We start from the raw sequence: 72,089 nt of genomic DNA on the forward strand, positions 1-72,089 counted from the left end.
CTTTCCCAGCCTCATTCCCAACTAGATATCCGACGACTTCAAGGGTCCAGCCAGGTAGGAGATCAGGGGGAAATAAAACTGCGGTAAGTTTTAGTTAAGTGGAATAGTTATATTAACGGCAAAAATAGCAGTAATAACAGTAAGAAAGTAGCGAAAAAAACAGAGTAGCGTTAGATGTTACTGTGCATCTTTCATATCAAAGCAACCATGGCTCTGATACCACTGTTGGGGATGAGCCCTATTTACTATTACAGACCAAATAGGGTATTGAATCCTTTAAATAAAGAAATAATACACAAAATTATAAAGATATTAAGTGAAAATTGCAGCACATAAAAAGCAACAAAAATAATCGGTCAAACAAGGGTCAGAGAGCCAGATCCATTTCTTAGGTTTTTCCACAATCACGAAGACTGGTAGCCTTGCAAAACAACTCAGGTTGCATGGGGTTTTGGCACAAAGCCCTTGCCACAAAGGCTATAACTCTAGATCACATAGACCTCACTATTAGGTTCACAAAGAACCAAATATTATGCTTGGTTTTAGAGGAGAGGAAGAGAGAAGAAGAGAGAAGTACTTTTCCGATTGCCCACAATCAAAAAACCGACCACCATTATATAGGTGGCTTTTGGAAGTAGAAATGAAAGAAGGCGGCCAAGGCAAAGTTCCAAGATCATGGGAAAACTGCAGCCATAAATGAGAGGATGAAGAAGAAGAAGACATGGAAAAGAAGGAGCATTAATCGCCGCTAGAGAGAGAGAAGAGAGTGATATGAGATATGAGAGATTAGGGTTAGGTAGAAAATAAGTAGACAAACCGGTGGGTCCGGTCGGGTCATGGGTTGTGAGCTGGTATGTCGTGGGCTTGGGCCAGACCGTTTCCATCCAGATGAGAAAATAGGCCTACCTTTATTATTATTGATCATGGGCCATTTAGATGTCCAACGCATAATCTTATGAATATAATCATGAATATACTTTTACTCATAACCGGGAAAAATTATTTTACAATGTTTGGATGATGGATTTGAGGATAGAGATTTTAAATTCCTAAGAACTAATTCTCTGTAATTGTCTGGGTCATTCCATATTAGGTAGGATTCTAAAAGTATGTAATGCCCAAATAACTAAAAAACACAACCTCATTTATTAAAATCTCTTCATAAGTTTCTCTCACATTAGAAATAATTCAAATCCTTATTTACAAATTTACTATAATTCTAATATGCTCTATATACAGCTTTCGACACTATAGTCTTTCTTTCACAACTAGGAACTTGATGTCTATATGCATATGAGACAATGCACACAACAATGCACTATACTTCGACTTGGGACTCGAGTTCTAATTGTAGATGCTTAGTCTAGGATGGGAACCAACATCCAATTCTGTGACGTCCGTAGAATTTTTCACGTGATTGAAAGACTAATTGGTAATTGTTAGGAATTTAAATATAATTAGTAAATAAATTATAGATGGAATTTGAGATATAATAAAACTTGAACGGATTAGATTGGAGTTCGTTATAATATTTGGGGGCAAATTATATTAATTAAGAAAATTAGAAAGGACGTAATGGGTATTTTAAGAAAAGGTTTAATTAAATAATAATAATAATAATATATAATAATATATATATATATTATAATGAAGAGAAGAGAGAGAGGATAGAGTGGGCACCGCCTCACCCCTCTCTCTCCTCTCTTTAAATGTAATGCATTCACAAATGCACAAATGACATTCACACAAAACAAACAGTAGAAATTTGCGATTTCTTGCAGTGAACGAACAGGTACGAAAATTTCTATTTTAATTCATATTAATTAGTATAATTACTTTCTTAATTACACCATTTATTAAATGTTGATTATACTGAGCGATGTACTATTTAATCGGAGTAATTTATGATTTTGGCCATTTAAATTAGTATCGTATTGAATATCACATTTGATATAAAAATGATATAGTTAGTTAATTAAATTATTAGATTTATTATATTTAATTATTCCTATAGCCAATTTACATAATTCTTTCGGAATGACTAGCCAAATATGTAATTCTATGTATTGTTGCTTAATTAAATTATATAGCAACGATAAATTGATAGAAAATTCATAAAAATATTTCAAAAATTGTATTTAAAGAATATTATGTTATTAAAAAGGAAAAATGAGGTTTTAATGATAATCTCATTTAGAGATGTTATTAAAAGTGATAATTATAAATATATAAGGGGTTTGATTAAGTGAGTTCTTATGAATTATTTGGTAAATTGGATATATTGATCATACGTATAACATTCTATTTTAGAACGCGACGACAAATTGGAGGGTTGAGTAGTCTTTCGTGAAATCGAAGCATTTTTGGGAATTAAGGTAAGTATAGCTAATTGGATTTATATATATAGCTATGTGTGTAGTATTGTGTATATTATATATAGTGATTTCTTATGTTTGATCGTGAACTTGGATTAATATTTATATACGTGGATTGTGTATATTGATTGCTTATATCATTAATTGCTGATTATTGGTTGGATTATGATAATATCAATGGAATTGTTACTATGCGTTATGTGATTATAATGTAGGGACATGTGGTTATGTGATGATTGTATTATTGAATGTTCTATGAAGTAACATTGGCAGTTATTATTGAGGGATTATTATAAAGAATGGAATGATGATCGTGAATTAAAATGAAAGATGATACTTACCTAGTTGAGAACTTAGTCAATAGTTTACGATAATGTGATTGATGATGACATGTTTGAGGATGTGATATGAAAAATATATGAATTAAGCTAGGTACCATGGCGCGTAGGGTACCGGGGTATTCCGGGCAGCGGGGAATATCCTGTGCTGTTAGGTACACACTGGGGTGGTGTGGGGATACCATGTTTGTTGTGATATTCTGTGCTGTATTGCTACACACTGGAGTAGTAGAGTGTGGGGATATCACATACAACGGGTATCCTGTGCTGTGTATGACATGACGATGAAATGATGATGGCTGGCAAAACCATTGACTGATGTACTCCAACTAGGGTAAGTGGGGCCCTCAGTTAATAAACGATAACGTCAAATATTATGTCATAGGTTGATTTACAAATGTGGGTATGTGTTACTGCTTATGTCTGATGTTGCTATACGGCGAATGGCTACTATTCGGTATGACTGCATGTATGTGAACTGTTTGCTTGAGTATACATATATACAAACTGATTAGCTATACTTATTGAGTAGGCAACTCATTCCTTGCCACGTACTTTTCAGGGAATAGATCACCTTGACTAGCCACAGTGAACTTTGAGCTGCACCGTCGTCTTCTCATTAGGTGGGTCAGCCGTGGCATCTGAAGCAAGAGTTTTGACAATTGGGTTGTTAAATATTTTGGTCTTTTATCAGGGTTGTATTTAAAGTTGTGGTACTACTTTCCTTGAGACTATGTACATGAAGACATTTGGTGGTAGTATATATAAACTTTTGATGATATCTATTATCTTTTGTGATATATATATATATATATATATATTATATTGATAAATGAGAATTGTATGGGTTAAGAAGAGATTACTTATAATATGAATTGTAATTAAAGAGAGGATGGAACAATGATAATTAGATGTAGCGAGTAGGGGGTGCTACAAATTCTATACCCCAAAATAAGGCCAGGAGACGGTTGATGGAAGGGTCGTACTCGTTGAGACTCGAAACCTAAATACTCACGCCACTATTCATATAATCTCTAGTGCCATGGAGTGTTGCTAGACTATCACCCATGATAATCGGCTATTTCTGGTTATTGGTTAATAAAAAATAATTGATTTAATTTAATTTAATTAATTGAAGTGGTTACACGCGCCCAAGTTTAGTTGAAGGTGAACCTAAAGAGTCACACACTTACCACTAGAATGGGATGGAATTAATCTAGAATTAATTTCAGAAGAATTGAATTTATTTAATTGAATTAAATTAATTCTTCGAGTGAATAAATGATTGGAACATTTATTTAGACCAATCGATTGGATGGATGACTTGAAATTTAATCAATTGAATTAATTAAATTTTTTTGTTAGTCCTTAAATTAATTGGATTAACTTATTTGGACTTCAATTTATAAATTGACTTTATAAATTGAAAGAGAGATAAAGGGCTTGGATCTTTTAATTAGATTAAAAGATATGGAGCTTAATTTTGTTTCTTGTAATTGAATTTGATTTAATTAATGTCCATTAGCCATAAGCTTCATTTAATTTTAATTAAATTGAGCCCGATCCATTGAACACAAGCCCAAGGCCTTGGAGGACTTTGACTAGGTCATATATACATATCCTTAAATCTCAAGAAGCCAAATACAACTCTCCTCCTTAGCCTCGATTTCTCACTTTTTTCTCTCCATCATTTTTTCTTTGGATTAAAGAAAAATCAAGAAGATCAAAATGTTAATTTAATAACACTTATTTGATTTCTTGTTCTTCCATCATATAGTGAACTATTGAGTTTGCAGACATGTCCAGGAGCAACAGCATAAACCTCTGGAAGTTTCTTACTATAAAATACTTTGAATTTTTCATGCGTGCTGGTTCGTCTATTATGGATCTAGTAGGGGCAATTACTGGGAAAACTTCCTCTAAGTTGGAATAACTATGGAAAAAGTTATTGCGTTACACAAAAGATTTTTCTATTGATCAATTAATGAAAATCTCCCAAAAGAATAGAAACGTCGAGTTCAAGATAAGATAAATCAAGTACAATCAAGTTTATAGGAAAGAAAAGAAAGTCTTCTAATAGAAATACCGAGGATCATGTCACGTGTTACAATTGTAGGAAGAAAGGGTATATTGAGAAACATTGTCTATATCGAGAAACATTGTCCCTTCATAAAGAAACAAAAGAAGGAAGAAACACCTAATGTACAAGTGGTTGAAACCAATGTTGACGAGATTATTGCAATGGTTCCAAACTTGTACACTGGTATGGGCACTGAATTGAATATAATTACAATAGTTAAGTTTTAATTGATAGTATGGTTCTGGAGCTACCTGTTGTTTTTCTAATGACAAGAATCAGTTCAAGTGCTATGAAGGTGCTGCAAAAGGACAAGTTTTGAGGAACATGCGAATACAACAACGATTCTTCTAAAAGGAAATGTTAAAATGTAGTTTTCTTTTGGAAAGAAGTTGTTGTTGCCAAACGTTCTAGAACAAAATTATAGAATTTTTTATCCTAGAAAAAAAATTAGGACCAAAAGTTATAAAAACTGTATTTGTAGGTATGCTGAAAATTAAAAAAATTATAGACTTTTGGACTAGGATTCAAATGCAAATTATAAAATCAAGAGATGTAGATTTTTTTGAAAATATTCGTCGGAGATTATATTGTTCATCCTGCTCAAGTACCAATAGTGGATCCTTTTCTCAATTTGACAATAAAAGGAAGTTGGTTGACGCTGCCATTGAACTTAGACGAAGCCAAAAACCAAGAAATTAAAAAGAAAAAATTGAATTTCTTATTATTGAAGGTAATAGAAATATTATGCATATTGATTCTCAACTCCTAGTGAGGCCAAATAATGGAACTTAGGAGGCTAGTGGTAAGGAAGGTGCAGCACCCAGGTGGGCGATTATTTTACTTTTTCATCTTTGTTTGGCAAGGTAAACGAAAAAAAATAAGTTGGATACATCTTTTTGGACTTACATCCACACCACTTGATATATGAGTTCTTTACACAAACCACCTCTGCCTTTTGCATAATTATAGAAACCACCCTGACAACAAAAAAAAAAGGGTAGCATCAGTGATGATATTTATATTTTTTGTGGGATGTACATGTAATTCTTTCAAAAGTAGGGGTGATTTGTGTAAATGGTGGTAATTATAGACGATCTATGGATAGGTAGTTGAGAAGATGAGTTGGTTGATGAGGTGGAATGAAAGTAAGGATGAGATATTATAGGAGAGTTGGAGGTAAATGTGGATATTGCAAGAGTATTGAAGCGTGTAGGCAATGTAATGTCATCATTACCATCAGCAGAAAGAGGATCAGTAGGTATGGGACTTGGGATAGGTGCTAGGGAAATAGATTTATATGGGAAATGGATGTTCATGAAATATAACATCCCTATACATGAAGGTAGTGTGTGAATTCATATAAAACAATTTATAGGCCTTTCAATGGGGAGCATAACGAATCATAATACATTCATTTTCTCTTCGATTGAATTTGGTTCTATTTGGATCAACATTAGTGGAAAAACAAAGACACTTAAACATTCGAACATGATCATAAGTAGGTTATAATCAAGAAGTAGCTCAGAAGAGGTCTTCCAACCTAAGGTATAAGATGGAATTCTATTGATCAAGTATGTTGTTGTAAGGACGGAATCACCCCAAAATTACTTGGGATGTAAAGCATGTTGCTATATTAAGAAGATGTTTATGTTTTCTCTCAGTCCTCACCTTTTGTTGAGGTGTATATAGACAAGACCTTGATGTATTATATTAAGTGTATGTAGAAGGGACCAAATTTGATTTCTCAAGACCTTAGACCCATTGTTTGTCTTAACTTTTTTAACTTTAACATTGAATTGAGTAAGGATCAAGCTAAAAAATTGGTTAAAAGAGAATAGATTTTTGGATTTATGTTTCATCAAGTAGGTCCAAGTGGCCTTATTGAAATCATCCACTATTGTTGAACACAACTATATCCAGAAATGGTATGTTGTTGATATGGTCCTTGTATATCCAAGTGGATAAGGTCAAACATATATGGAGTATGAGAATCGCTCATAGCAAAAGTTAATCTAGTTTGTTTTACAACAGGACATATGTTGCATGGATGTGTATCACTCTCAAAAGGCAACTTAATGGAAGATATGTGCTTCATTACTTGTATACAAAGCATCCAGGGTGTTTATGCCAAAGTTTACTACAACATGAGGCACTAGAATTAACTAAACAAACCGTATTGGCTAAAGGCAATGCGGAAACTATCGAAACATCGGAGGAGGCATTCAAGATGTACAAGCTTTGAAATTTTCTCACTATGTCCAAGGTTTCTTTTGTTGCTTGGTCCTACAAAATGCAATATGATTGATCAAATTTGAATGGCAAAGAGTTGCACAGTTGGCTCATTAACAGAATATTAACTTTGAAATCAGGAATGTAAAACACATTAATAAGCAAGGTAGTGGTAGAAAGCTTCACATTTCCCACAAATGCAACATGCCTTTGGGAACCATTAGGAAAATAAATCAAATGGTGAAGCTTTAGTTTATAATAAGATTGGAACATAGTGATATTGGCATATATGTGACTAGTTGCTCCAATATCAATTATCCATGAATTCAAGTCGAATATGCTAAGACTAAAAGTGTTACCTGTAAAGTCCTTCAGTTGTGCAAAATTGACTCTAATAGGGTTTATTGGAGTCCTTTGTTTCATCATCCTTCATAACTATAAGAGCTCATTCAACTCTGGAGATTGTACAACTCCTTTAGCTCCATTATCAACCGTAGTAGTAAGTCTTTTGACTGCAACACCTATCATCTTTTTGTCTATCATTTGGTTATACCAATCAAGTATACCATGAATTTTGAAGTATGTTTACTTTGTATATCCAGATTTCTAACAGTTCCCACAGAGTAGATTCTTTTATCAGTAAACAACTTAGTTTTAACACCAAATTTCCTCACAACATCCTTACTTTTAACCTGAAAAACTGCACCCTCAGTTGTAGCAACCAGTCCTTCATTAACTGATCTTTTTTTCTCAACTTGGATTACAACAGAATACGCCTTTGACACCTGAGGCAGTGACTCCAATAGTGAAATTTGGCTATGCACATGATCAAAATCATTGGTAAGCAACAATAAAAAGCTTAACTAGTTGATTCGAAGTGTTTAACTTAGCAATTTATGTACATATATCACATGTGAAACTACCACATGCTCAGCTAGATGCAACCACCAAATATAGTATTCACCCCATAGTATTTCTTTTTTTAAGATCTTGTGTAGTATGGAGTGACTATAGACTACATTATGAACTTGAAGCGATTCCTTGCTGGATTTTATAGATCATTGGACCATTACTATCTCCATATATAGCTTTAAGCTCAATCCATAAATCTTTAGCAGATATCATGGAATAAGAGAATTAGCAATATCTTTTGAGAATGTTTGAACAACCACAATCTAATCATACAGCCTATGCAACTTCAACAAACAAACTTTTTAGAGTTTCTCGAAGGTTTCAGATACAATGAAACCAAGTTTCGACTAGGTTCCTAGAGTAATTTGTATAGCGGATCTCCACGAGAGATAATTGTTTCCATTCAGTTTTGTTAAAAAAAGTTTCATGTAAAGGTGATTAGTTGTATGTGCATCTCATTGAGATTGAGTTAATCTCTCATGGAGATCAATCCAATCTTTTTCTGCACCTTGCAAAACACTTTCACCAACCTCGGTTGCCATTTCATTTCCTTGATTGTTTACAAATGTGTTTGAATGCACAAATCAAATCAGTATGCTGAGACCTTCAAAATGAAGGCTCTGATACCATGTAGAAAAATGTAAAGAGAATCGGTTTGAGAGCGAAGAAGCAGTGGTATGTTGAAAATATTTCTTCCTATTGAAGAAAATGAAGTTCAACATATTTAAATACTCTACTCCCGCCTAACACGTAAAAAAGCTGATGAACTAATATACTAACTTGCTGACTAGGACTACATGGTCCAATAAGAGGAAAAATAATAAAAGTGTAATCCTGCTCATTATAAACGTAGAAACAAGAAATACGACTTCAAAGACTTCTTCAATTTTCTTCAATCTGGAGTTGTGCTCATTGAAGCTGAAGCTAAAGCGTCAGCACTCTCATCATCCTGCTCCAGCTCTTGCAAATCCTTCAATGGTTCAACAAGATGAAGAATACTAAGTACGACAAAACAACATGCATCAATATTGCACTCACCAACAGGCAGGAGAACATCCATTGCCTCCCATGCTTGCCCACCTTGCAAATGTTATTGTCTGATATATGAAATTCAGACATAATTGCTCAATAAGAAGAAAAATAATAAAAGTGTAATCATGCTCATTATAAAGGTAGAACGAAGACATACGACTTCATGGACTTCTTCAATCTTTTTCAATCTAGAGTTGTGCTCGTTGAAGCTAAAGCTAAAGCGTCAGGACACTCATCATCCAGCTCCAGCTCCTGCAAATCCTTCAATGGTTCAACAAGATGAAGAATATCTAAGTACGGCAAAACAACATGCAGCAATGTTGTGCTCACCAACAGGCAGGAGCAAATCCATTGCCTCCCATGCTTGCCCAACTTGCAAATGTTACTGTCTGATATATGAAATTCAGACATAATTAATTGCATCAATGGTAATTTCATCATTCACTGACATTTAGGTTTCATGAAATGTTGACATCACCTACCACAACTGATAAAAATTCTACAAGTAATAAATTAATTATCGAGAAGATACTTGTGGTTCTTTTACTAATTTATTTATAGACTTATTGTCACAAAATTTGTTAATCGAATAAGTCTAATTTCAGTTGAGATATGATTATAATTCAATATTTAGATTAGTAAATTAATTTTTTAACATATTAAATTATCTGCTAAAATACAACCAATTGAGCTAGGTATCATCGAAATAGGGAGTAATTTGAAAGTCAATTTTCATTTATAATTTGGATATGGGAAACCTAAAAATACGGTGGAAGAATAGGATAAGGTATCAGAAACTAACAAAGCTTAATTAAAACATGGACTAAATGATAGTTGTTGACTTACTCTCAGTGTATGTAATACTTCAATGAGAAACTTAATTTGAAAAGAATCTAATGATGATTTAATCTTCTTTGTTAAATGGGGATCGAAGTTGGTTCGTCAATTCTCTAAGAAAGGAAATCCTAAAAAGGTTGTGGAATGAGAGTGCAATAATGAAACTTCTTGAATATAAAATTGATCCATCATAAGAAATTGGGATATATAAGTTTTAGGGTAAATAATATAATTGAATTTAGTTTGCATCTAGAATCACTTTATTCACTTAAGTTATTTATTGACTTTAGCGTCCCCAAAGCTTAGCTATTGTCTCAATTTGGTCCTTCTAACCACTACTCTGTCAAAATTTGGCCGATTTGGACTTTTTGGAGGGTAAAATGGTAAACTTAAGTTTGATTTTCTCACTTTAGTCCATCAAGTGTGTAAAATCATCAAATTAGTCCTTTTCTTTTGTATGATGAATATGATGCAATTATATTATGTGAATAATTGAAACTTTAAACTCTTGTAAACATAATAATAAATAAGCTTAAATTAAAACTAATAATTATTTTTAATTTTTTTATTTCCAGAAGTTACAAAAAAAATCAAAAGTTATGACTATATTCTATAAAACTTATATAATCTGAAAATATATTAAAAAAATTTAAGTTAGTAATTTTGAATTTTTGAAGTTAAAGATACGTCTAAGAAAATTAACTAACAGTATTTATTAAATATTAATAGTTACTGTTTTTACAAAAACTTGGTGAAATGTACTTATTAACAAGATTTTATAGTGGACTTAATATATATAATTTATATTAAGAGGTTTTTATAGAATTTTTTCTTTAAAATGAACTATATATTTAGAAAAACCTCTTAAACTAAGTTTTATATAAGCTCATAGTCGAATTCACGTTGTCTCTGGAGCCCTAGCAATAAGGTTGATGAAGCGGTTTCACTTCTAGGTGTTCTGAATGGATCAGGCTGGGTGTGAGCGGGTTATCACTGATGTGTGGAGGGGGTCTGTAAGAAGCTGGAGGAGTGTTGAGAAGGTTTGGCTCAGTGGTAGTGGAGGACAGGAGGACCCCCACCACCACAGAGGATCAAGTAACTGGAGGAGAAAATAGATTGACTCAGGACATTGGATGTAGCGGTGAGGGAGGGGGAAAGGGAGGCATTGAAGGAGTTGGAGGTCTTGCTTGTATAGGAAGAGGTGTATTGGAAGCAATGGAGTAAGCTGCAATGGTTGAATGAGAGGGACAAGAATATGTCATTCTTTCATAGTTGAGTATGCAATAGGCAGAAGACAAATACCATAACCAGACTCAAGAATGAAGTGGGGGGAGGCGTATAAGGGTTAAATTATTCATATCTACTCATTTATTAAAATTTTAAAAATGAATGTTTTAGGACAAGAATTGACTCAAAGAAATTGAAACAAAATAAGGAGTACTACTCCATTTACCTTGAATAAATTAAATCTTTTAGAGTACCACTCCTCACATTAAAATGTGAAGAAGAAAATCTCAACCTTGTCTATTATAGTGAGACTGTTCACTAGGTCGGGTACGTCCAAGGCCTAAATCTTCATCTCTTCGGTGCATATGGCTTCTTTCCGTAGCTAATGGGCCCATTCATTCCCATCTCTGTAGGTGTAGCTATATCGAATCTGTATTCCGCTCGCGAGGTTATTCATTTGGGTGAGCATGTGTTGCAATCTCTAATTTCCTATTTTTCCTAATTGAATCATGGAAATTACGATTTATGCGTCCAACTCAACCCAAAGTCTTCCCCTTAGTCATGGTAGCCAGCTCTTTATATATGTTGTGCTCCATGCCAATGTATCTCTAAAAGTGGCCATCATGGTCCTTTCACTATCCTGAATTAAGCACTCCACACTAGCTCGACCAGTAGTGTTGCCTTTATCTGTGTTAAGGTTCAGCCAACCTGTGCTTGGTTGCTATCAAGATACTGCTATAGTGGGTGCCACGCCTTCCATAAAAAATGCACGCCAATCCATGACGCAAAGTGCACGAGGGAATGAGGGATTATAGGCTAGCGCCTTCCTTACTCTGCTATAAGTTCAGAAGTATTCGGAGAAGTCCCTTACAATATAAAGCTAGTATGTTTCCGCTCTTCCCTCAATGTTAGTGCTTGGAGATCGAGTACAACTCACTTCTCAGCTTAGTTTGTCTGCTAAGCATGAAAGCAAGGAGGCAAGATATATTTTAGTATTGTAGAGCTAGACTGCATGATTGGCTTGCAAAATAAGAGTTCAAGGATTTTAGCCAAGACTGAGATGCAAGCTTGATTTTTGTCTCTGTTATTGGGTGTCATAGTTTGGCACACATTTTCTCAACTCTTACCAAGTCTACCTTATGTGATTTGAAAAACTTTCACTCGCTTTTCAGTGGAACGGCCTTCTCGATCCCACTGCATATAGTCATTGAACGAATGTTAGCACCTTGTTTATGACTCGTTTGTTAGGAAATACCCAACTTTTGTGTTTCACCGAGTCTCTTTCCATCCATAGGTACCATAAGATATATAATGGAATCCAAGACCGGACCTGAGAGTCCACATTAGTGCAACACTGACATTTAGATGTTCACGAGACACCCTGTCATTATATCCATTTGTCTACTAGGATGATGGCATTCAACAGTAGCAAAAAAAACTCGACATTATAGACGTAATTGTCTTTCTGAAATATCGACCATTAGTTTCAGACCCTTCCCTGCTTCACTCTTAATACACCAGGGGATTGCTATTGTGAAACGATCGTTGGTCATGTCTTCCTACAACCAGTCACACTCACCCGCATAGTTTGGACCACAACCACTATATCTACCATTCCTCTTGGGAGTTCGACTCGCTTCCTATATAAGATCCCACACGTTATTATTCTAATGTTCTGTAACAGATTCTGAGCCACATTCCACTTTCCCCATGAGCTGGTTGAGGGCGAAATCCCCCAACCAATCATTAAACCAAAAAATTATATTGCCATCACCAAGCACCTAATACATGTGGTGTTCTGCCTCCTCCCTCACAAGTCATAGTCACCGCTGTACGGTTGACCCATGACACTATAATTTGACATTCAACGGATGCCAAAGTGCAAATACTGAAACATCATCTCCAAAGAAAATCATTTTTCCAGAACCACTACCACAAATTCCACAAAACACCATTATAATATCATGCAAAGCAAGAACCCTGAGCCCTCCTTCCATTGTGGAAAGACAATGCCACCACCATCTCATCCAATGCAAGTGGGAAACCAAGAAGTTAGAGCCCTAAAAAGGACTTGTCATGAGCTTCTCCATCCATTTAAGAACTAAGGCTAACGATTGAAAAATGTGGAAGAGGTGTAGTGGGATTCTTGTAACACTACACTGATCAACACTAATCTTCCCCCTTGTGAAAATATTTTCATCTCTTACCGTTGCGTGGAACCACAGATTCCAACAATAACGTCATCAAAAAAATCAACCTTTACCTTTCCTTTATGTAACAACGTTCCCAAATATATGATCGACAGCTTTTTGAACTGAAAAACTGTGTATCTCTTTACTTAGAGGATCTGTCACATTGCCGCTAAATTACTCATCATGAAAGAGCTTTACGCATTAGTTACTTGTTGCCCCAAGTCCGCCTCATATTGGTGGAGAAAGTCCATCAATTTTGTAAAGCTAGATGGCTTACTATCAGTACAAACAACGCAATCATTAGTGTAATCCAAATTAGAGAGTTTAGCCTCACATTGGACATTATAATACATTAAGGGATGGTACTCGAGTAATTAATCAAACCATCAAGATAGATATTTTGCTATTGAGATAAACAATGCTAGTGATTATGGATCACCTTGTCATCATCCATATTTTGAATCAAAGAATCCTATTTGTTCCCCATCGCCGACAAGAAGAAATAAAACTTCTTCCACCGCATTCTTGAAGAGTGTAATCTAGGTAAGCTGAATTCAGGCTTCTGTACTACCGCATAAAGAAACAACCATTAGCATTTTCCATGTGCAGTTTGATGAAGTTACGGAATCTTTGTTTAGTGTCTATTTCATACACTAATTCATGTACCCTCAACACATTGCCACTCAACAAATGGCCTGACACAAACCCCAATCTTTATAAAACGTTAAAATTGAGATTAAAACTAACTGAGTTGGAAAATACAGCCATGTTACAGAGTTAGAAAACATTACAAAAATATCTAACAAAAATCATTACAACAATTATACCATGATCAATAATATCGAATAAACAAAAGCTAACAAACACCTACTATTACAGTAGACAAGATCTACTATACAGTAGAAACAACATTCCACGAATAAGATGGCGTCGAACCCATGACCATTAAAGTCATGAAGCTTAAATTTTATCAACTAAACTAAAGCCTCACTGACAGCTCCGCCGCCTTCACGAAATCATATAGAGGAAGAGTCCTAAACCTCGGAGATGGACCAAAGAGATGGGGAAATGCATTGGATTCGTCCATTGCTTCAGAAATCAAACCACTTCCAAGCAGCAACAGGCAACACATGTTAGATCATAAAACATATTGTATTCTGATATAAATACAGATGCAAGAGCTTCGCTACTCCCAACTCTCACTCCAAAACAACACAGCCCGACCTGGTCGTGCTAAACTTTCCAGCACAGCTGTGTTATCCAATTTTATTAGTTTTACTCCCAATTTTAATGATTAGATCAAAATCAAACAATTTGTAAGATAAGGGATCAATATCGTACTTGAAAAAGTTCAAAAATTAAAATTAAATTTGATTTTTTATCCAAAGGATAGGGACAAAAGTGTAAGTTACCCATTAAAATAGGCTAATTTAAATAAAATGATCGTCGGTTCAATTCCAGTGTGTGTGTATATATATATATATAATATTATCGTATTTAAGGTTAAATTTTAGGATAAATTACAATCAGCTTCTCTGAGTTTGACATAATTATAAATATTTTTGTATTATTTAAAAAATTATCCCATACATTACAATCACATATAACACATAGGAACAATTCCACCGATATAAAGATAATCCAACAAATAGTCCACAACTAAATATATAAACAACCAATATACAAAAATCCATGTATGGAAATCTAAGTTCACGATCAAATCTAAGAAACCAATACATATAATTATGTATACATAAATTCAATTAGCTACACTTGCTACAAATCTAAAAAATGCTTCAATTAACACAAGGGATTGCTCAACCCTCTATTTTGTCGTCACATCCTATAATAGAATATTGTACATATAATCAATATATACAGAATATCACAAACTTTAAATAAAATATTATATAATTTTCGTACATTTTCCATCAATATTTACTTATATTAAAGTCCAAACCTCTGTTCCATTTTCTTTTAAATAACTACACTTTCTAAGCTTCTGAAGTATACATTTAATTTATCAAGTAATTCATAAGAATTCATTTAATCAAACCCCTTATATATTTATAACTATCATTTATAATAACATCTGTAAATTATATTACCATTAAAAACCTCATTCCCTTTTTAATAACACAATATTTCTTAAATATAATTTTTGGAACATTTCTATGAATTTTCTATCAATCTATCTTTACTATATAATTTAATTAAACAACAATATATAGAATTATGTATTTGGTTAATCATTCCAATGAAATTTTGTAAATTAACTATAATAATATTTAAATATAACAAATCTAATAATTTAATTAACCAATAATATTTGACATCACCAAGACAGAAATTTTTTCTCTTGTGATGACTTATATCATTTGCAGCAACCTGTTGTTCGAAAATATGAAGCCATGTCAGAAATAGCAGGCCATGAAATTCTAGTTGCAGGACGAGAAAATGGGTGTATGACTTTGGGGTTAAGTTTTTTCGAAAATCATAAACCATGGGGAAGGAAAGGTAACAGAATGAAATTCAGTCTTGATGGTGTTACCATAAAAATTTGAATGAGAAGTCCCGTTTCTATATACATATCCGTTGATATGTTGTATGATCAATATAAGATAAAATATTTCACGGTTTATATTGATTCAGGATTAGGGATCTGCACGGAAAAGCCTGGAGTTTTCCGTAAAGAAGCTAGAGAAACCTTACCCGTTATTGCAGGAAGGGATTTTTCACAAAAAATCTTGATACCCAATAAGAAAATACGAAAAGCCAAGATCATGATTGGAGGAGCATTTGGATCCCCCTAGTTTAGGGTAAAAACACCTCCTATTTACTTTCATGATGCAGGTGTCAATATCTTACTAGGTACTAATTTCATTCAAATATTTGCAAGATATATGCAAGAATCAAAGGAATCTGTTAATGTTTACTACTAACTGTGGTAGTGAGATACAGGTGTTGCAAAGAGAAAAGACATTTAATAGGATAATGCCAATAAATTTTCACGGCCAATGTGGTGATTTAGATGCCAGATTAACTCATCCAAAAATGCAGGATAAGAGAAAATTTGGTAAGGTCCTTTTGTCTTTCAGGCGACGAAAGAATGCAGGAAGAGGAAATGCAGGAAAAGGAAATTATGAACCGTAAAGAAACACTACTGGAAATGAAATCGCTAGATATCAGCGACGAAAGCAGGTTTTCTCTTGACAATGTCAAGAGGCTCATTTAGAGGAACTTTAGTGAAAATCCTCTGGCATTGTGGGATAGGAACAAGATAGAAGCTACTCTAAAGCTCAAGGAAGAATGCAAGTACGAGTACATTCGATACAAACCTGTCCAGATGAACATATAAGACAAGAAAATTATGTAGATATTATCAAAGAGCATATCAGTCTTGGACTCATCAAGCTTGGAATCTCTACTTACAGCAGTCTTGGATTTCTGGTAAGAAACCATGGTGAGATTAAGAGAGGTAAGCATAACTATCAAGGCATTAATAAAATATTAGAGTTTGATGGTTATTACATTCTTAGTCGAGAACACTTAATTTTCATTGGATTTACATCAATATTTTATGGTTATTACAAGGCAAATGAGAGATACCATCTTTCATAAAATAAAAATTATCTTTATTGATGGGGTTATCACCTTCAAGGCTAGACTCGTGGCGAAAGGATATACCCAACGACCTGGGGTTTACTTTGAGGAAACCTAGTGACCCATGGCTATGGCCAAGTCCGTCTGGATACTGCTTGATATAGCAGCATGGTATTACTATGAAATATGGAAGATGGATGTGAAAATGACTTTTCTCAATGATTTTGTTGAGGAAGAGATCTATATAAATCAACCGGAAGATTTCATTTATGTTGGAGAAGAGTAGAAGGTCTTCGTCTCCAAAGATCCATCTATGGCCTCAAACAAGCTTCCTGAAGCTGAAACATGCATTTTGATGAAATCATATGGGGCTTTGATTTCATCAAAAACGAATTTGATCCTTATATATGTTAGAAATGGTGACCACAAAGCCAATTGGATTGGTAGTTTTGGGAACCATATAACAATCTTTATGAATGTGATATTATCTTGATGAATATTGTAAGCATTCTTCTATGGCACAATGTGTTTGTTGTGCTTACTATTTACGCTGAACGGTGTTTTAATGTCATAACAAATGCCCACAGACCAATTGAATAACCCATGTAATTGGCTGCGCATTGGATGACAACTATGAAACACTTCTGAGAGTTGGTCTAAAACGTTCCAAGTCAAGGACCTTGAGAATAGGAATTGAGACTTCTATGGAGACTTGCACTAAGTATTGCATTCATTGGATGAGTTCAGTATTTCAGGCGACAAACATGGGATGTCTATGCAATTTTAGTGGATTAGTTGACAATGTTATTTACTGATTGAACTGACTTGCAGGAATAGTCATATGGAAGCCTGGGAGGCTCGGTCGGTATAACTTGAATTCCCAGCTCCGATAGTACACGGTTTCCATGAACTTGAGGAATCATAGCTATTGCATGCATACGATGGCTATATCTTGGATCTGGCGTGAGATGACTGTGTCTTTGATGTGGTCATCATAAGCCTTTTCCAGTGTAATCGGATTATGTATTGAGGATGGTGGATTTCAAGATAGAATTCATCCCTTATCAGTATATGATGGATATATCTTCTATGCGCTCTGAGATGGTTTAGACTGTCTAAGTCTATGGCCATAGCGATTGATCTAAAAGAAAATGGTTTTCTTTGTCGATCAATAGAGTAAACGAATCTCAAGTATTCAGCATAGTTGCCTGGTCTAGGATGGGAATTGACACTCAATTCCATTCCCTAGACTAAGGTCGGGAGATGGTTGATGGAAAGACCATTCCTGTATAGAATTCGAGAGCCCAAATGTTCACGCCAACATTCACCTGTTCTCTAGTGCCATAGACAGTTGCTAGACGACCACCATGGTGACGGGCATTTCTAATTAATGGTTAATTAGAAATAATTAATTAAATTAGATTTTATTAATTATTTAAATTAGACACAATGTCCAAATCTAGTTGAGGGTAAATTTAAAGAGTCAGACACAAATCACTATAGAATTGGTGGAATTTATTTAAAATTAATTCGAGAAGGAATATATTAATTTAATTGGATTAAGTTAATTCAAGGAGAATATATAAATGATTGGATCATTTATTTAATAGTCCATTTGATGGATGGCTCAAGAATTAATTAATAAGATTAATTAATTTTGGGCCTAACACTTTTAAATTAATTGGATTAATTTATTTTGTGGATCAATTAATTAGAGTTTGGGCTTAGATTGGACTTTGGTTGGACTTAATTTAATTTGATTAAATCGAGTCCGGTCCATTCTTGAAGTTTAAGCCCATTTGAGGGAGGTTAAGAAGGATTGAACTCCTCACCATGATGAAGATACTGGGGTAGTTATTTCATCATGGTTGAAAGTTATATGCATGTGCGTGTATAGGTTGCCTTAGAGGCAAACTTGGTAGTTATTGAATTTTGAATTTAATTTTATGTAATATATAAAACTACACACATATCATGTATAACCAACACCTAAGCCACCAAATTTGCTCTCTTTTCAGTCCAAAAATGTTCTTCTTTTTGTTCTACATTGAATTGGATTCAAGTTAGAACATAAAACATTCCATAAGCACTAAACAATAGTGTTAGTTTGTAGTTGTTTTTTCTTCTTGTTCTTTGTTCTATCTGGCAATATAAAAAGAATTATATCTATTCCTTAGTGTGGTGCGGAAAAATTAGAGGGGTTCTAATTTGGATGCTATAGTGAACGGGAGAACGTAAAGGGAACAACCCACATTGCTGCTCAACTATAGAAATAAAAAGATAAAGTTTCATATTTTACTTCTATATTTTTTGGTTTATCCTCTAGCCACTTGTCTAACATATTTATATGTTGATTATTATGCTTTTGACAAATACCGAAGAGATTGGTGGACTTAAAGAGTTTAGAAATAGATAATTTGGACAACCTACGAGCATGAGGGTCCTATCTTAAAGGGAAATTACTAGGAAGCCCTTTTTTTGGATAAAGTACGTTTGCCAGTGGTTTTTTGGATTTGATCCATAAAGATGTTTGTGGGCCACTTGAAGGGCTGGATCGGCCTGAGAAGCGCGTCGGAAGCGTGAAAAATCAAAACGTTGCTAAAACGAATTAGATCCGATAAAAGAAAATAAATTCTGAATCACACTATTAATTAATGTATATTCGAATTTCTCTGGCTCTCAACTTAAATCTAATTGAAGGAGAATACAAAAGTATATTTGGAGAAGAAGAATTTTCTCAGATTTTCTAGAGGAATATCCGTGGGCCAAACTAAGGGGAGAGCGAGAGAAAGAGATTTTGATAGATGCCAGAATCTCACATTTTCCCAAAACGTGTGCTTCTATTCGATTTGAGAATAGTGTTTATCATGGAATCCAATTCTATATAATCAGCAACAAAATCTCTCTTAATCAAAATTGCAATTATCTTTTCCAATTCAAGGGGTAATTGGCCACTTGGCAAGTAACTCTCTAATTGTGGCTAGATCTTTAGTATATTTGGATTGGGCTATTTTTAATTTGTCCAACAAATTAATCAAGTCCAAGTCTTAATTTATGGGGTTTATTATTTAATTTAATTAAATAAATACCCAATAGAAAACTCATGTGAATATTTAATCTAATTAAATATTCACTAGATCAAATATACTCAATTAATAAATTAAATTTATTACTCAAGCCCAAGTAATTAATTAGTCCAACTAATTAAGATAAGCCCATCCCTATTAATTAATAAATCCAATCTATTAATTAAAGAAGCCTATCTACTAATTAATTGATGAATCCAATTCATAAATTAATTAGCTCAAGCATTTAAATTTATCCAATTAATTTAAAATAAAATGCTAAGTCCAAAATTTAGTTAATTCAATTAATTAAATTCTTGGCTATCCATCCAATAGATTATCCTAAATAAATGATTCAATTATTTTTTTTCTCCTGTTCATTAATTAATTTGATGCATTTAAATTAATTCGTTTCTTCTGAAATTAATTCCAAATTAGTTACATCATATCCAAAATAATTTGTGTGTGGCCCTTTAAGTTCATCGTCAGTTAGACTTGAGCGTGTGTGACCAACACAATTAATTAAAATCTAATTTAATTAATTATTTTTTATCGTCCCGTAACTAGAACTAGCCCGTTACTATGGGTGACTGTCTACCAATGGTCCATTGTACTACAGACTAGGTGAATGTTGGCTTCAACATTTAGGCTCTGAGTCTATACGAGTACGGTCCTACTGTCAAACATCTGTCGGCCTTCGTCTACGGCATGGAAATGGGCGTCAGTTCTCATTCTTGACTAGGCAACTATGCTTTATACTCGAGAAGCATTTACTTTACTGATCCAATCTGGAAAACCTATCTATGATCGATCAATCTCTTTGACCAAAGACTTTTAGAGTCTAAACCATCTTAGAGCGTATAGGAGAACTCTCTGTCATATACTAACAGGGGACAGATTCTTTCTTGCAATCCACCATCCTTGCTACATACTCCTACTTCACTGGATAGGCTTACGATGACCATACCTTACGACACAGCCACCTCTTGCATATCCAAGATACAGTCTTCGTATGCACACGACTGCCATAATTTCTCAAGCTCGAAGACTAATCTCGTACTATCAGATTGAGAACCCCAGTCATACCCGTCAAGCCTTAAAAGACTTCCATATGATGATTTCCATGAATCAGTTTAGTCAGTCAACTACCTTGTCAACTAACTCACTAAAACTGCACAGACGACCTACATCTCCTACCGACAAAACATAGTTGTAGTACTTAGTGCAAGTCTCTACAGGACCCCCAATGCACTATCTCGAGGTCCTCGACTTGGAACTTTTCAAATCAATCCTCAAGAGTTGGTGTCATAACTATAAACCTATGCGCAGCCTAACTCCGTGGGTTTAAAGTTTTCAATTTGTGGGCGTTCATTGTGATATTGACACCTTGTTCAATATCAGCGGTAAGTACAATGGAATACACTATCAACTTGATGAATTCTACCATATTCATCAATCTAATATTATTTGATAAACATTGACCAATGGCAAACAGCCAATCCAATTGGCTTTTGGTCACCCATTCGAATAATCTCCCACTTGATTATTAAGCCAATTACCTATGTCACCCAGAGCATGAGCAATCTACGATATCAACTCGATTTTGTGGGTCTACTTTATTTTTTTCTGGAGCTATATGATCTAACCATGTATTTCCTTCACCATCGTTGGCATCAAGATCTATAGAATAGATCAAGAAGGATGTTATGGTTGACCTAATCCTCGTATATTGAGAAATTCTTGAAGAGATTCAAGATGGAGAACTCAAAACGAGGTTTCTTTCCCATGAGGCATGGGATTAAGATGTCCAAAAAACAGTCTCCTAAGACTAATAAAAAATATAAAAAGATGTCGAACATCCCCTATGCTTCAGCCGTAGGAAGCATTCAGTATGTTCTCCAGTGCACCAGGCCTGATATCGGTACGCTTTAAGCGTGACGAGCAGATATCAAGCACGTGCTGGGGAGGCGCATTGGCGCGCATTCAAGACAATACTTACTAGCTGAAAAGGACTAAAGATATGCTCTTAATTTATGGTAGTGGAAAATTGATATTGGAAGGCTACAACGACGCTAGCTTCTAATCCGATGATAATGATGCCAAGTCTCAATCGGGTTTTGTATTCAAGCTAAATGGTGGTGTGGTTGCTTGGAAAAGTTCCAAGCAGGATACCACAGCGGATTCCACCTAGGAAGCTGAATACATAGCGGCTTTGAAAGCAGCTAAGGAAGTGGTTTGGATGAAAAACTATATTCAGGAGTTGGATGTGGTACCTAGTATTGTTGAGCCCGTAGTTATCTTCTACGATAACAACGGGGCGATAGCACAAGCAGAGGAACTGAGATCTCATCGTCGTTCCAAACACATTCTTAGACGCTACCATCTGCTTAGAGACATAGTGAGCAGAGGTGACGTCAGGTGGGCCGAGTCAGCTCAGCACAAAACACAGCAGATCCACTTACTAAGCCAATATCGCAAATCGCCAATGCTCGACATCTGGATAAGATGGATTTGAGGTCGATGGGTGATTGGATTTAGGTTAAGTGGGAGATTGCTAGAATAGATGTCCTAAAAGCCAATTAGATTGGCATGCTTGTAAACTATTCTGACAATAACTCAATTTTGTCTAATATTATTTAGTGAATAAAATGAGTATTCGCTATTGGCATTTCATTTGTGTGCTCATTGCATTTATGTTTGTGTTTTTGTCAAACATGACAACAGAGCCTACAGACCAGCCTGAACAATCGTGCAACAGTTGGACTGCGCATTGGATGGCGGTCATAAAACCAACTATTTAGGGCTCGGTCTGTAATGTTCCAAGTCGAGCACCACGAGAACGGGCATCAAAAAGTCCTGTGGAGATTTGCATTAAGAGTTGCATTCATTTGATAAGTGTCGTAATTCATCGGCGACATACGTGGGATGTCTATGCGATCTTAATGGGTTGATTGACTAGGTGTCGAATCAATTGAACTGACTCGCTGGGATCGTCATATGGAAGCCTCGGAGGCTTGATTGGTGACTTGAGTTCCCAACTCCGATAGTATGGGAGTAGTCCTCAGACTTGAGGAATCACGGTAGTCACGTGTATGCGATGATTGTATCTTAGATTTGTGCGAGAGGTGATCGTGTCTCACACATGAACATCATAAGCCTTGTCTAGTGCATTCAAAGTATTTAGCGAGGACGGTGAGTGCTAAGAAGAGGATCTGTCTCCTGTCAAAACATGATAGAGGTATATCCTATGCACTTGGAGATATGTCTACGCTCTATAAAGTTATGGCGACAATCATTGATTGAATAGGAAGAGGAGGTTCCTATGTCGAGCAATTTGGTGTAACGCGATCTCAAGTATTAAGCATAGATGCCTAGACCATGATGGCAATCGACGCCCAATTTCATGCCTTGAACGAAGGCTGGGAGACAGTAGACGGGAAGGACCATACCCGTATGGACTCGGGAGCCTAAACATTCACATGAAAATTCGCCTAGTCTCCAGTGCCATGAACCGTTGCTAGACGGACACCAATGGTGACGGACTTTCTTGATCAAGGGTTGATCAAGAATTATTAATTAAATTAAATTTAATTAATAATAGTGTTAGACACTAGCCCAAGTCTAGCTGAAATGTGAACCTAAAGAGTCACATACAAATCACCGAGAAGGGACGAGGAATTAATTGGGAATTAATTCTGTAAGTAACTGAAATACTTGTATATGAGAGGGATCTATTGGATGCATAAGCCTAATGATAAATTGATTTGATTAATTTATATTGGACTTGCCCTTATTATTTAATAAGTTGGACTTATTATTTAATAAAGGCTTATTGGGTTCATATATTTAATTGGATTAAATATATGATGGACTTAATTAAGCGGACTTTAATTAAATTGGATTTAATTAATTGGACCTGGTATTTTAATTAATTAAAATCAGCCCAAGCCCATTGATTAAGTTGGTGGAACTGATTGGAAAATAAAATTATTGACTAACAAAATCATTTTTGAAAAATGCCATGTTAGTCATCCTTTATTTGGAATAAAAGATTATTACCTTATGGATGGTTAAATGAACCTAGACATGTTTTAATGCATCCATTCAAGGTATTTATATATGTGTATTAGTTATTAGGAATAGCTAATGAATGAATACACAAAAATAATTTCCTCTCCTCCCAATCATTTCACTTGGCCGAACCCCCCTCTTGTGCACACTTGGTGTGTTCTACTCCTCAATTCTTTTCTAGTAAATTGAATTGAGGAATCTCAAGTTTCGGTATGGTGTGGACGCGACTTAAGAGGGTCTCTACGTTGAGACTTTGGGTTAACGAATTAACGAAGGAGGTTCAAAATAAATAAAGAAAAGGTAATTCTTGATTTACGATTTATGTTCCTCTCAATTTTTATTATACCAATAGCCCCGTTAATTTTATTGTTGTTTAATTTCATTAACTACATTGAATGCCCCGGAACTCCAAGGGTACACCCCTTGGGTTCATGGTTTCATTTCAATTTTTTTTTATTTTACGCAATTTATTTTAACCGCTTCCGCTTGTGCGTTCCCGAGCTGATCCACTCGCACCTCGCGGTGCCCTTTCAAACTTTTATTCTTATATTCATTTATTCTTAAATTCAAAACTAACTTAAGCATCGGAAAGTTAGCTTTTTATTATTCAAGTCCTCTTTATCAAGAGCTTCATTCAATTACCCCAAATCTAACATAAAGATCCAAGAACTTTGGACCAGTGCTAAAATCGCATGCATCATAATTAATAAAATTTTAATTAACTATATTTATGAATTTAATTAATTTAATAAGTATGAAATAATGGAATGTAATGAAAATTATGAATTAATAAACGTATAAAATTAGAAAAAATATTTTATTATAAACTATTATTCGATTACAAAATTAAAAAAAAATAAAATCCAATCTAAACCCTTCTCATCTACATCGTCCATTTCATCATCTTTCAGCGCCATGGGGTCTGCTGGAGGCTGTGTTGGGCCTATGAATTGTGACGGTCGAGCAGTTGAGGATGGTCAGACAGCCGAGAAGCTGACATGCATCTCCTTCATATGGCCATCATGTTGACCATCATCATCTCGAGCCAGCCGATGTGATCCTCCATGGCGCGGGTTTGATTGTGGCGCGGTTTGAGGTGGCGATGATGATGTGTAGGTCCAACTAGAGAAGTGGGCCTCTAAACCAAGGCCGAATACACAATCTTTGTTCTTGCCCCAATTGCAGCCAGCCATAGCTGCTACTCGATCATTGACATCAAAGCCTGTGGGCTGAGGCTAATGATCTTCCATCAGCTTCGGGAACGTCTCTTGCAAAACAAACAAAATTATTAGTACTTTACTCCGAAATTATACTAAAAAAGATAAAACTATAATGGTACATACTGCCACCTCACCTGTCGTTCGCCTTTTTCTTATAGCATCTAGCGAACAATTCTATCTGCTTAGACGGCCGGTCGTGCTCTGCCTCCTATAGAAGAATAAAAAAATTAGCATAATGTATAAAATAATGATAAACCTTTAATTATACTATAATGTACTTACCATCTTTCTCTTGTGCATGCCGACAGAGGAGGATCCTCGTGGTACACAGTACAGGACGTCGGGGTTAACCGTCCGATTTGCATTATTCTTCGCGCACTCCCCCTGGGAGTCCGCGCTGGCACAGTATGCCTGGAGTTGGAGCCAGACATCGTTGGCCAGCCAATGTGGCTTGACCAGGCTCGTCCGGGCGATGGCGAACTTGTTCCATATGTATTTGCCGACCCACATGTGGATGACCCAAAACATTGACTCATCATCTTAGTTCCACCAGGAGGTCATCTACAGTAAGAAAATTAAAGAAAATATTAGTAAAATTTATTAAAGAATTTAGATTATAATATAATACCAAATTAATTTAAAGTATATTCCTTCATAGACTTGTACCAGAAATATTGGTGCTCTGGTGGCACCTACCTCAAACATGTCCATAGGTGGGGATAGTGTCCTCACACCCCGCATTGATGTGTTGTTGGAAGCACCAGTAAGAGTTGAAAGGACATGTTAATTAGTGATATTTCAGATAAAATAATACTAAAAATAATCGTAGAAAAATTTACCTCGCGTCATCGAGACTGATATACTGGCGCGCTGATGGTGGGTAGACTGCTAGTGGTGCTAGTGGTGGATCAGCCCATGGACGGGCAAGATCAGCCACTGGTGTGGCAGACGGCTGTCTGGCCTCTTTAGGTGCCGCATCAGATGGTCCAGCATTATCTACAATCTGCGGAGCAGCTGACTGTCCAACAGTGTCAGGTGGTGGGGGTAGTCAAAAGACTGCTTCCCCAGCCTGGGAAGCATCAGACAACACGGATGGAAGTGGTGTGCCACGACCCCAACCACGACCACATGGTACAGGTGGTGTACCACTAGACATAATCTAAACAAATTATAATAAGTATTAATTTTTGTGATTGTGGAAAAAATTATCCTAATTTAATAATTAATAAAAAAAATACTAATTCTTATACATTGGACATATTATCATGATTTATGCTTATTGTACTCATTAATTATTTAAAAATGTGTAGTTCTTTTTTGCAATATACAGATGGGTCAAATAATGCTTTAAGCGTCTTTAGCCTATCACCTAATCTTTTGTTATAGTACCACTCAAGTTTACTCGCATTTTTCTATGAACATTGTCTTTTATTGACAGATGAAAATGGATAAAACTAACTAATTTTACTGACAAAAATTCACTTGATGGGTTAAACAAGCTTAAAGTAATGGGTGATTCGTTTGTATGTGGGAAGAAAGGTTGTGATTATCAATATTGTTATGTAAATACTATTATTATTAGAGATATTAATTATTGATATTATTATGTGAATAATATATTATAGGGAATATTAGCCTCATTTTATGATTACTGACATTATCACCTAAATAATGTTATTATTTATTTTATTTTTCTAATTTTGTAATTATTGATATTATTTTATAAATAATATTATTAATGAAAATATTAATTATTGATATTACTATGTGAATAATATTATTATAGGAAATATTAGCTTCAGTTTAGGTTATTGACATTATTACGTAAATGATGTTATTATATATTTTATTTGTCTAATTTTATGATTATTGATATTATTATGTAAATCATATTATTATTGGAAATATTAATTATTGAAAATTTTATGTGAATAATATTATTATAGGAAATATTAGCCTTATTTTATGATTATCGACTTTATTATGTAAATAATGTTGTTATTTATTTTATTTGTTTAATTTTATAAGGGTGTCTGCAACGAGGATAACGGCCTTAAACATCTTGGAGGCTAGGATTGAGGATGGAATCTCAATATCGTAAGTGATGGCACCCATGACTGTGAATTTTAAATGATAAGAAAGAAGGAATGAGAAGGTAATATGTTGAATGCCTTGGCTGAGAGATGGGAAATGTACGGAGTAGAACTGCTATATATAGTGTAGAATAGAAGATTCTCTTGCAGGTTGTGTATTCCTGTCTGGATATTCAATGTCTCTAGCCCCATATAGTTGAACCAAATTCAATTATTTTTGTGCATTAATTTGTGAATTCATTTTATAACAAATAATGTGCATCCATATTTCACTGTCTGAAAAGAAGGCCAGGGTTGTTGAAGTTAGTCATCTCCACTTGCAGCAACAGTTTGTGGAAGAAGCAGAGGAAGCAAACGCAGCAGACATTGACATTTTGGATGCTGGATAAAGTTTTTAGTTAAATGAATTTGCGGAACACGTTTTTCTTTGTTTCCTTGTTTGTTACTTATGTGGCTAGCCCTGTCATTTGTTCGGTTGGTCATTGGGCCAGCTCATTGTCCATGCGGTTAGTTTGTTATGTTGACAGTTAGCTTATGTGGACTTATATATAGTAGCATAGTCATCATCTTCTCTGTAACACAGAACATATTACAGAGATTTCTGCAGAAATGGAGAACACTTCCTTCTCCCCAATTGCTTTTTCTCTATTTCCCTCTCTCAATATGCAATTCAACATGGTGTCAGAGCCTTCTATATGAAGGTATCAGGGATTCGTATTACCTCTCCACTTTGATTAGATGAGCTATGGCAGATTTGAATCAAAACGGCAGAACTGCTGCGGAGCAGCTAGAGCGCGAGGCCTTGTACATCCATCCGTCGGAGAACTCAAGTTTGGCGTTATCCACTTCTCCATTGGACGGTACAAAATTTCTAACTTGGAGTCGTGTTGTTTATGTGGCTCTAGGAACAAAAATGAAGCTTGGCTTCATTGACGACACGTTCCCTAGGCCGACGATAGGATCAATAAATTTCAAACGATGGCGTAGAGTAGACCTGATGGTTACATCTTGGTTGTGGAACTCTATTTCAAAGGAGATCGTCGAATTATTTTTGTATGTTACTTCTTCGCGTGAACTTTGGTTAGAAATACAAGGTCGATATGGTAGGAGCAATGGACCGATGATATATCAAATCCAGTGCGAGATTTCTTCTATCGCCCAACTTGATTTGTCCTTAATAGCCTACATAACCAAGCTGAAAAAATATTGGAACGAGCTACTGGTTTTGGCACCTGCTCCAAGGTGTACCTTTGTGGTTGTTGTACGTGTGGAGTGAACAAAGCAATAGAAGAACGAAATGAGCATATGCAACTAATGCAGTTTCTTATGGGGTTACATGAGGTTTTTGACAGTGAGAGAAGCCAAGTATTGATGCAAGATCCTTTGCCTACTGTGGAACGAGTATTTTCCATGCTTTTAACAGTAGAAAAACAGAGGCAAATACACACAGAAACAACTGCAACGCCTCAACATGTGGCCTATCAACTCGTATCTAAGGACGGCAGGAGGAATGGAGATGACAGATTTCATAATAAAAGGAGACCATATGTAGACAAAAGGAACCTGACTTGTACACATTGTCACAGAACTGGACATGCGATGGATTCATGTTTTCAAATCCATGGTGTACCAGAATGGTACAAGACATTGGGTGATAAGAAGAAGAAGGTAGTGAGTGGCAAGACTTTTGCAGCTGCTGCAGTAGCTAATAAACCAACATCTGTAGATACCTCGGATACTAAGCAACTAACTGAAATGATGGCAGATCTCATTAAATTGATGCAAAAGAGAAATACAGTGGGAGATCCTATCAGCAATTGTTCCAACTTCACTTGCCACGATGATGTTGAATTCGCTGGTAATATTTCTGAACCTTCAGGAATTGACTTGGACTATTGGACTAAAGACACTGGAGCTACAAACCATATTTGTTCTAACCTTCAATTATTTCACTCATTCACAACTCCCACACAACCTATACACATACACTTACCAGATGGAACTTATAAACCTGCTACGTATGTTGGCCTAATTCGTTTAAATGAGTTTGTTACTCTTACTCACGTTCTTTATCTTCCCTTCTTCTCTATAAACCTGTTGTCTGTCAGTCAACTTTGTCGAGATACTTCCTATATTTTCCATTTCACTGATTCCGAATGTCTCTTGCAGGACCAAGCAAATAAAGCCATTTTGTTTGAAGGAAATAGATTCAAGAACTTATACACTGTTAGACAAATTTCCTGCAGCATCCCTTCCACTTCTATGATTTGTAACTCTTCCTCTAATTCTACTGAATCTTACTGTAACACTCAAGTTTTGTATCATAGATTGGGTCACATTCCATTACTTGTAATGAAACATGTTCAGCTACCTAATTCTTCTATTTTTGTTCCCATTGATCCATGTGATGTTTGCCATAGAGCCAAGCAAGCTAGAACTTCCTTTCATTTGAGTGAATCACAATCCAAAAGTTCTTTTGATTTGATACACTTAGATATTTGGGGACCATACACTACTTACACTATCTCAAACTGCTGCTACGTATTGACGATTTTAGATGACTATTCCCTTTCTCTTTGGACTTACCTCTTGAAACATAAATCCCAAGTCATTTCTGTTCTAAAGTCATTCTTCTTTATGGTCAAAACTCAATATGCTAGGAGTATTAAAGTTATCAGAACGGATAATGGTTCTAAATTCTTAAACAAAGATTGCCTACTGTTTTGTCAACAAAATGGAATTGTACATCACACCTCTTGTACCTACACTCCTCAACAAAACGGAAGAATAGAATGTAAACATAGACAACTCCTAGATGCTGCTAGAGCATTGTTATTTCAAGCTTCATTGCCCCTTAAATTTTGGGGTGATTCCATCCTTACGGCTACCTACTTGATAAATAGAACACATTCCAAGATTCTTCAATGGCAAACTCCTTTCGAACTACTAACTGGTAATTCCCCCTCATATCATCATCTTCGCACTTTCGGCAGCCTATGTTATACAACGAATGTTGAGCCCCTTAGGACTAAATTTGATTCCAGATCCTTTAAATGCATTCTCTTGGGATATCCCATGACACAAAAAGGATATAAGTTGTTTGACATGGATAACAATCATGTCATTGTGTCTAGAGATGTTTGGTTCTATGAACAAGTGTTCCCATACTTTGTTCCTGTCTCACAGCCCTCACATTCATGTCCTCTTCCTATAGTGTCCTCTTCCACTGATGACTTTGTTTCTTGCCCTAAAACTGTGTCTGCTTCAGTGCCTTCCTCTGAGACGACTTTGCCTACCTCAGAACCATTACCGAGACGTTCTACTAGAGTCTCTCAACGTCCTATTTGGTTAAATAACTTTGTTTGCACTGCTCAACAACCATCCTCGTCTCTTACACATACCTCTGCATACAAATCGTTTGTAGCTTCTTTGTCTATTTTGCAGGAGCCCAATGTTGAAAGTTCTATTGTAGTTATCAAGTTCTGCTCGTACTTATCCTTTTGTTCTTAGAATTTATTTTTATTAGTATTCTAGTATTTAATTTTTGTTGAGTTTGTTACCAACTAGAGTTCAAAGTGAGTTAGTTTTCTTCCTTGCTTAGGACTCTATTCTTTATATATAGTCTCATATCTTTGTACCTTTAGAACGAACGAGGGAGTTTATACGAATTAAGAACGAGAGAGTTTAGATGAATAAAGTACTTGAGTTTTTAGATGAATAAAGCCTAGTTTTTCCTTCTCTAATTTATTGCCATGAATATACTTTGTTCCCCACACCTTAAATTTTAACATGGTATCAGAGCGGGTTTCAAAAAAAAAAAAGAAAAGGAAGAGAGAAAAAGAGAGCCTTTTGAAACCCTAGCACGCTGCCGCTGACATACTTGCTCGCTGTCTTTGAAACCCTAGCACGCTTCTGCTGACATACTTGCTCGCTACTTTTGAAACCCTACCACGCTGTCACTGACATACTTGCTCGCTGCTTTGAAACCCTAGAGCGCCGCTGCATGAAACTGCGTTCATCAACGGAACTTCGACAAAACCGAACGCTGATGATCTCTTTCTTCCTTCTCTGAAATTCGTCTATAAGCCTTTGTGGCTTTGAATATTGGTAGAGTGTTTTTGGTTCTATGAGCCTTTGTGTCTTTGAATATTGGTAGAGCCTTTTGTGGTTCTATAAGCCTTTGTGGCTTTTAATATTGGTGGAACCTTTATGGTTCCATAAGCCTTTGTGGCTTTGAATGATTTGTGCAACTGTGAAGTGGTTGTGACCTTTGGTCTTTGTAGGCCTTGGTTTTTTAGGCTTCTGAGCCTTCATTTTGTTACATGTCTACCGTTCCACTACCCATTCCCTTATGATGCGATAACAATGCTGTCATCCTGATGCAACCTACTCCTGACTTCGGACGATTCCTTTGCAAGCTGGGCCTCGCTTCCTCGGCTCCATCTTGAGGGGGGCTGTTGAAAGTCTACTTGTAGTTATTAAGTTATGCTCGTACTTATCCTTTTGTTCTTAGAATTTATTTTTATTAGTATTCTAGTATTTAATTTTTGTTGAGTTTGTTACCAATTATAGTTCAAAGTGAGTTAGTTTTCTTCCTTAGTTAGGACTCTATTCTTTATATATAGTCTCATATCTTTGTACCTTTAGAACGAATGAGGGAGTTTAGACGAATTAAGAACGAGAAAGTTTAGATGAATAAAGTACTTGAGTTTTTAGATGAATAAAGCCTAGTTTTTCCTTCTCTAATTTATTTCCATGAATATACTTTGTTCCCCACACCTCAAATTTTAACACCCAACTCTTTTTCTGAAGCGGTTCAGCACAAGGAGTGGAGAGAGGCCATGAATGCGCAGCTACAAGCCTTGGAAGCTAATCATACATGGAAAGTTGTTTCTTTGCCACCGGGTAAACGCGCAATCGGCTGCAAGTGGGTTTTCAAAACTAAGTTACGTGCCGATGGATCAGTGGAGAGGTATAAGGCACGTCTGGTAGCCAAGGGCTTCAACCAGATAGCAGGCATCGACTATACAGATAGTTTCTCGCCGGCGGCTAAATCTGTGACTGTGCGTATATTTCTAGCTATTGCTGCTGCTCACACTTGGCTTATTCAACAATTGGACATTAACAATGCATTTTTACACGGTTATCTTGAAGAAGATATATTCATGTTACCTCCTGAAGGATATGATGTTCCTCCCAACTTGGTATGTAAACTTCAACGATCTTTGTACGGCCTCAAGCAGGCTTCGCGCCCGTGGAACGCAGAGTTCACTCTGAAACTTACTTCTTATAGGTTTGCTCAATCTGTCCATGATCACTGCTTGTTTGTCAAACCTTCATCTTCGGGTCTTATGGCTTTGCTCGTCTATGTCGACGACATTCTCATTACAGGTCCCTCTCTTGATGATATTGGTCGAGTTAAGCAGTATCTTCACAATTTGTTCACTATTAAAGATATGGGAAATGCGAGGTATTTTCTCGGACTTGAAATTGCTCGTAGTACTTCCAGTCTTTATGTGGCTCAGACAAAATATGTAATGGACATCATCAAGGACACTAGGTTAGTTCAAGCAAAATCTGCATCTAGTCCATTTCCCCCTGGTTTAAAGTTGGATGCTAGTTCTGGTCCCGTTTTCTCGCGACCTGATTCTTATCGGAGATTGGTTGGACGATTACTATATCTTGGTTTCACGCGACCGGATATTTCTTACTCGGTACAACAGCTAAGTCAATACCTAAACTAGCCTCATGATTCGCATTGGAGAGCAGCATTACATGTAGTATGCTATCTCAAGGGATGCCCCTCCCAAGGTTTGTATTTTCCAGCAAATAATTCCTTGGCTCTTCGTGCATTCTGTGATGCTGATTGGGCATCTTGCCCGGACTCTCGGCGTTCTCTTACAAGGTATTGCATCTTCCTTGGTGATGCATTGGTGTTGTAGAAAACAAAGAAGCAATCCACCGTGTCGCGATCCACTGCCGAATCTGAATATCGGAGTTTAGCGTCAACTGTATGTGAGCTTCGTTGGATATCATATATTCTCTCTGATTTTAACATTTCTACTTCTTTGTCGATTGAGTTGTTTTGTGATAATAAGGCCGCATTACACATTCTCGCTAATCCAGTCTTTCACGAACGAACGATGCACATTGAATTAGACTGTCATCTTGTTCGTAATGCATACAAGGATGGTTTTGTTTCTCCGTCCTTTGTTCCTGGTGTTCTACAATTGGCTAACGTATTAACAAAAGCTTTGCCCCTGAAGACGTTCATTTCTCTTATCTCCAAGTTGGGCCTAGTGTCCTTTGGTTCCCGTCCCACTTGTGGGGGGTTGTTGAAGTTAGTCATCTCCACTTGCAACAGCAATTTGAGTAGCAACAACAGTTTGTGGAAGAAGCAGAGGAAGCAAATGCAACAAACATTGACATTTTCGATGCTGGATAAAATTTTTCGTTAAACGCATTTGCGGAACACGTTTTTCTTTGTTTCCTTGTTTGTTACTTATATGGCTAGCCTTGTCATTTATTCGGTTGGTCATTGGGCCAGCTCATCATCCATGCGGTTAGTTTGTTATGTTGACAGTTAGCTTATGTGGACTTATATATAGCAGCATAGTCATCGTCTTCTCTGTAACACAGAACATATTACAGAGATTTCTGCAGAAATGGAGAATACTTCCTTCTCCCCAATTGCTTTTCCTCTAATTCCCTCTCACAATATGCAATTCAACAAGGGTAAACAGCAAGCACCTCATTGTGGGCTCATATTTCGCCATTCAGAGGCTGTGGGTTTCTTTCTTCCTATTTTATCTATTGAAAAACTTCAGCTTTCCTGTGAATATTATCTATAGAAAAACTTGGACGCATGAATTTTTGTGACATATTACGGTGGTTTCGGATAGAAAAATATTTCTGCAATAATTTTCTGACAAATTTGTTAAGAACATCATGTTGACAATTTATATCCGTTGAAAATTCATGTGTGCCCTGCTACGGTTTTTGGCCTTAGTAATTTCCATCAACACTGAACTATTTTTTTGTACTGACTAAAAAGCTGAAAAATTTGCAATTTTTCATCCTATAATTTAACTGAAGGTCATTTTGATCCTACATAAATTGATTTTCACAATTCAGTCCTGTAATTTTGAAAAATTGACAATTTTAGTCTTTTTTTTATCGGGAAAAATGCATGTGTCGAGCATACAATTTTTAAAATTGGGGTTTTTCAGCCAAATGGGACTGCAAATGCCATATTTTAAGAGTTAAAGGACAAAATTACGAAAATCAATTTTTATTGAGCTAAAATTGCCACTCTTGTTACAAAGCAAAAAATTGCAATTTTCCCCCTCGTGGACGAATAACAAGCATGAAATTTAATTAGCAATCCATAAAAAGTTATCTTTTATTGAAATGCTTAAGTAACAAATTACAAGTTTAACTTGATGAGGCTTGAAAACCCGAAAAACGAAGCTCAAAAGAACAAAAATCACACTAGTGCAATAGTATCTTAAAAATAAGGGAGATAGGTAGTGTCTCATCAGGCTGTATATTTAGCTCTTAGGCATTGGCTTGAAGGTAAGCCTCAATGGCCTTGAACATCTGCATTGCCTTCTCCTTTCCTTCCTTGATTTTCTCTTCATTGATCTCAACGTCGCCCTTGGTGTGATAAATGCTCCTGTTCTTGCAGATGCATCCCCCATCTTCCTTCGGCACAATCTTCACATGATAAGTGATGGATTCCAGAACACCTGCCAGAGCATCACCCTCAACAATGGTGTAGCTGTGGGTCAAATTCTCCGTGTCAATAGCATCAACACGGTGCTTTGCGCTCTTGTACTGGCTTCCCTCACCAAAATGGATGATCTTGACCGTTCCAACACCGCCATCTCCTTCCAAAATTTCGACCTTCTTAATAGCCTGAGGCATGATCTTAGGAATAAGGGTGTCTGCATCGAGGACAACGGCCTTGAACATCTTGGCAGCTGGAATTGAGGAAGGAATCTCAATATCGTATGTAATGGCACCCATGGCTGTGATTTACAAGCTGCGAATGATAAAAAAGAAGGAAGGTTATTTGTTGAATGCGTTGGCTGAGTGATGGAGATGTAAGAAGTAGAACTGCAATTTATAGTATAGAATAGAAGATTCCTGTGTAGATTGATATCCAACTAGCATGTAATATGTCTGAATATTCAATGTCTGTAGCCCCATATAGTTGAACCAAAATCAATTATTCTTGTACATTAAATTATGAACTCATTTGACAATGATGTTAGAAAAGAAGCTCAGAGTGTACTGTGAGCACCTCATTGTTGACTGATTAATTTTGTAAATAAGAGGATGTAGGCTTCTTTTTCTGTTTTTATTTGGGCGTTTTGAGAAGCATGCATTCTTTGATTATGACAAGGAACTGGTCGACCTTTAACTCCAAGTCTTTTGGTAGGGTCGTCTTTCAAAACTAGTTGAACTCTCTTTTCTTGGAGTTAATTGCAATTTTAAGTCCATAATATAAGGGATTTGGCAAAATTGAAATTTTAGCCATGTAACTTAACAACAATGCGAAAAAGGGGTTCCACCCTTAATGTTTTTACGAAAATACTAAACAACATGCACGTGATCGCTAATTCAGCTGACCATAATTTTTTGGAAAAAAATAGTCACTTGTAAGTATGTTGTCATCATTATCATTATAATGCATTATTTGATCGACGATTTGAGGTTTGAACTTTAGATATAATCGCACTAGCAACATCTTATTCAACTTGAGATTTTAGACAAATCCAATTGACGGATTTAGAGATATTTTACGTGAAAAATAATATTTATTTTTACTTACGAGAATAACAATGGACTGTTTGAAATCCGTTAGAAATTTTTAAAAGAATTGGAATCTTCCCTCCAAATTAGAGTATTTCCAGTGGATTTCCGAGTGATTTTCCTAAAGCTATTCTGAATTTTAGTTCCCACCATTTTGGGAAAATTATTTATTTAGTCATTTAAGTTTATTTATTATTAATTTTAGTCCTTTATATTTAACCATTTTAGCTTTAGTCTGATAAATTTTAAAATTGCTTAATTTTAGTTATTTGATCCAATTTGGAACAAATTTACCCTTACACAGCTTTTCAAGAGAATTTTAGTCCATATATATCCATTCATTTTGAATCTCGAAGCTAATGATCGTTTAGAATGGTATAAGAGTTTAGGTTTATGAAGAAATATTTGTTTATATTTAGAGCATTAGGATGAACTATTAGTCTTTATCACCAAAAGGGCAAAAGAGTCCTAAATTAGGCTAAAGGACCTAATCTACGTAAAATTCATAGATAAAGAGCTAAATCTAATATTGCTAAAACTAAATGACCAAAGTGAATTCAAACCAAAGTTATAGGACGAAAATTTTCTTTCTTCCCACCTTTTCTTAATTCTAACACCCAGTTTAATTTTTCCAACGGCATTAATCCGTCAAAAATGTAGTCCCAGAACTTTATGAATTGATGACCACGAACAACTATTAGAATCTATCGAAGCTTCCGATAGATTTTACGATGATTGCAAAAACAAGTAAATTTGTCGAAAATTTCCTACGAATATTATCCATTGGAAAAACTATTGAAAAATTTGGATGCATAAAATTTTGATACATATTTTATGACTATTTGTGATGGAAAATATTTCGCCAAAAAATCCCGACAGAGCTGTCAAGAACATCAGCTTGACAATTGATATCTGCATCCATCGAAAATTCATATATGACCCTTCAAAAATTCATTGCAACTTACTTTGGTTTATTACCAGAGTAAAATTCCATGGGTATTATACTGTATTTGTAACATTCACAAATTTTTAATTCGTAATTATAGGATTAATTGATGAATATTTATGAAATTTAGGTAATTAGTAAATAAATTGTAGGTTGCAATTGAAATATTAATAAAGTTTGAATAGAGTAAATTGAAGCTCATTATAATATTTGGGAGCAAAATATATTAATTAAAAAATTAAATATGACGTAATTATAATTATTAAATAAATTAAAAAAAATAAAAAAAATATTAAAAAAAGCTGCTGCCCCCCACGGCCTCACCCCCCCCCCTCAAAACATAAACACACATACAAAACACACGTTTATATAGACAGAGTCACGCGGAACAGGTATGGAAAATTTGAATTTTATTTTATATAATTATATTATTTAATTAGTCTATTATTAAAAGTAGTTTATATTGTCCGATGTAATATTTAATCTAAAAATTTTATGAGTTTGAATATTTAAATTGGTGTTGAACTAAATATTCCGTTTGATTTGAAAATGCTATAGTTGGTTAAGTAAATTTCTAGATTTTGTAGATTTAATTATTACTATAGTTATTTTATTCAATTTGATCGGACCTATTAACCAAATGCGTGATAATATGTTTTGGTGTTTAATTAAATTATGTAGTAATGAGGAATTGATAGAAAATTCATAGAAATATTTCAAAAATTATATTTAAAAAATATTATGTTATTAAAAAGAGAAAATGAGGTTTTGATGATAATTTAACTTAGGGATATTCTTAAAAACGATAGTTATAAATATATAAGGAGTTTTATTAAATGAATTTTTATGAGTTAGTTGATAAATTAAAGGGAAAAGTATTATTTTCATCTGCTAAGTATGCCTAATTTTAATTTTAGTCCGATAACTATGCCCATATTTTTTTAGGTCCAATAACTTACAAAATTGCTTACTTTAAGTCCTCTGTCAGATTTTCGAATAATTTTACCCTTATGCAACTTTTAAAAGGCAATTTTAGTCCATATGCACTCACTTCACAATTTTTTGTTAATACTCGCCTAGAATGGTATCAAAGCCAGGTTTATTGAAAAATATATGATTATATTACATTTTGAAATTATTTATCCACTAATGAAGGAGACTCTTTAAGAGAAAATGGAACCGAATGAAAGTTCGAGTTACTCTAAAACTAGGAAATATTTCCAAATTCTAGAAATACAAAGAAGAGAATTTCTCATGAAAATTCTTGACAAGTGTGACAACGATCCCGAAAGGATTGATCCAAGACTTCTCACTCTGAAAGAAGAAAAAGAATGGCTGAGAAAATTTTGAAGTTCGACAAGTGCTACCAGGAAATGCAGTGAGGCGTATACACTCTACTGAAGTCCATGTTAGAATCCCAACCAGGAGAAGCAGAACGGGTAAATTCCTACATAATTTCAGTTCAAAAATAACGACTGATTGGAAACAACTCGAGTTAGATACATCAAAGATCTCCCAAGATCCGAGGGAGATACAAAAGACGGTTCAAAACTATGGACATAGTTAATACATATACCTATGAAAATAGAATCTTTGAGCCAAAAGGTGGACGAGATCCTTAAGATCCTTTCCAATTTACACAAGAGTCTTACAGATCCGAAGGTAGAAATTATAGATCTGAAAAGAAATCAAAGGGAGAGCCCTGAGACATCAAGATCCAGACAAGAGCGAATCAGGGACGCCCTTGGAATAGTACCTCTTCTGCACCAGAAGGGGAAGGCCACGGAGATTCCGAATCCAAAGTCCAGAGACGATCTGATTATTGCATCTATCAAATCTATAAAATAATGGAGGTAACAAGAGCGGATCTATCAGATCTACAAGAATTGGCAGAGTCCTTTTCCCAACTTGGGATTGTGGATTTGGTCAATATCTAGACAAATGAAATCACTTCAGCACTACAACCACCGGAGGGAAGTATATGTTCTAATGATCCACCACAGGATCAACCAATGAGATAGTGCGGATTTCCACACTAATGCTACTCCAACGGTTGTCGGAACCAGGCTAAAGAAAAATCCAGGAAGAAATCCAAAGAGAGTGCCGAAAAATACACCTTGGGCAAAGACCATGCTCCAACCCCTACATCCATATGGCGCTATACTGAACCTAGATATTATCGATTTCAGAAATACCAAGAAATTGATAGACGAATGGGTTGCAGCCATCAAAATAGCAGTAACTACCCTGGAGACAAGGAAAACATCATAAAGCTTGTGGAGTTGAGCTTGGAGGGATCGATGAAGATCGGATGGGATAATGCCCCAGAAGATACCAAAGCCAGTATCCTTGCCGAAGACTCGAAAGGCGTAATAGCAGACCAACTAGGAAGGCTTATCAAGATACACTTCATCGGAGATGGATACTTCGAGGGAAGTAGAGCAGAAAAGACTAGAGAATATGCACAGGCTCTCTCCAGCCTTGAACTTAGGAGTATTTGCGCAGTAGATGAAGACATTTATTGGTTTCGCAAGTATTTCTTCTAGAGTGAAGTAGCAGCTCCCATGTTCTTTGCAAAGATATGCAATCCATGGAGGGAAATATTGATCCAGTCATATAAAGTACCTGAAGGACAGCTAGATTTAGTGGCGCGAAAAATGTCTTTCCTTAGAGATAAAATGAAGGATTAGTGTTATCAAGCATCCATCCAGAAAAATATGAAAAGACTGAGCGGTAAAATCAAACGAACCCCTCTCTATTGTGATAACAATGATTTTCCAACTATTATAGGAAAATCGAGCGAGCCAAGGAAAAGTAGGAAGCAGAATAGTGACTCCTACCCCAGGAGTTCCAGAAGAACCTTTTCCCAGCGGAAATCATGGTGTTCCAAGTCCAAAGTTAGAATATACAAATCTGGACAGAGAACAGGACCAACAAGGGCTTCATCCCAAGGATCTAGACGAACAGTGCAAGATCCACAGGAAAAACCCTACAAGAAGAACTTTCAGTAGAGCCCATACCCAAGCCAATGAATGTTTTAAGAACTGCAATTGCTGGACTTGCGGAGCAAAAGGACATATATCGCCCAATTGCCCGAAGACACATGGTGAATTGAGAAAATTTAAAGCCACGGATGATATTCTAGATGCAGTCTACTATGGCAATTTGGTACCCATCTACCAATTCGAAGATCTTCCTTCAGATGAAAGCGTCTATGAGGAGGAAATAGAGACTGATTTAGATAGATCTTCAACCGAGTCAGAATAATTACAAAGAAGCAAATAGGCTTCAAACTTCCAAAAGCCTATCAGGATTCTTTTCCAGAATGACGGTGTCGAACAAAACCATAGAAAGAATCATACGACAAGATTCCAACCTCAGCCCGTACGATGGATTTAGGATTGGAGGAATCGGGAAAGTCCTGAACCAGATAGGACTGAACCAAAGGAAGCATCACATAATCTACAAAGTAAGTCCAGGTAGGTTTGCTATACATATGGAACTTACTGTTAATGTGATGGAGATGCAATTAATTCCTAAAGAATAAATTCTTGAAGAATTGAGTAAGTTTAGAGAAGAAGTAACTGTTACTATGAAATGGATCCACATACGAACTACTGAAGTAGTTATAAAAGCAACTTTTTAAGAAAGGTATTGATTCAGAAAAACATTTATCGATAATGGATAGAAGAATCAATAACTTAAGATATGATTGTCTTGAAATAATGATATGTAATCTGTATGCATGAAAATTAATGTGTGACATTTTTCCTAGAATTGCATACAACTTAGCCGACCAAGATTTCCGTAGAGTCTTAACATTACATCAAGATTTTAAAAGAAAAGATCTAATGAAAGAAGGTAACAGACCATATTCTATAACTTATAGAATAGCTTATACCATTTACAATACTCATCATTCAGATTTATTTCTTAGGAAAGAGTATATTGAGATTTCTAGAATTTTCAAGGAATTCGCTAAGGTAATGACACCAGATCCTATTAGGATACCTAGAATAGGTGGTGTCGCTGTTATCACAAAAGATCACCTAGGTTTAGATAGAACACTTAGCTCTATAACTGAGTTTAGTACTCGGATGTCCTTTTTGAAAGATAGGATTACAGGCTATATAGGAAAGGAGAAAGAGTTATTAAAAGCTTTAACTCCTCAAGAGATTAGGGTAGATAACGTAAAACTTAGGTGCCTTGAAAGATGAAAAGAAATACAAGTTATATTTGACATCACTAAGAAAGAAAATTTTTTCCTTGTCATGACTTATATCATTTGCAGCAACCTATTGTTGGGAAATATGAAGGCATGCTAGAAATAGCGAGCCATGAAATTTTAGTTACAGGTGTTGCAAGACGAGAAAATGGGAGTATAACTTTGGGGTTAAGTTTCCTCGAAAATCATAAACCATGGGGAATGGAATTCAGTCTTGATGGTGTTACCATAAGGATTAAATGACGAGTCCCTTTTCTATATACATATATGTTGGTATGATCAATATGAGATAGAGTATTTTGCAGCTTATATTAATTTAGGATCATGAATTTGCATAGCAAAACCATGAGTATTCCCTAAGGAAGCAAGGGAATCCTTACTCGTTATTGCAGGAAGGGATTTTTCACAAAAAATCATAATACTCAATAAGGGAATACGAGAAGCAAAGATAATGATTGGAGGAGCATTTGGATCACCCTAGTTTAGGGTAAAAACACCTCCTATTTACTTTCATGATACAGGTGCTCATATTTTGATAGATAATAATTTCATTCAAACATTTGCAAGATATATGCAGGATAATAAGATAAATCTGTTAATCTTTACAACTAACTGTGGTAGTGAGATACAGGTACTGCAAAGAGAAAAGGCATTTAATAGGATAATGTCAATAAATTTACGCAGCAAACGTGGTGGTTTCGATGCCAAATTAACTCATCCAAAAATGCAGTATAAGAGGAAATTTGATAAAGTTCTTTTGTCTTTCGGGCAACAGGGACTCATGGACAGCGATAGCTTAAGGAATCCGAGGAGGAGATTGTGAACATTAAAGAAGAACTACTGGAAATGAAATCGCTAGATATTAGTGAGGAAAGCAGGCTTTCTCTTGAGAATGTCAAGAGGCTCATCCAAAGGAACTTCAGTGAAAACCCTCTGGCACGGTGGGATAGGAACAAGATCGAAGCTACTCTAAAACTCAAGGAAGAGGGAAAGTACGAGTACGTTTGATACAAACCTATCAAAATAAACATGAAAGACAAGAAAGATATGCAAATGATTATCAAAGAGCATATCAATCTTGGACTCATCGAACCTGGAATCTCTGCCTACAGCATCCCTGGGTTTCTAATGAGAAACCATGGAGACATCAAGAGAGGTAAACTCAAGTTGGTATTTAACTACCAAGGTATTAATAAGATATTAGAATTTGATGGTTATTACACTCCTAATAGAAAACACTTAATTGATTGCATTAAAGGGGCAAAAGTGTTTTCTAAATTCGATTGCAAATCTAGTTTCTATCAGATTAAAATGGAGAGTGAATCAAAGAAATTTACTGCATTCTCCACACCACAAGGTCAATATATCTGGAATGTGCTTCCACTGGGTTTAGTTAATATGGATAATCTTTTTAAAGATTATTTTGAGTTTATGTTTGTCTATATCGACGACATACTTATTGCATCCAAAAATATGAAAGAACATATTAAACATCTTGAAATATTTTTCGATGCATGCCATAAATAAGGTTTAGTACTTTCTGAAAAGAAAGCCACTATAGTTGTCAATAAAATTGAATTTCTAGGAATTTTATTGACGAAACAGGAATTGAGTTACAGGATCATATTGTGGAGAAAATCCGCATTTTCCAGACATGCTCAAAGACAAGAACCATTTGCAGAGCTTCTTGGGAGTTGTTAATTTTGCAGGTATCTTCATTAAGGATCTTGCAAGATACATAAAGGATTTCCAACCACTTTTGAAAGAAACGGAGAATTTAAAGTGGAAATGGGAGGAAATCCACACAAAAAGGACTCGTGAGCTGGAATAGGTTTGTAGTAACCTGCCAAAACTTGCTATACTACAGGACAAGGATGAATTGGTAGTTTCTACAGACGCCAATGATTACAGATGGGCAGCAGTGCTCATGAAGAAAACAACTACAAGGGAAGAACTCTGTAGACATACAGGAGGGTTGTTCTCTGAATAACAAGCCAAAGTTTGGCACATCAACAAGAAAGAATTCTTTGCGGTTTGGAAGGCTTTCAAAAAATGGCTTTTATTTTTACTTGGCAAAGAATTTACTTTAAAAGTTGATAATACTAATGTCAAAGCTTTCTTAAAGAATAAATTAGAATCAAATATAGAGAAAGCTCGTATTATCAAATGGCAAACTGAATGCCAATATTATTGTTATAATATTATCGTTATAAAATCTCATGAAAATATTCTTGCAGATTTCCTGACGAGAGATGGAGGCATCTGAAGCAAACTCCGTCATGTTGAAACTCAGACACATCCGAAAAAATCTCGAGGAGCTTGACAGATAGTTTGGACAGCTAGCGGTTAATGCCCAAGTTGCCGGACAAATTCAAAGAGCCGATCTGGACATTGTCCAGGTCGCAATAAGGAGTTCCTTATTAGCATCCACCTCGCTATGGAACGACGTACGAGAACTAATTCGGAAGGCATCACCTTCGGGGATGACTCACGAGTTGAGGGAGCATGACCCAAAACATACCTTTAGAGTACAGGGCTCTAGACCTATAGCGTCGGATTCAGGTACCGATTGCACAAGGCCATCATCAGACTCTGTTGAAACGGCCAGAATTGAGTTAAAGGAAGTGCAAACTCCTGTTGATTCAAGTCAACTCAGCACCTCTGGGGTTAAAGAGGGAGAGATTAGCCTTAGGCCGATAACAAGCACCTCTAAGGTTAACACTAACGAGTTAATATCTTCTTCTGCTTGGCAAGATTATCAGCGCATGTGGGAAAAATTAATTACCCGCAAAGGAGTAAACCCAGGCAAGACCATTATCGAAACATCCAAAAAATATAACAGAGTTTGGATGTTAGAGGGGTCTAAACCAGAAGATGTCCGAGAATGGTATGATTTTGGAGCTCTTGCTTCAGTTCGTATTATGTCATCGAGTTTTTCGAAAATCTTAAAACTTCTAGAGTGGATTAGTGGGGTGGTCTTTGATTCATGGCAGAACAACCCCCACTTAAAGAGAGGCGACGTTCTGGAAATAAAATTCGTTTTAGTAGCTCCAAAAACTGCAGGAAAGGGGTCTCATCCAGCATTCCATTTTATGAAGCTGCAGAGGCCAGATATGGTAGCTTTCAACAAGATCAAAGCTACCTCAGGAGAAGCTCTCTTGGTATCAGCCATTAGCGAAGACAGTATCTCTACCAAGAGAGCTTGGGGATTATGGGTTTGTCTCACAAAGATGGATAAAGTCAAGTATCCATTTAAGATTTTATCAAACAAAATGAATGGATCGTTCCTGTTAAACTCCATGACAAGAAAAAGCACTGAGTTCGTATAAAGCTTATTTGAAAAGATAAGGATGTTAATTTGGGAAAATAAGCTGCCGGCGACCAAAGCAACGGGCAATGGCATAATCATCTATGCCCTTGCTGTGAAATACAAGAGAAGCCCCTGTACGGGATAAAAATTCGGATCACGCAAAGTAAACCCGAACAAGATCAGGACAAGGAAAAGAGAAAAATTTTTACCAAAAGAAGAAAAAATTAAAAGATGTAAAAAATCGAGAGGATAAGACTGTTGGTAGAAAATGTCAAAAGCCAACAGTCAGACAAGGAAAATAGCTGGCAGTTACATGGCCGACAAACCATAATGACCAATAGCTGAAAAAGGAAGAGGCAATGACGAATGCAATGACATCATTCGAAAAAGACAAGATGATGATGGAAGCAATGACATCATCAAAAATAAAGTTGGAGTCCGAATTTGAAGTCCGGGAACACCTATAAATAAAGAGGCAATGAAGCAAAAGGGGATTATCAGAAAACTTCTCCTACCCTTCAAAGCATTAGAGTTCTAAGTATTTTTGAATCCTCTATAGTATTTTAATTTTTTAGTTTATAGGGGTTTCCCCAATAAGTCAAGTTCTCTACACCATGAGAGGATAAACAGTTATCTCCTCCAACGGAGGAATAGTATCTGTGTAATATTCTCTATTTTTCTTCAATAGAAAGGCTTCTGTTCAGCTTGTTTGTCCAAAATTCTATTAATTCCCTATATTGGAGTCCCTTTTACGCCTAAGGTAGGAAACAAAATAGGGTTGTGCTGTTTTGTTACTGAAGGAGCCAAATGCCTGCGAACCATCTGCTGCGGTAGTGTGGTTGGAGGAAGTCCGTAAAACCAAGGCCTTAGAATACCCGGAGACAGAGCGGTCAAAGCAAGATACGAAGTTATGGGGTCTTAACCTACTTCGAAAGCATATTGAGCCATTTTTAGAGCATTAAAATGGACTATTATGCTTTATTATTAAAGAAGGGCAAAATGATCATAAAATTGGCTGAAGGACCAAATCTAAGCAAAATGTAAAGATACAGGACTAAAACTAATATTGTCAAAATTAAAGGACCAAAACAATTTTAGGACATAAATAGACGATTATTCGAATCTTTTTTCCTAAATTAAATATATACTTGAAAAGTTTAGAAAGTGTAGTTATTTAAAACAAAATGGAACAAGGGGTTGAACTACAATATAAAAGAAATGTTAAAATATTGGCGGACAATTCACGAATATTATATAATATTTTATTTAGAATTTATGATATTCTTAATATATTGATTATAGGTATAATACTTTATTATAGGACGTAAGACAAAATAGAGGGTTGAGCAGTCCTTTGTGTTAATTGAAGTACTTTGAGATTTGAGGTAAGTATAGCTAATTGATTTATATATATATATTTATATATGTAGTATTATATATATAGATTGCTTATATATATTTGACCGTGAATTTGGATTTATATCTTTATATCTGGACATAGTATATTGGATTTGTTGTGTTACCTTGGTACTCGTGAAATTGTTATTATGTGGTTATATATGGTGGTAATGTGCCGATGTAAGAAGAATGATAATATGATCGTATAATCGATGGCCGAATGAAATAGAATAGGAAAATTATTAATGAGAAGATAATTTTTAAATGGAATTGAATGTTGAAGTTAATGATGTTGATGTGTGACTTGGAATAAAAGATGCCTTACCTAATTGGGAGGGGGGTTGCTGCAATGGCTTATAATGATATGATTAATGAGGAGTTGCGTGTTGTCATTGATTAGTGGAGATGATGTGACATATACACGACTAGTGTGATGTGTGATATAATTGGTGATGGGGGTCTCATACGAGTCGTATACTGTGCGGTATCAGTGTTAATGGGGTATCACACGAGCTTTGTGTTGTGTGATACCAAGAAAAAATATATAGTGATTGAGATGAGAATGATAACCGGTAAAGCTATTGAGTGATGCATTCCAGTTTGGTTAAGCAGGCCCTAACAAAATAAACTAAAAGGTCACTATTATGTCGAAAACTGATATATGATTTTGAGCTTTTGTGATTTCTTATATCTTCTGGTATTATTTGACGAATATTGGTTGGTTGATATGATTGTATTATGTTTGACTTGCAACGTATATATATATATATATTGATTGCATGACTTTACTTACTAAGTAGGTAACTCACGCCTTGCCACGTATTTTTCAAGAGATAGATCACAGTGACTAGTCATTGGAGTTTGAGTCGTGCCGTTCTTGTGAATAGGTGGGTCAGTCATGACATCTGAAGCCAAGACTTTTGTTATGAGAATATTAAATATGCCAGTCTCTAGCCCAATTTGCATTTAAAATCTTGTACAGCTGGTTGTTATGCTATTTTTCTTTGGGATTTTGCAAACAAGGATGTCTGGGGAGAGTAAATATTATCTTTTGAATATATTTATTATCTCATTAGAGGTTTATATATTATATCGATAATTGAAAATATCTTATAAGAGGGTTTTTATATCGAAAGTATATGATAATCCATACCACAACATTCTAAATCAACCCATATCAAACATAATAGCAAGCCAATAAACAATATCTTTTATTGAAATGACATAACAAAGTACAATTTTAAATTTATGATGGTTGAAAACCCAAATACACAACTCAAAAGAACGAAATATCACACTATTACGTGCCTCAGATCATATAGTTAGCTCTTAGGCATTGGCTTTGAGGTAAGCTTCAATGGCCTTGAACATCTGCGTTGCCTTCTCCTTTCCTTCCTTGATCTTCTCTTCATTAATCTCAACATCTCCCTTGGTGCTCCTGTTCTTGCAGATGCATCCTCCATCTTCTGTCGGCACAATCTTCACATGATATGTAATGGATTCAAGAACTCCGGCCAGGGCATCACCCTCAACAACGGTGTAGCTGTGGGTCAAATTTTCCTCGTCAGTAGCATCGACACGGTGCTTCACGCTCTTATACTGGCTTCCCTCACCAAAATGGATGAGCTTGACGGTTCCCACGCCACCGTCTCCCTCCAGGATCTCGACACTCTTGATGGCTTGAGGCATGATCTTAGGAATAAGGGTGTCTGCATCGAGAACGAGGGCCTTAAACATCTTGGCGGCCGGGATTGAGGAAGGAATCTCCATATCATAAGTGATGGCACCCATGGCTGTGTTTTTTAAGCTTGAAATGATTAGAAAGAAGGTAATTTGTTAAATGGCTGGGCTGAGTGATGGGAGATGTAAGAAGTAGAGCTGCTATTTATAGTGTAGAATAGAAGATTCTGTTGCAGATTGATATCCAACTTGCATGTCATATGTCCGGATTTGTCGTAGCCCATTATAGTTGAACTGAAGTCAATTACTTTTTTGTGGAATTATGAACTGCTCTAACAATGCAGACAAAGACGGCTATATACAGTGAGCACGTCATTGTGGACTAGCTAGCGTTTTTGTCATTATGAAATGGATGTGGTTTTCTTATATATCTATGCATTAGTTTAAACCACGCCTTCTTTGATTGAGCTTCAAATTGAAGTCTTTTGGTAGGGTCATACTTCAGAGGTAGTTGAATTAGTATTTAGTGCAATGGGGCAAGAGGGGAACAATTTTCAACTTGTCTTCTAATTGACAAACTTTTACTCAGTCTATTCAGACTTTTTCCTGCTCCATACTTCAAAAGTAATATATAATTCCAGAAACCCCCTATGTTTAACTTCATTCTTAATCTCATTTGGTTACCCCTAAAAGAAATTGGATAATTTCAAAAAAAACATAAAGTAAGGATGGAAAGATTGTAATTTTAATCCCACAATTATAGGGGATGGCAATTTTTATCTTGTTGAAATTCAATTGCCACATTAAGCCTTGTAATTCTAAAAAAAAACAGATCAAGAACAAAATTGGTTGAAAAATTACAAATTTAGCCAGTGTTCAGTATGTGCACCTCATGTGTGTCCAAATTTGGTCAGATCTGTATTTTGGCGTCTTAGTCATTTGTCTTTTTAGAAAACCAAATAGGTCCCGTAACTTTTAATTTTCGTGATTTTGGTTCTTCAATCCCTGTAAGTTGCAAATATTGACGGAAAAGCACGTGCTTTTTTTAATTTCGGCTTTTGTTCTCATTGGTCAATTCCTTCCAATAGGATGCAAATTTTTGGTCAAATATTTTTTTTAATTTTGATGTTTTAATACTTTACCTTTCTAAGGTAGTAAATAGGTTCTATAATTTTATTTTTTTGCGATTTTGGTTTATTAAATTAATCAATGGGAACAAAAGCCCCCAATCAAAAAGAAAAAAAAAAGCACGCGTAGGGTGCATACTTTTTTTCAGCAATATTTGTGATTGAAGGATCAAAAAATCCCAAGAAATTAAAAAGTTAGAAGACCTATTTTCTACTCTAAAAAGATAAAAAATTAAAACATCAAAAGGGAAAAAATACAAGACGAAAATTATATTAAATTCTTTTGCCTTCAATTTGTCATTTTTTTCTCTTTAAATCGTAAAGCATATTACCAAATTGAATTCCCTGATGACTGAGTTGCAACTCCAACTCAAGTTATGGGGTTAAAATTATATTTTTCTCCATGAACGACACTAAAGTATTTATATGTATTGATATGGTTAAGGTTTTTACGAAGAGACGAAACTAGAAATTTTACCTGCGACACGATAACACACCAAGTGAAAATACGATATTCGAAGGAGTTTTTGAGTAAGAGTGGCCACTATCAATGAATAGTACTTAGGTTAAAAAATATAATATTTTTGGCATTTATAGTAGTGTTGGAAGTTATATTGTGTGGTGGGTTGCATTTGTTTAAGATGTGCCTCATATATATTAAATTATTTTTTTACCCTTGTAGGTTAATATTTTTTACCAATATAAATTGTACAGCCCCCCGCTGTCCGATGGAATATGCATAGCAATATTTTGTCCGAGAGTAAACACTTCTCTGAATTGAGTTAACACATGGGAGTGTGGTTGGGGAGTCATTTATTGTTTTCAATTCATTGGGGGTGCCTATTGTTGCGTCCCATGGGTTTTGAACCCAGGTCAAAAGGATAGAAAGTGGTAACTTCAACAACTACACTATTAAGTATTTCTCATCAATATCATTCTCATTCTCTATTAGTAAAGGTTGTTCAAAGTTTATTCATTCTTTGGCCGAATTCTTTTATTTGTTTTGAGGAATTCAACGTCATCTTCAAGAGATGAGACTCCCCGTAAATAATTCTTACATGTGGTGATGGAGCCCCCTAAGACCTTAGAGAAGGTGAAGCGGCGCATCATTTTTTTGTTTTTTTTTTTAAGGACGTTGCCTCTTGGGATGATCTTTTCACCACCCATACGGTTGAAAATTTTGGTAGGTAACTGGATAGTATTCCATATTCATAGATATAGTCGCTGCACTTATTCAGTTGTTGTTTTGTTCTCTTATGACTTATATTCATCGGATGTTGCCTCAAGGGATGTTTTTGCTTATGTCCCGAAGGTAGGTTTTTACCAACTTTGGAAGGGGGAAAAATTTTTCGAGTCTAATATTTTTATGAGGGGCCATTGCCTCAAGAATTTTTTACAAGGGGATGTTGCCTCAAAGGATACTTCATGTCCCAGAGTTGGTCTTTTACCAACTTCAAAGGGATGTAAAGTTTCCGGGGTGACATTATCAAGGAGGATCTCAATGAAGTTCCGTCTAGGGGATCCCGAGACAATCACGACTTTTGCCTATATGGCAATAACGATTTTTGCCTCTAGGGTCCTCTTGAAACTTCAAGAATCTCTACGTCTAAATTCATTTGGTTTGTTATGACTATGACAAGAAAACTAACTTCTATATCTAAAATTTGGAATACAATATTTTAGGAAAAATCGAAAGGGGAGAAGGATATGTTGAGCTACTACTCGAGTTTTCTCCTATTACAAGTGAATAACCAAAAAATAATTTTTTCCACTACGTGAACTTAAAGTTACTCCTTCTTGGCTTGCTGATCTTTTTTAGGTCATGGGATGACTCCTGCTGTGAGATAATTATCGTCATGAGGAGTTGGCACATTCAGCCCAAGATCAAATTGGTGTCCTTGTGGATAGTGGTTGATATATTCCTTCAAGTCTCCCCGCTGGATCAATTTTTCTATCTCATTCTTCAGGTGATGGCATTCCTCCGCCATGTGTCTCCTATCCCAGTGAAAACGACAATACTTATCGGATTTAAGTCTCTTAGGTTATTTTTCATCTTTGTCGGCCATTGACTTATTAGCCCTTGTTGTTCCGCCACAATTACTATCTCCCCCCTAGGAGCGTTCAAGGGGGTACAGTGAGCGAACACCGCCGGAGGTACATGCTTGCATTCCTTTTTCCTTTTCGGCTCCTTTTCCTCTTCCCGACCATTCCTTTTGCCGCTAAGGGAAGGATCCAAAGCATTAGACTCCTCAATCCGAATGTATTTGTGGGAGCGCACGAGTAAATCTTTCGTAGTGCTAGGGGGCTTGCCGCCTATGGACTCCTTGATTCTTCCCGTAGCAGGTTCTATTGAATAATACTAGCCAACAACTCATGATTAACATAGGGAACCTCATGCACTACGTCTACAAATCTTTGCATGCAGTCTCTCAAAATCTCGCCCTCCCTTTAGCGGATGGTGAATAGAAATGCAGTCGTTTTCGGAACTTTTTTTTTTCATGGAGAAATGATGCAAGAAATTCTGAACCAATTACTCGAGGCAGGAAATAGTTCCAGCGGGCAGTTGGTTAAATCAGGCTAATACACGTTTTGAGCGTACAGTGCGAAAGACCTTGCAGTAAGCATGTCACTCAGATTGTACCAATCAATCTTGGCGTAAAATTTATCTAAGTGTTCTTATGGGTCTCCCATTCCATCATATTCCGATAGATTCGAGACCTTGATGCCTGTTTGGTGCGTTTCGGCTAGAATGTTCGGGGCGAAAGGGCTGTCTTGGAGGGGCTATGGCCAATGACAAGTAGGAATCCTCGGCTCCTTAGGTGGTGGAGGAGTGGAACATTCTCGATTGTGGGGATTCTGACCTTGAGTCTGTGCAACTGGCCTAGAGATCCTGTTGTTCACTTCCTCCCGCCTCTGCTCCTCCTCCGAGAGCCGAGGATAATTCTCAACTTTTGCTAAGGTAAGGACGGGGTGGGTTCGCAGGTTGTCGCGCTACAAATTAGGCAACGGATTGTGTCGCAGCTCGACTAGATGCGTCGCGTATCAAGGCTAGCAGAACTTCTTGCGTCAGTTGGATCATCGATTCTTGGGATGAAGCTTCCGGAGGGAGTGCTCTCCCGGGAGTCGGGGACGGAGACTGTTGACGTGGTGGGAGAATCTCCCCATTGAGGGGTACTTGCTCATGCGTTAGGGGGGTTACCTCCTGGGTGGTGACTGTTTGCGAGGCAGGTCTTGTTCCACCCCGTTCACTTGGGCTTTGCGGATCACATCCAAATCGTGGACTTCACGGGCTTGAGACCTGGTTTGCATACTCAGAGTCGAGGTAAATTTTCCCGTAGACGGCACCAATGATGTGGTCGAGGTTTTACAAAGGGATGAAACTAGAAATTTTACCTGCGACTCTATAACTCACTAGGTGAAAACACGATTTTTTAGGGAGGTTTTTAGTAAGAGTGGTCACTATCAATGAATAGTAGTTAGATTAAAAAAATATTTTTTTTGGTATTTATAGTAGTGGTGGAAGTTATATTGTGTGGTTGGTTGCATTTATTAACATATACCTCATATATGTTAAATTACTTTTTTACTCTTATAGGTTATTTTTACCAATATACATCATGTATGAAATATTTTTCAACAAAAAATTCAAATTTTGGCCAAATTATTAAGAAAAATGTGCGGGCAAATTTTGGTTTCGCTGTAATTCAATTTAGCAATTAAGGCCTGTAATTTAAACAATAAAATAGCGCATTAAGGAAATGATAACAACCCAAAGTAGCAAATTTGGCTGAAATTCGGGCCATATTGCAATTTCTAAGGGGCAACGTCCAGTTACCCTGTAAATTATAATACGACTTACAACACCACAATAAAGAATTTACGTAATTACACCTAAATATTTCGGATGAATCACAAACATAATCAAACTTAATTAACAATCCAGAAAACAATCACTTGTATTGAAATGATTAACAAAGTACAACTTTAATTGTATGTTGCTAGAAAGCCCCAAATACACAGCTGAAAAGAACAAAATATCACAATAGTGCTATAGTATCTTAAAAATAAGGGAGATACGCAGTGCCTCATCAGGCTGTACATTTAGCTCTTAGGCATTGGCTTGGAGGTAAGCTTCAATGGCCTTGAACATCTGCATTGCCTTCTCCTTTCCTTCCTTGATTTTCTCTTCAGTGATCTCAACGTCGCCCTTGGTGTGGTAAATGCTCCTGTTCTTGCAGATGCATCCTCCATCTTCTGTCGGCACAATCTTCACATGATAAGTGATTGATTCAAGAACGCCGGCCAGAGCATCACCCTCAACAATGGTATAGCTGTGGGTCAAATTCTCCGTGTCAATAGCATCAATACGGTGCTTAGCACTCTTATACTGGCTGCCCTCGCCAAAATGGATGATCTTGACAGTTCCCACACCACCATCTCCTTCCAAGACTTGGACGTTTTTAATAGCCTGAGGCATGATTTTAGGAATAAGGGTGTCTGCATCGAGAACGACGGCCTTAAACATCTTGGCGGCCGGGATTGAGGAAGGAATCTCAATATCGTAAGTGATGACACCCATGGCAGTGATTTTGAAGCTTGAAATGATGAGAACGAAGGAATGAGAAGGAACGTAATTTGTTAAAGTGATGGGAAATGCACTAAGTAGAGCTGCAATTTATAGTACAGAATAGAAGATTCTTGTCATCCTACTTGCATGTAATATGTCGGGATTTTCAACGGCTCTAGCCCAATATCGTTGAACAAAAGTAGATGATTATGAACTGATCTAACAATGCAGATGGACATTTTTCTGTTTGCAAAGAGGGCCTGCAGCATAAACTGTGATGAGCACCTCATTGTGGACTAGCGCGTATGATTGTGATTACTTGCAAAGATTAATGCTTTCTTTAATCATCATCATTAATAGACCTTCAACTTTATTAAAATATTTTGGTAGGGTCATCTTTCAAATTAAGTTAGTTGAAGTAGTACAGCGAAGAAATTTAGATGGGGACAATTTTCATTCACAGATCTCTCTCTCTTTTATTTTTAGTTTCTAACAAACTTCCATTCAGACCATTCAGACTCAGTTTTCTTCCTGCCAAGTTGTGATACTCAAAAGCAGTACGTAATTCCACAAACCCCCTACCTTAAAGTTGATTCTTAATCTCATTTGATTTTCTTCCCCGATGAAATTAGACATTTTCAAAAAATAAAAGTTAAGAAAGGATGGAAAAGTTTTAGTTTTAGCAAGGGATGACAATTTTAATTCTGACGGATTTTCAATCAGATGATAACTCTTTGTGATTTTAAAAGTTGGTATATTTAAGCCTTGCAATTTAAAAAAATTAGCACGTCATCAAAAACAAAATTTGCTAGAAATTGCAAATTTGACTTGAATTTGGAATGTACGTCTCACGTGAGACCAAATTCCGATCAAATTTACAATGCTGGCGAATTTTGCCTTTAATGTGCCACCTTTTTTTAAGTTACAAGACTTAATTATCAATTACATTCCAACAAGATTAAAATTCTCTTCTCGTTAGGAAAAAGGCATGTGGGGCCACATGACCTTTGTAATTGGGGCTTTTCGGCCGAATGGGACCAATATTTCCAAATTTCTAAAATTACTGGATAAGATTGCGAAAATAAATTCGTGTAAGATCAAAAATTTTCAATCCCTTACATTATAGGACGGAAAATGCAATTTTTTCCTAAATTGCTCGTATTTTTTACTGAAAATTCCTATGTTTTGTACATCTCATAGAGAAACATGCCCCAAGCATGGAATTTGGTGAAGATACACTAAACAAGCAGACTATAAAATATTATTTTGGAAGAAAGATCAATTTGATTCTTTAAGTTTTCATACGATTAATTTTAATTCTTTAAGTTTGCGCATTTTCAATTTAATCCTTTAAATTTCAAAATGACTTAACACAGACAGATTTTCGAACATTTTTACCCTTGAATAGTTTTTAAAGAGCTATTTTACCATTTATATTAAAATTTTATTTTTTCATCCATGCTCGCGAAAGTGGTATCAGAGCTTAGGTTTATTGAAAAAATATATGATTATATTATATTTTGCAATTATTTATCCACTAATGGAGAACTCTTTGAGAGAAAAATAGAACTGAACGAAAGTTCGAATTACTCTAAAAACAGAGAATATTTCCAAATTCTGCAAATACAGATAAGAGAATTTCTCATGAAAATTCTTGACAAGTGTTACAATGGTTCCAACAGGATTGATCCAAGACGTCTCACGTCGGAAGAAGAAAAAAAATGGTTGAGAAATTTTGAAGTTCGACAAGTGCTACCAAGGAATGCAGTGAGGCATCTACACTTCACTGAAGTCCATGGTAGAATTCCAACTAGAAGAAGCGGAACGGGTAAATTCCTATATATTTTCCGTTCTAAAAATTATGACTGATTGGAAGGAACTCGAACCGGATACATCAAAGATCTCTCAAGATCTGAGGGAGATCCAAAAGAAAGTTCAAGACTATAGACATACGTTAATCCATATACCTATGAAAAAAGAAAACTTTGAACCAAAAGGTGGACGAGGTCCTTAAGATCCATCCCAATCTACACAAGGATCTTACAGATTTGAAGGCAGAAATTACAGATCTAAAGAGAAAGCAAAGAGAGAGCCCTGAAACATCTAGATCCAAACAGGAGCGAATCAGGGACGCCCTTGGAACAGTACCTCTTCGACACCAGAAGGGAAAGGCCACGGAGATTCCGAAGCTAAAAATCAGAGAAGATCTGATTATCGCATCTATCAAATCTATAAAATAATGGAGGTAATGAAAGCAGATCTACGAGAATTGACGGAATCCTTCTCCTGACTTGGGATCGTGGATTTAGTCAATATCCAAACTTCTATATGGTACTATACTGAACCTGGATATTATCGATCTTCGAAATACCGAGAAATTGATAGACGAATGGGTTGCAGCAATCAAGATAGCAACAACTACCCTAGAGCTCGACAAAGAAAACTTCATAAAACTTGTGGAGTTGAGCTTGGAGGAATCTGTGAAGATCGGATGGGATAGTATCCCAAAAGATACTAAAACCAGTATCCTTGACAGAGACTCAAAAGGCGCGATAGCAGACCGGTTAGGAAGGATTATCAAGATACACTTCATCGGAGATGGATACTTCGAAGGAAGTAGAGCAGAAAAGGCTAGAGAATATGCACAGGCTCTCTTCAGCCTTGAACTTAGGAGTATTTGCACAGTAGATGAATACATCTATTGGTTTCGCAAGTATTTCTTCCAGTGTGGAGTAGCAACGGAAGTAGCAGCTCCAATGTTCTTTGCAAAGATATGCAGTCCATGGAGGAAAATATTGATCCAGTCATACAAAGTACCTGAAGGAAAGTTACATTCAGTGGCGCGAAGAATGTCTTTCCTTAAAGACAAACTAAAAGATTGATGTTATCAAGCATCCAAACGAACCCCTCTCTATTGTGATAACAATGATTTTCGAACTATTATAGGAGAATCAAGTGAGCCAAGGAAAAGGAGGAAGCAGAATAGTGACTCCTACCCCACCCAAGAGTTCCAGAAGAACCTTTTCCTGACGGATCATGGTGGTCCAAGTCCAAAGTCAGAACATACAAATCTGGACAGAGAACAGGACCGACAAAGGTTTCATCCCAAGGATCTAGACGAACAGATGCAAGATCCATCGGAAAAACCCCTACAAGAAGAACTTTCAGACAGGCCCATACCCGAGCCAATGAAAGATTCAAAGACTGCAATTTGTATGAAGAAAACTGATGGCTATCTTGGAACAATGATAGATAATTTGTATGAAGAAAACTGATGTTTGACATGCATCTTAGGATTGCATACAACCTAGCAGACCAAGATTTTAGTAGAATCTTAACCCTTCATCAAGATTTCAAAAGAAAAGATCTAATGAAAGAAGATAATAGACCATATTCTATAACTTATAGAATAGCTTATGCCCTTTCCGATACGCATCATTCAAATTTGTTTCTTAGGAAAGAGTATATTGAAATTCTTAGAATTTTCAAGGAATTCACCAAGGTAATGACACCAAATCCTATTAGGATACCTAGAATAGGTGGCGTTGATATTGTTATAAAAGATCACCCAGTTTTAGATCAAACACTTAGCTCTAGAACTGAGTTTAGTAGTCGTATGTCTCTTTCGAAAGATAGGATTATAGGCTACAGAGGAAAGGAGAAAGAGTTATTAAAAGTTTTAACTCCTCAATAGATTAGGGTAGATAACGTAAAACTTATCGCCCTAAAGGATGGAAAGAAATACAAGTTATATTTGACATCACTAAGAAAGAAAATGTTTTCCCTTGTGATGACTTATACCATTTGCAGCAACCTATTGTTGGAAAATATGAGGGCATGTTAGAATAGCAGGCCATTAAATTTTAGTTGCAGGTGTTGCAGGACGAGAAAATGGGAGTATGACTTTGGGGTTAAGTTTCCTCGAACATCATAAACCATGGAGAAGAAAAGATAACGGAATGGAATTCAGTCTTGATGGTGTTACCATAAGGATTGAATAACGAGTCCCTTTTCTATATACATATCTGTTGGTATGTTGTATGATCAATATAAGACAGAATATTTTGCAGCTTATATTGATTCAGGATTAGAAATTTGCACAGCAAAGCCTGGCATTTTTCCTAAGGAAGCAAGGGAAACGTTACCCATTATTCCAGGAAAGGGATTTTTTGCAAAAAATCCTGATTCTCAATAACGGAATATGAGAAGCCAAGATCATGATTGGAGGAGCATTTGGATCACCCTGGTTTAGGGTAAAAGCACCTCCTATTTACTTTCATGATACAGGAGCCGATATCTTGCTAGGTAACAATTTTATTCAAACATTTGCAAGATATATGCAGGATAATCAAAGAAATCTGTTAATCTTTACTACTAACTGTGGTAGTGAGATACAGGTGTTACAAAGAGAAAAGTCATTTAACAGGATAATGCCAATAAATTTTCACAGCAAACACGGTGATTGTGATGCCAGATTAACTCATCCAAAAATGTAGGATAAGAGGAAATTTGGTAAGGTCTTTTTGTCTTTCAGGCAGCAGGGACTCATAGACAACGATAGCTTCTATAACGAATCCGAGAAGGAAATTCTAAACCTTAAAGAAGCACTACTGGAAATGAAATCGATAGACATCAACGAAGAGAGCAGGGTTTCTCTTGATAATGTCAAGAGACTTATCCAGAGGAACTTCAGTGAAAATCCTCTGGCTTGATGGGATAGGAACAAGATCGAAGCTATTCTGAAGGTCAAAGATGAATGCAAATACGAGTATGTTCAATACAAACCTATCAAGATAAACATGGAGGATAAGAAGGATATGCAGATGATAATCAAAGAGCATATCAGTCTTGGACTCATTGAACCTGGAGTCTCTACCTACAGTAGCCTTGGATTTCTGGTAAGAAACCATGGTGAGATTAAGAGAGGTAAACCCAAGTTGGTTATTAACTATCAAGGTATAAACAAAATATTAGAATTTGATGGTTATTACATTTCTAGTAGAGAACACTCAATTGATTGCATCAAAGGAGCAAAAGTGTTTTCTAAATTCGATTGCAAATCTGGTTTTTATCATATTAAGATGGAGAGTGAATCAAAGAAATTTACTGCGCTCTCCACACCACAAGTACAATATATCTGGAATGTGCTTCCAATAGGTTTAGCTAATGCACCCCAGATATTTCAAAGAAAAATGGATAATCTTTTTAAAGATTATTTTGAGTTCATGTTTGTCTATATTGAAAACATAGTAATTGCATCCAAAAATATGAAAGAACATATTAGACATCTTGAAATATTTTCTGATGCATGCCATAAAGAAGGTTTAGTATTTTCTGAAAAGAAAGCCATTATAACTGTCAATAAAAATGAATTTCTAGGAATTCTTATTGACGAAATAGGGATTGAGTTACAGGACCATATTGTGGAGAAAATCCGCAATTCTCCAGACGTAGTCAGAGACAAGAAGCAATTGCAAAGCTTCTTGGGAGTTGTTAATTTTGCAGGTATCTTCATTAAGGATCTTGCAAGATACAGAAAGAATTTCCGACCACTCTTGAAAAAACAGAAAATTCAAACTGGAAATGGGAATAAATCCACAAAAAAAGGGTTCGTGAGTTGAAACAGGTTTGCAGTAACCTGCCGAAGCTTGCTATACCACAGGACGAGGATGAATTGGTAGTGTATACAGACACCAATGATTACAGATGGGCAGCAGTGCTCATGAAGAAGACAACTACAGGGCAAGAACCTTGTAGATATACAGGAGGGTTGTTCTCAGAACAACAGGCCAAAGTTTGGCACATCAATGAGAAAGAATTCTTTGCAGTTTGGAAGGCTTTTAAAAAATAGCCTTCATTTTTACTTGCTAAAGAATTTACTTTAAAAGTTGATAATGCTAATGTTAAAGCTTTCTTAAAGAATAAATTAGAATAAAAAATAAAGAAAGCTTGTATTATCAGATGGCAAGCTGAATGCCAATATTATTGTTATAATATTGTCGTTATAAAATCTCATGAGACGTTCTTGCAGATTTCCTGACGAGAGATGGAGGCATCTGAAGCAAACTTCATCATGTTGAGACTCGGGCACCTCTGGAAAAACCTCAAGGAGCTTGACAGAAAGTTTGAACAGCTAGCGGTTAATGCCCAAGTTACCGGACAAATTCAAAGAGCCGATCTAGACACTATCCAGGTCGCAATAAGGAGTTCTTTATTGGCATCCACCTCGCTGTGGAACGACCTAAGAGAACCAATTCGAAAGACGTCACCTTCGGGGATGACTCACGAGTGAGGGAGCATGACCCAAAATATTCCTTTAGAGTACAGGGCTCTAGACCTGTAGCATCGGATTCAAGTACCGATTGCACGAGGCCATCACCAAACTCTGGTGAAACGACAACAATTGAGTCTCAGGAAGTGCAAACTCCTATTGATTCAAGTCAACCCAGCACCTCGGGGGTTAAGGAGGGAGAGATTAGCCTTAGGCTGATAACAAGCACCTCTAAAGTTAATACTAACGAGTTAATATCTTCTTCTGCTTGGCAGGACTACCAACGTATGTGGAAAAAATTAATTTTCCCGCAAAGGAGTAAACCCAGGCAAGACCATCATCGAAACATCCGGAAAACATAATAGGGTCTGATATTAGAAGGTTCAAAACCAGAAGATGTTCAGGAATGGTATGATTTTGGAGCTCTTGCTTCAGTTCATACTATGTCACCAAGTTTTCCAGAAATCTCAAAACTTCCAGAGTGGATTAGTGGGGCAGTTTTTGATTCATGGCAAAATAACCCCCACCTAAAGAGAGGCGACGTTCTGGAGATAAAGTTCGTATCAGTTGCTCCAGAAACGGCGGGAAAGGGGTCTCATGCAGCATTTTATTTCATGAAATTGCAGAGGCCAGACATGGTTGCTTTCAACAAAATCAAAGCCGCCTCAGGCGAAGCTCCCTTGGTATCAGCCATTACTGAAGATAGTATCTCTACCAAAAGAGTTTGTGGTTTATGGGTCTGTCTCACGGAGATGGACAAAGTCAAGTATCCGTTCAAAATCTTCTCAAACAAAATGAATGGATCGTTCTTGTTAAATTCATGACAGGAAAAAGCACCGAGTTTGCAGAAAGCTTATTCGAGAAAAAGAGGATGCGAATTTAGGAAAATAAGCTGCCAGTGATTGAGTCCACAAGGATGAAGACGTGCAACATGTTGCATGTTGGGCATGGCATAACCATTTATGCCCTTGCTGCGAAAAACAAGAAAAGCCCCTGTTCGGGACAAAGATCCGGGTCATGACAAACAAACCCGAACCAGACCAGGACAAGGGAAAGAGAAATTTTTTTACCAAAAGAAGTAAACATTAAACGATATAAAAAATTGAGAAAATAAGACTGTCGGTAGAAAACGATGAAAACCAACTGTCAGTAGAGCAGGAAAGACAGCTGAAAGTCACATGGCCGACAAGCCATAATGACCAATAGCTAGAAAGGACGAGGCAATGACGAGCGCAGTGACGTCATTCGAAAAACACAAGATGATGATGGAAGCAATTATGTCATCAAAAACCAAGTTGGAGTCCGAATTTGAAGTCCGTGGACGCCTATAAATAAAGATGCAATGAAGCAGAAGGGGACATCAGAAAACTTCTCCTACTCTTCAAAACATTAGAGTTCTAAGTACTTTTCAATCTTCTGTAGTACTTTAAATTTTCAGTTTATGGGGTTTCCCCAGCAAGTCAAGTCCTCTACACCATGAGAGGCTAAATAGTTGTCTCCTCCAACAGAGGAATAATATCTATGTAATATTCTCTATATTTCTTCAATAAAAGTTAGGCTTCTGTTCAGCTTGTTTATCCAAAATTTAATTAAGTCCCTATATTGGAGTCCCTTTTACGCCCTAAGGTAGGAAACGAAAATAGGGTTGTGCTGTTTTGTTACTGAAGGAGTCAAGTTCCTGCGGACCATCTGTTGCAGTAGTGTGGTTGGAGAAGTCCGTAAAATCGAGGACTTGGAATACCCGAAAACAGAGCGGTCAAAGCAAGGCATGAATTTATGGGGTCTTAATTTATTTCGAAAGCATGTTGGGCCTTTTTAAGCGTATGAAAATGAATTATTAAGCTATTTCCTATGAAAGGGTAAAATGGTCATAAAATAGGCTGAAGGACTAGATTTACGCCAAATTAAAAGATAAAGGACTAAATCTAATATTGACAAAGTTAGAGGACCAAAATTAATCTGTAATAAAGATAAAGGACTAAAGTTTTCTTTATCCCTATTATTTTTTATTAAAAATCGCCTACTTTTTACCCCTCTTAGAGAAATAAATGAGCAAAGTCCATACTTCAAAAAACTAAAGTCATAAAAATATAATTTTCAAGCGTTGTAGAGAACATGCCCTAAGAATAGGGTGTGCTGAGGATATTATTGAACAAATAGATTAAAAAAGTTCATACTTTTTAAAGAAATCCTTTTTTCTTTTGCTCCTTATAGAAAAAATAAATTAATAACAACAATTGAAAATTAGAGCTTTAAAAATATATGTTTCAAGTTTTGTAAATAAACATGCCCACCTAGAGCTTTGGCGAGGGTAGATTTGAAGAAGTAGAAAATAAAAATATTATTTTTTACTAAAATTTCACCTATTTTTACTCCCTTTAAAAAATAAAGTCCACAATTTAATAAAATTAAGGACATAAAAAAAATATAATTTCCAAAAACTGCAAATCAACATGGCCGCAGCAATATAGGGCGTGCCAAGGGTAGAGTTTAACAAATGGGCTAAAAAATGGAAAAAAATATATATATAATTTTCATCCTGTTACTAAAAGGATGGCAATTTTTGTATATTGGCCGAACAAATGCATGTGTCGAGCACATGATTTTTAAATTTGGGGCATTCTGGCCAAATGAGACCACAATTGTCAAATTTTTAGAGTTACAGGATAAAATTATAAAAATTAATTCGTGTAGAACTAAAATTACCGCCATAAGTTACAACATAAAATTGCAATTTTTCCCCTTCTGGACAAATAATTAGCACTCCAAAAAGATATTTTTTTATTAAAATGATCAAGTAACGAGGTACAACTTTAACTTTATGAGGCTTGAAAACCCAAAATACGTAGCTCAAAAGAACAAAATATCACACTAGTGCTATTGTATCTTAAAATAGGCAGATGGTGCCTCCGTGATGAAGTTCAGATTTACGCATCAGGATTGGTTTGAAGGTAAGCCTCAATGGCCCTGAACATCTGCAATGCCTTCTCCTTTCCTTCCTTGATCTTCTCTTCATTAATCTCAACATCTCCCTTGGTGTGGTAAATGCTCCTGTTCTTGCAGATGCATCCTCCATCTTCTGTCGGCACAATCTTCACATGATAAGTGATTGATTCAAGAACGCCCGCCAGAGCATCACCCTCAACAATGGTGTAGCTGTGGGTCAAATTCTCCGTGTCAATAGCATCAACACGGTGCTTTGCACTCTTATACTGGCTTCCTTCACCAAAATGGATGATCTTGATGGTTCCAACACCGCCATCTCCTTCCAAGATTTCGACGTTCTTAATAGCTTGAGGCATGATCTTAGGAATAAGGGTGTCTACATCGAGGACAACGGCCTTAAACATCTTGGAGGCTGGGATTGAGGAAGGAATCTCAATATCATAAGTGATGGCACCCATGGCTGTGAATTTCAAGCTGTTAATGATAAGAAAGAAGGAATGAGAAGGTAATATGTTGAATGCCTTGGCTGAGTGATGGGAAATGTAAGGAGTAGAAGTGCTATATATAGTGTAGAAAAGAAGATTCTCTTGCAGGTTGTGTATTCCTACTTGCATGTAATATGTCTGGATATTCAATGTCTCTAGCCCCATAGAGTTGAACCAAATTCAATTATTTTTGTGCATTAATTTGTGAATTCATTTTATAACAAATAATGTGCATCCATATTTCCCTGTCTGAAAAGAAAGCCAGGGTAAACAGCAAGCACCTCATTGTGGACTCATATTTTGTCATTCAGAGGTTGTGGGTTTCTTTCCTCTTATTTTATCTATTGAAAAACTTGGGCTTTCCTGTGAATATTATCCATAGAAAAACTTACACGCATTAAACTTTGTGACATATTACGACGGTTTCTGATAGAAAAATATTTTTGCAATAATTTTCTGACAAATTTGTTAAGGACGTCATGTTGACAATTTAAATCCATCGAAGATTCATGTGTGCTCATCAAAAAATGCATCTGCGACGGTTTTTGGCCTTAGTAAATTTCCATCAACACTGAGCTATTTTTTTGTACTGACTAAAAAAATGAAAAATTTGCGATTTTCATCCAATAATTTAACGGAAGTTAATTTTGATCCTGCATAAATTGATTGACAATATTGCAATTTTCGTTCTGTATGTATAGGGGTTGACAAATTAGGTCCTCTAACTTTCGCGGTGGCAATTTTAGTCCTGTATCTTTCAAATGTTCAGGATTTTGGCCCTTCAGCCCATTTTAGGACCATTTTGTCCTTCTAGAGAAAAATTAACCCTAGCCCCTTTCATGCTCCGAGTTTGGCACATGCTTCCGAAATAAATTAAGCCTTCATAAATTCATACTTTTTTCCGACCGCCTTGTTCCCGGGTATTCCAAGTCCTCGATTTTACGGATATCTCCAACTACCGCAGCAGATGGTTCGCAGGTACTTGGCTCCTTCAGCAACAAACAGAAAAGTCCTATTTCATTTCCTACCTTAAGGCATAAAAGGGATTCCAGTAGAGGAACTTAATAGAATTTTGGACAAACAGGTTGAATAGAAGTCTTGTTTTTATTGAAGAAATATAGAGAATATTACATAGACATTATTTCTCTATTGGATGAGACAATTGTTTAGCCTCTCATATTATAGAGGACTTAACTCGTTGGGAAAACCTCCATAAACTGAAAGATTAAAATACTATAAAGGATTGAAAAGACTCAAAACTCTAATGCTTTGAAGAGTTGGAGAAGTTTTTCTCTAGAATTAATTAAGCTCGTCGATGTTGAGATATCGTAATTAGGAAGTGAACAAGGAATTTTTTGTACATGTAGGACGGTTTATTGTATTACTTTAGGAATAGTGTTCTTTAAATTCCTCCTAGGAACGATTTCATTTATATTAATCTAGGAAAGGTGAAATATTTAAGAGCCATTCCTAGATGTAATTTTTCCTCCACTTTTCACATGGCAGGAAAATTAATTTGGGAGGGATTTAGGAACGGTCAATTATTTTGACAGTCCCTGTCTTTTGGATTTCCTTCATTTTCTCAGTGGAATATTGTAATATTTTCATAAACAATATTATTTATATGCCCATTCATATTGAAAATTTAATATTTTTATTGTTTGTTGAGGGATGGTTACATAATAGGAACACTTTAATATATGACCATTCCTGATTGAAATGGTGTTGGGAACGATCTGGACTAATGTCAATCGTTCCTAATTTGAACAATTTTTTTAGAAAAAATTAATTATTCGAACAGAAATGTTAACATATGTTTGGTTACAAAAACAGTGAACTTTCAATCATAATTATTATATTCTTCAGTCTCGTAAGCCTCGTAACCTTGACCTAGGAGGCAAATTACCAAATTGCCCAAGATCAAAAACAACCACTACGTGCCAACAATTAATTAGAGGACAAAGTCATATTTTGTATCAACCATCATAAATGCACTCCTTTTGTACCCCATAGCATACTCGGAAAAGAGTTTAGTTGAAAAGTGAGATAAGAGTTCCTGTAATCTTTGAGATTGTTCAAGAGTGAATACAATTACTACTGTACCTCGCACCGATTTTGTGTTGCATCACCCACACTCTTATCAAACATCAGCCATTTGCAACAACAGTCAGAGGTTTCATCAACAAACAGGTTGGAAACCATATTGAATTTGGACATCAGTAGAGCTATTCAACAAAACTTGCTTCTTTCATAGTGAGTTTGCATATTACAGACATTCTAGGCTTAAGACATCAATGCAAGTACTGAGAATACTTTCCTAGACCGGATGCCAACTAATGTAAGTACATTTAAAATATGGATTATGATAGTTGCTGTCACTAAGCGAATATATTAAGTTCGAAACATAGTAAAGCACACAGATTAACTACATTTTTTTATCTACAATAATGCTCATATATACTAAATTAAGAAGGTTAACCTGATTAGAGCGGGTCACGATATGCAGTGGCTTCCTGCTTTGGTAGTGCAGTCAGCAGCCGAGTAAGAACTCTGGGTTCAAAGATACCACAAAGACACTTCATGCTTTGGTAGTGGATCGACAAAGTAGTCAAGTTGTGTAGAATTGAGGGGAGAACCAAATCTGAAGTCGGAAATATTGTCAGACACATTGCTGGTAAATGAGGAATTGCATGAAGACTTGCACTGATCATACTGGAATGCTGATGATGAAAAGACCGAACTACTCAACGGAACACTGGTTCCCTGAAATATTCCTTGGGATGAAGCTCCCTGTTTGGAGTCATCATCATTTTGTTGCAGATATGCTGCTGGCTGCTGTTGGTTCTGACCTTCAAGAATGTGAAAATTCTCGGAATGAAAGGTATTGCCATGCTGATTATTACCATTATAGGAAGACATGAGCTCAGAAATAACTTTTTGGCCGTCTTCTGGAATTCCAAGTCCAGAAACGCTCACAGAAGTCAGAGGGTCGTTATTCATGGGCAGAGCAGCCGAGTTGGTTTCAGCAGACGGCACTGAAAATATGGGTGGCTTCTTGTTGTTTATCTGATAACTTGGTGGACCAAAATTTCCAGAAGAACTGAAGCGGAATGGGCAACTAATTTGGTGGTTGTTCCTGCATGTTCGGTCATTAAATCCCATGCGAAAGTCGTTGTAAGGGCATTGAGGAAACTCACAGGTATATATCTTCCGATCGATTGGCTCGTCTTCTGACATCTGTTTCCTTTTCAGAATAAAATCGGAATCTATATCAATGATCTCTCCCTTCACTGGAGTTAATGGTGGCATGATAGGCTCATTTTTAAGTGTAGCCATCCCAAAGTCGAAAGAAGTTCGGTCGAGTGGCTTACAGTCCACCTCAAAATTCCCATCATCTTCAACTCCTTCAACATCATAGTCATTGGTTTCACTGATCAAATACGACCTGCTCCCATCAGCCAAGGATGGTGCTGGATAGCTATCAGGATACAGATTTCTGGACAGAGTCTCCTCTTGGTTGATAACAGCAAGCCAAGTTGCACTCTCCTTGGCAGTCATCTTATCCTGCAGGCATTTCGACTGACGAACAAGCTTGCGAATCTTGGCAATATCAGGGGACATGTGTTTGATTACAGCAGTGAGAACGCTAACCTTCCAAGCCTTCTTCAAATCATGCGGCTTCTTATATGGGGGAGGTCCTTGATCCTTAGGTAAACTTAGTTGATGCCACCATTCCTCATCTCCGGTAGGCCACCAAGGTGGGGGAATACCCTTCTCTAAGGGGAACCGCCTTTGGGGCGGATCACAGTGCTGCATCAAAGCTGACAACAAGGAGCCAAGTGTGGTGTCCTGTAGCTCCAGAAGAGTATGAGGAGTTGAGGTCGCTGCACTCAGATCCTCAACTTTTCTGGGGACTGAATTCTCTGCCTGATACTTGGCTAATGCAGCTGGCCCATTGCGATCAAATCTGACTTTCTCTTTCCACCATGGACGAAGATTGTCAGAGGCACCCGTGACTGGTTTTCCTTTCTCAGGAATGATGCCGTAGACAAAACCTTGAGCTCTACAAACCTCCATCATCTTCAACATATACTTCAAGATGCCATCTTGTGCCCGGGACATTTTCTTCCTTCGTGCTTGCTCCTGGGAGTGACGTTGTTTTGTGCTACCATCAATCTCATTCTTGGTCTTCTTCTGCTCCTTAAGCCGCCGCAAGAGCATCTTATCTCTCCAGATCCTCCTTTCTAGCTCATCAACATCCATCTCCTCATCGCTGCAGTCTTCATCAACCTTCACCATCGGTTCAACTTGCACAGAAAACTCCACTTCCCCAGAAGCTGCGGCGAGATAATCAAGATTACCACAGAAACCCATTTCCTCAAATATACCCATTTAGCTGACAGCACCAACCGTATTAAACTCAAGTTAACTTGTTTGTCCCTTTCTTACCGCTTGCAAAAACAGCAACGCAACCGTATTAAATCTCGACTTGATTTCTCTATCTATCCCACTGCTAAGAAAGACAATTTCCGATATAAGCATACAGAAACCCCGTTGCTAACATAAGATAGAGATTTCCCAAATCACACATAAACCACAGACCAAGCTCAAAGAACTCCCAAAAATCTCATCCAGCACAATAAATGAACTAAATATATCTAATTACTCTAAAATTACACATGAACAACATAACTGTGCTATTCATTTAGCAAACATTAAACGAAGAACCTATCGATCAATTCAACATGTCCCAGAACAGAAACTGTCAATAGAATCTTGATCATCCTATACATGGAAATCTAAACAGAACCCTTTTCATTTCTTTCTATGATCTTTAACACTCTGATATTCAAATAACTGATCCAGAAGCCCCTAGAAGCAAGATGAGATTTTTATACGTTCTAATTAACTAAAATACACAGAGGAAAACCCTGAGACATATAGAAAGAAACATCTCAAAACTAATTTCCAATAAACCACCTACAATTCTTGCCTGCAACACACAGAAAAAGAACCTATAGGAGCATAAAAATTAACCCAAAGAATTGGACACTAACCACAACAAGACTCGGTTTTCACACCATAGAGTAGACAAAATTACAGAAACATAAATGTCGATATCGAGAACAGAAGTAAAGAATGAAATCAGAATATAGAAAAAAAAAAAAAAAACTTACAGATCGATCTCTCTTTTCTTTCTTGTTTTCTTATTCTCTTTTCCCTCTGTTTCTTGAGGCTGAGCTTCTCTTTAGCTTTTTGGTAGAGTTTTGGATAAGAAGAAGGAAGCAAAAGAGAGAGAGCGTGTGGGGTTTACTTGGTGGTTTATGGTTTTCGTAGTCTTGTATGAAAATGGAAGTGAGAAGGTGGCAAAAAATGAGAAATGGGCCTGAAATGGAAGCGGCGGCATCACTAACCATAGTTGGATTAGTCTTACCGCAGTCAACCACATGCCCATGTGCAGAGGCCCTCAACTTCAGCAAAATATCTCATAACCACCCTTCATTTTATCTATACTATTGTAAATATTTTAGTTATCGAAACAGATTCAGACATAAATGAAAGAAAATGAACAACCAATAAAAATTGATAAAATAATTTACATAATATGCATGAATAAAAGAGTATTAACACAAAATTAATTTTAAAGATAAGGTCGAAAAATAAATAGCTTAAGGGTACTTTTGTCTATAAAAAATTTGTTAACCAATAGTAGTTACAATAACACTCGTATTGTGACGTCTGTTGATTTTTATAAAAAAAATTATATTTAATTATAAATAAATTATTGCTTGAAATTTAATATAATAAAATTAAGAGAGATAAAATTAAAATTTTATAAAATATTTGGGGTAAATTATATAAAAATTAAAAAAACTTGAGAACATAATTGAGATTCTGAACAAAAAAGAAATTTAAAATGGAAAGGGTAAGTATTGAAGTTGGGGAAGGCAGCATGTGCTGCCAATCCTTTAACAACCGCCTCACCTTTATTGTAAATATACATACATAGCAAGTCTCATTCCCATTGGCAACCAAGCCAAGCCATTTCTCTCAGGTAAATTATTTTTTTATTACTAAAAAATAAAAAAATTATATTAATATAATTTAATTAAATATATTAATAATATTATAATGAGTCGCGATTTCTAACCGCAACTCGAATTAAAAAAATATTTTTTTAAAAAAAAACCTGTCAAGTCGTGATTTGAGATCACGACTTGAGCAATTTTATTTTGTTTTCATTTCGTTTAATTAAATTTTGTATAAATTAATTATATATAATTAATTTTTAATAACATATTAAAATTCAAAATATCATAATATTAAGATTGTTTTAATTTAAAAAATTATAATGAAGTATATAAATGTAATAGTGGATATTTTTTTGTACAATTGTAAAAAGTACAATGAAGTATACAATTTAAACTGTCAAAAATGTCGACCCGTTCCACAGTTGCGTCTGTGGCGTTGACACCGAGGTCTTCTTATTTTCCTCGCCCACATTTTGCATTGGCTCATTTTGCGCATCATTATCATCATCACCGAACCGACTTGATGTTGTTGCAGAACTAGACTCCACATTGTCACAATATGCACTAAACGATGGAAATGAAATTGGTAAAATATTGTATCCTGGTGTATATGATTGATTAATACCAACACCAAGGTTTAGATGTACTTGTGAAGAAAAATCTTGTGTTTGGCTAGGCATATATGGAGCCAATTGAAACCAATCATCTTGAGGCGGTTGAAGCATGTAATAATCTTGAGGCGGTTGAGGCACGTAATAATCCTAAGGTGTATATACTGTAGAAGGACCAGCTATATCCACCCCAACATCATGGCGTTCAATTGTACCAGTAGACATTCGGCTAGAACTTCTTCTCTGCCTGTGGGATGCTGTAGGAGCATCATCCGATGGAAAAGTAATTTTTTGTGACTGATTAGTGTAATATATTATTATTTGATTAGTGTATTTATAGCGTATTTATAAATCGGCGATCGATGAAATATTCCATTTGCTTTAATAATATTATAGTTGGATAATTAAAATTTTTAATTCATTAAATTTAAGTACTATTATAATTAATTTACTCATTTCATCAGGCATATTAACCAAATAGTTTATTATATATTGGTGTATAATTAAATTCTATAGTAGAGAGGAATTGATTTGAGAATTCACAGAAATATTAAAAAATTATATTTGAGAAATATTATGTTTGTTAAAAATAAATATGAGATTTTTATAATAATTTAATTTAGTGATATTTTAGAAAATGATAGTTATAAAACTATGAAGGGTTTGATAAACTAAACTCTTATGAGTTAATTGATAAATTCGGTATATACCTGGTAAGCTTCAAATGTTTGGTTATTTAGAAGAAAATGATATAGAGATTTGAGTTTCGATATAAATGAAATATTAAAAGATTACTAAAAAATGTACGAATATTATTTAATATGTTATTAAAAATTTATGATGTTTTGAATATATTGATTCTATGTGTTAAAAATTATTCTAGTACGTGAAAATAAAGTAAAGGATTGAGCAGCGTTTTGTATTAACGTAATCATTTTAGGATTTGAGGTAAGTATAGTATATCGGATTATATATATATATACTTATTATTGGTATACTTGACTGTTAATTACTAGTCAGTTATCTGCATATTCTTGACCTGTGAAATTGCTATTACATGCTTATCTGTGGTTGTGTTGTACGAAAGTCAGATGAATTATTGTGTGATCGTATAATTGATTATTGAATGAAATCAAATGAGAAAGTTACTGATGGGGGATTTATCATTGAATGATCAAGTTAATGATGTTGATGTTGTGAATAAAATAATTAAAGAGATGCGGTACCTAATTTAGGAGCATACGTACTACAATAGCTTATAATAATATAATTAATAACGAGTTGTGTATTTTTTTCATTGATCAATAGACATAATGTAATATCATATACGCTGTGTGTTATGTGATATTATTGATGATATGATATATCATGTAAGCAGTATGTTGTATGATATTATTGATGTCAGGATATCATACAAGTTGTGTGTTGTGTGATATTGGGGGAAAAAAAAAAAGAGAAGATAGCGATTGAGATAATGATAGCATGAAATTTAATTCATTGTGAGTTTGTGTGTCTGTGTGTATATATAAGCTGATTAGCTATATTTATTAAATAAACAGACAACCCATTTCTTCCACATATTTTTCAAGAGATAGGTCATAGTGACTAGTGAATTGGACATTGAGTTGTATCACTACTCTTATTAGGTGGGTCAACCGCGACATCTGAAGTGTAGAACTCGCGCAATGTGATTATTGAACATACCAGTCTTTCGTTTGATTTGCATTTAAAATTTTGTACAATTGGATACTTCGTTATTTCCTTTCTAGGTTATGTACATGAGTACATATGTGAAAAGTATGTAAACTTTTGACAATGCCTATTATCTCTTATGACATTTATATGTTTTATTGGTTTAGAATTTATTTTAGGGTAAATTATATTTTGTCATCCGAACTATATATATCTTTTTTTACACTTTGGCATCTAAACTTTTTTTGTGTCAACTTGTCATCTCAATTTTGCGAAATTTGCACTTTACCATATATGGTCGATTTTTTGCTGATTGTTTTGGTAGAAAAACATCACATACTGTGCATATGTGAAAAATATCACATCGCATAACTTTTAAATTTAAGGGTTATGTGATGTGATATTTTTCACATATGTGCAATATGAATTTCTTTCATACCGGCAAATTACTTACATAACCCTTAAATATATGTGCACTACATGTAGAGTTTTTTTTGACAAAAACTTAGTGGAAAATAGTTAAGAATGACAAAACGCAAAATTTCGTAAATTTGAGATAGTAAGTTGACACAAAAAAAAGTTTAGATATCAAAGTGTAAAAATTGTCATAGTTCAGATGGCAAATGCAATTTATTCGTTAAATAAAGTTTTCTTATAAAATGAGTTGTAATTAAGAAAGAGTATAGTAATTAGTGGTAATAAAGCAAG

The 72,089-nt window shown here is 35.8% G+C and overlaps 3 protein-coding genes, 1 long non-coding RNA gene and 4 pseudogenes across 8 annotated transcripts; 3 read left to right on the forward strand and 5 right to left on the reverse strand.

Moving 5' to 3' along the window:
• The first annotated feature begins 1,678 nt into the window (after positions 1-1,678).
• Positions 1,679-3,494, forward strand: LOC148786678 (uncharacterized). The gene is made up of 2 exons (XR_016067953.1): positions 1,679-1,792; positions 2,311-3,494. It is a non-coding gene; the product is annotated as an uncharacterized LOC148786678 (long non-coding RNA).
• An 18,244-nt stretch (positions 3,495-21,738) lies between these two features.
• LOC148786679 (secreted RxLR effector protein 161 pseudogene) lies at positions 21,739-22,428 on the forward strand (annotated as a pseudogene).
• A 5,591-nt stretch (positions 22,429-28,019) lies between these two features.
• LOC105172250 (uncharacterized) lies at positions 28,020-28,550 on the forward strand. Its single transcript, XM_011093623.1, has one exon. It carries the CDS (start codon positions 28,020-28,022, stop codon positions 28,548-28,550), a length of 531 nt encoding a protein of 176 aa, XP_011091925.1.
• A 6,096-nt stretch (positions 28,551-34,646) lies between these two features.
• Positions 34,647-35,398, reverse strand: LOC105172211 (major allergen Pru ar 1). The gene has a single exon (XM_011093578.3). The coding sequence runs from the start codon at positions 35,300-35,302 to the stop codon at positions 34,832-34,834; it is 471 nt and encodes a 156-aa protein (XP_011091880.1). The 5' UTR covers positions 35,303-35,398; the 3' UTR covers positions 34,647-34,831.
• Positions 35,399-47,157: 11,759 nt separating this feature from the next.
• On the reverse strand, positions 47,158-47,841 carry LOC105172210 (major allergen Pru ar 1 pseudogene; annotated as a pseudogene).
• A 4,867-nt stretch (positions 47,842-52,708) lies between these two features.
• Positions 52,709-53,481, reverse strand: LOC105172209 (major allergen Pru ar 1 pseudogene; annotated as a pseudogene).
• Positions 53,482-62,372: 8,891 nt separating this feature from the next.
• On the reverse strand, positions 62,373-63,123 carry LOC105172208 (major allergen Pru ar 1 pseudogene; annotated as a pseudogene).
• A 2,143-nt stretch (positions 63,124-65,266) lies between these two features.
• LOC105172207 (protein ETHYLENE INSENSITIVE 3) lies at positions 65,267-68,406 on the reverse strand. Of its 5 annotated transcripts, none has more exons than XM_088885980.1 (3): positions 68,224-68,406; positions 67,496-67,556; positions 65,267-67,383 (listed from the first exon to the last, which is right to left on the reverse strand). In XM_088885980.1, exon 3 carries the CDS (start codon positions 67,343-67,345, stop codon positions 65,603-65,605), a length of 1,743 nt encoding a protein of 580 aa, XP_088742106.1. In that variant the 5' UTR covers positions 67,346-67,383; positions 67,496-67,556; positions 68,224-68,406; the 3' UTR covers positions 65,267-65,602. The 5 variants fall into 5 exon arrangements, with proteins under 5 accessions (XP_088742106.1, XP_088742105.1, XP_088742102.1 ...); XM_088885979.1 differs by having other exon boundaries at positions 67,496-67,559; XM_088885976.1 differs by having other exon boundaries at positions 65,267-67,556.
• Positions 68,407-72,089: the final 3,683 nt, after the last annotated feature.

Source organism: Sesamum indicum, linkage group LG10 (genome assembly GCF_026168435.1).
Source record: "Sesamum indicum cultivar Baizhima isolate 11 linkage group LG10, ASM2616843v1, whole genome shotgun sequence".
Lineage (NCBI taxonomy): Eukaryota > Viridiplantae > Streptophyta > Magnoliopsida > Lamiales > Pedaliaceae > Sesamum > Sesamum indicum.

What these genes read in the sequence shown, in the direction of transcription:
- LOC105172250 (XM_011093623.1), top strand. Translation starts at nt 28,020, where the DNA reads ATGGCAGATTTGAATCAAAACGGCAGAACTGCTGCGGAGCAGCTAGAG.
- LOC105172211 (XM_011093578.3), bottom strand. Translation starts at nt 35,302, where the DNA reads ATGGGTGCCATTACATACGATATTGAGATTCCTTCCTCAATTCCAGCT.
- LOC105172207 (XM_088885976.1), bottom strand. Translation starts at nt 67,438, where the DNA reads ATGGGTATATTTGAGGAAATGGGTTTCTGTGGTAATCTTGATTATCTC.